Source organism: Ptychodera flava, chromosome 2 (assembly GCF_041260155.1).
Source record: "Ptychodera flava strain L36383 chromosome 2, AS_Pfla_20210202, whole genome shotgun sequence".
In the NCBI taxonomy this organism is placed as follows: Eukaryota; Metazoa; Hemichordata; class Enteropneusta; family Ptychoderidae; genus Ptychodera; species Ptychodera flava.
Window position 1 is genome coordinate 43,106,547 of NC_091929.1, and position 50,714 is coordinate 43,157,260.

Consider the following 50,714-nt stretch of genomic DNA (forward strand, 5'->3'; position numbering starts at 1 on the left):
AAATTGGTTGTCGTATCTCATGGGTTGCTTTATTAATCAAAAGAATGTTAGTTTCTCTCAGATTCATTTTTTTCCCATACAAATTAAACACCCCTCCGCAGTAATCTAACTTGTGTGTATGGGAATTTTCTTTAAATCATCTTACTTGTACACAAGCCCCAAGGCTATCTGAGACCCAGTTGAGTGAGGGGTATTCCTTTGTGAATATTTGGAGGATGATATTTTAAAGGCCAGTTTAACTTTCAAAGTACCAGAAAAGCATGGATGAATTTGTACAGTGTCTCCCATACAAGATACAACTGCAATTTGATCAAAACAGATGTAACTGATGGTGAGGTCTTTTCTCTAAGTTGTTTCATGCCGGTAGCTTTACAATGGAAAATATATAGTGCATAATCCAAGGCCTAAAATATTCTACAATAATAGTATTATTCATGGATTGTCTCAATCTCTCAATTTGCATAATGATAGTACACTTTGCATGAGTGAATACCAATTTGCATGATTCTATATATTTTGCATAAATGAGTACTAATTTGCATAATTATAATGTAATTTGCATAAATCAATACTCATCTATTGCCCTTTGAGCATTAGGTGAAGATGACAGCGAGGAATAAACAAAAGATGGAGATGTCGCCATCTCTACATCTGTTGAAGATAAGGGATCTCTGATATGCATATTGGACCTACAGGCAGAAGTATGAAATATCACAAAGTAGACTTTCATGTTTTTATATGTTTATTGTTACAGAATATCTCTAGAGCTGCCAAATCTCTGTGTACATTTACAGTCATATTATTTTGATTTCTTCTTTTTTTTGGTTCAGAACAGCGAATCAAGGCACATCAATGACTTATCTGACACTCAGAGAGTTGAGAAAAAATTCTGTCAAAAAAATACATGACTGGCAGGTTGTAACAATGTAGCAAATGTTAAGATATGTTTTGATTTTAGAGGTTATAAAATAAAACTGTAAGTTTGCTATTTTAAAAGCTCAGATAATGACTGGACATACAGCAGTCTGATTTGTTCAGATTGAGTTGACAGTATATCGACTACAAATAAATGACAAAAGATTTACAACAGACTGTGATTGGCTAAAGAAATAGTTACATTGTATCAATTGGCTAAAGAAAAAGTTACATTTTATCAAAGTAACCAATGTCATGTTCCCTGATTTCCCTCGGTTTCAGAATTGCCATGATTTTTATTTGCTATGAAATTTAAAAATGCTAAATCTAGTCTTGGTTTGCTTGCTTGATTTTGATAAAAAAGTGGATGGATTCTATGTACAGGCACTTTAGATGTATTATTAGTTATGATATGACAAAGTTGTAATGATATCAAACACGTCATATTCACAATACGTTACTATGACCTAACTGTAACTAAAGTTCACATCAGGAGTCCCAACTGCAACCACAGTACACTACACTGTGACCAGACCAAACAAAAGCATTCTCCTATTAGTTTTTAACAAAGAATTGGATTGGAAAATGGTAGAAACAAAATCATGTGTATAAAAGTGGGCACAGCAATGCTCATTTTTGTGAACATTGTTATGAACATGTCTCTGTTTGAAAAGGCTTCTAAATTTGCTTGCTTTTTCTCTACATAACACGTCAGCTGCCAATATACACAATATTATTCCATTCTAAGCTCATTAGCTACATCAATCTAACTTTTCTCTGATACCATTGTCGGAATCTGTGAGGGAAAAAGCCACAAATTTCTCGTATATCGATACCTTTAAACACATCTGATTTCAGTATGTCCAGATAATTGCTATTTCAGCCTGATTTCAATATTCCATTAGATTTTTTCAAGAAACTTTCAGTTCATTGATGAAAAATCACAAATAATGCTTGTTGCAACATCTAATAACTTCATTTCAGCTTTGGGAGTTTGTTGTCAAACATGACCTGTTTCATTTAATTTTCATATATTAAAGAGTACTTTCTGTACAGCAGTCTATAGACAGAGAAATGCTGGGAAGTTGCTCTTGTTTTTTTTTTTCTGTAAATTCAAAAAGATAAATATAGCTTCCACAGCTGTTGATTACAAGGCAGTGACAAATCTCCCCATTTCATAATCATGTGACCGATTACCCTTTAACCCCAATTTTAATATAAAGTGGTCCATCTATACCACAGAAAAAAGGCTTATACCAAAATTTGGTGATGAAAGGTGATATGAATTTGATAACTTGCCCACTGCATGTTAATAAGAGTGTATCATCGTACAGGTCAAAAAACAGCAAGGATTTTAGGCTATGACTAGCTCACTAGAGCTACTGTTTATGGACCATAGCTGTAATCATGATACTCTGGCTGTAGTAAGTATAGTCAATCGAAGTCGCCATCATGTTCCTGAACCTGCATTGTAAGGTACCATGGCCAGGCTATAGTTTTGTTACACTAGCTGCAGTAAGGTCACATAGGCTGCAATTAGGTCACTGAAACAGCAGTTTTGTCACCCTAGCTGCAATGATGTCAACATAGCTGCAGTGATCATTCCAGGCAGAAACAAAGTCGCTTAAACTGCTACTACGGTACAAAAGATGCAGTTTAGTCAATCTGGCCACAATGAGCTCATCACAGTTGTAGTAAGGTCATTTATGTAGCAATTTAGTCACTCTAAATGCAGTGAGGCGAACAGAATCACAGTAAGATCACTTTATGAAACAACTAGGTCACTTTGGTTTCCATATAATTTGATTACACTGCCAGTAAGGCCACAGAAACTGCAATTAAATCGTTCCATCTGAAATCACATCATTTGGGTAACATGCTGTGCTTTGGTAACTTCTACATCAAAGAAACTCACAACTGCTGTAGTCATGGTCACAAGGGCCACAGTTACATCACTCAAGCTGCAGTTAGGTCACAACAACGACCAAAGTATGTCCCAAAATGATGCAGTTAAGTTAGGTCAGCAAGGCTCAGACCGCTATACTAAGCTTTTTCTATCTATGCATTCAATATACCAGTATTTGCACCACAGCAAATACCAAATTGTCTCTTTACACAAGAGTTTTTAACACCTACAGACTGCATTCCGTGGCAAAAGACAGCATATTCACACCATATTAAACTTTTCACTTATTGCCAACTTGCTTTTAGCACTGGTATCTCGTTTTGTGCTGAGAATATATTTTTGAACGGTTCATTTCTTACCATTACCACTGACATAATATAATCATGAACATGATGATGCTGTATGATATTTCATTTCAATTTGTGTGAAAATCACTGTCATAGCTTATATATCATCAATCCAGGATGGTTTAAACATTGGATTTTCTTGATAATGAAAGTCAAAAAACAGCAGGGATTATTTGACTTTGCATGCGGCACTGAGGTGCAAATACATGATCATTTCAATTATTTCAATCTTGACAAAAGTGGCTATCAGTTTTGAAGCGAGCAGAAAAACGGTAACTCTTCATATTTTTACAACCACGATAAAGCAGAAAATATATGTCAGTGTAGTGGTGCCAGTATTTGCAACCGCAGAGCTTGTGTGAAGTTTAAAACTCTCTAAAGAGTGGGTAAAATGGCAAAACATCACACAAGTGACAATACTGTACAAGACCGAATCAGGAAAATACTTTTATAAAATATGTGAAATTTTAGGAAGAGTGTCGGCATGCTGAAATAATGTTTTAAGTGCTTTTGCCCAAATTCAACAGCATGTTAAATACAAAATAAGTAATTTATTTAAACGTGATTGGATTGGAACAAAACACCCACAATGCCTTGGAAAAATATGACTGCTCTCACGTCGAAAAAAAGATGGAAAAAAGTATCATATATGGTATATCAAACTTGCAAAAAAGTACAATACAATATTTGCAGCTAGAAAGAGGATCATATAAAATACAGAAACGTCTCTGGTTGCGACTAAAGTACTTTACAAAAATCAGAAACGATGTTTTCTCTTTGAAATAGTTCCAAATGTATTTCTTTTGCACTATTGCTTTGTCAAAATACAATCCTTCAAATTTGTTTATCTGTTCACAAAATAGATTTGTTTTGCCACAGTGTTTAGACTGAATAAGGCATTCTTCATATTGGCACTTTACAATGGTGGCTTCCAGAGGCCACTGACCTCTGACCTCTCAGTGTTCAAAAAATTTGATACAATTTAAACTGCTTTCCCAGCATGCCCTGCAGAGAGCACCAAGCTTTCCAAATTTTTTTTGGAAAAAAAAGCAATTCCTGAGGCTTAAGAGATCGTTGTCACTATGATTCTAAATACATCCACAGAACCAAAAATAAGCATTATATCACAGTAAAAAAATGCTGACCGACTTTGTCATGGGCAAAGAATTATCAACATTATTATTGTGACAGTTTCTGCAGCTCTTCACACATCAGCCCTTTTTTAATGCAGCTAAGCAGTATAACAATTGATGTCACACTTTCTTTATACAGGAAGCTTTCATTATGTAATCTCCTTAGAGGTCTGTCAGCTTGATGCTGTACTTGGGTGCCTGTCTAATGATACCATGGATTGCTGTCTTGTAGCCTTGGCTACATCAGTTCGAATGATTTTTTTTCATGACGATGGGGTACAAAGACACATATCCATTAGGAACTTACATTTTCCCGAATTTCTTTGTTTGAAACATCTGACAGGGTGTAGCATATCTCAAAAGATCTCAAGATTAATCTTTTATGCAATTACTTTGGAGTTTTCAGATTCATAAACTTCAGTGGAAGAGAACTGTTTGCTTAAGGCTGAGATATATTGACATTGTGGCCTCAGTGTTGAAAATGGGAAGATTCTTGTAATTTGACTTTGTACATCGGTAGAGTTTTGTATGTGCAACATCTCTTTGACAGCATTGGAAGATTTGAACTCAAAACTGCTAGCTTCCTTCAGCGAGAGATATAAAACAATCATTTTATAAATTATGCATTTAAAATCTAAAAAATTTTAGATGTGTGTCAAACTAGACCAATGATAATCTGGGATGTGCATTCAGACAAGATGTGCAATTGATGTGCAGTTCAAATCCCACATCAGCTCTAACATCTTACACAAGACTTGTACTGAATCATGTTCATATGATAGTTACCCATCTAGTTTTCATGCTGGTATGTATGCATGTCAGTCAGGTTGACTTTTCTGCATTATCATAAATATTGATAATTAAAACAGAAGATTTCCTGGCTAAAAAATCTGGATTACATCTACTATGTCATTGGAATTATCCATCCAGAGTTACGATCAGTTGTGGGATTATCTGACAAAGAGATTATCCAGTGAAAATAACGAAATCATTTGTTCATCAAAGGAAGCTCAGAGGTATTCAGAAACTTTGGTATTTTCCTGTAAACAGGAATTTTATAGGGAAAACTCACTGCTTGTCAGAAACAGTATGGACAAAGAAATCCGAAGCGATCTTACATCTACAACACATCAACTGAAGAGAGAAAAATCAAATACTGTCAGATTCGAGTTGTCATGACAACATGATTTGGACTGTTTGCTTCTATATTCCAAAACAGACCTGCGCAAACAGAACATTTTTTCTTAGCTGCAGCCCTTGGCTTGATAGCAGTTTCATGTCAGTCACCTTGTTTTCATAGCAAACTATCATGCTACAGGTACAATCTTGTCATCGTCATCTCACATTATAAACACCATTGATAGAATGTACCATGCAAATCTATCAGATTTAAGAATTATAAAATGATATAAAAACTCTGTTGGCACTGTAGTTGTCTCATATTGTATCAAATCTTCTTTCAGTTTTTTCTAAGGTAAGTAGCGTTTCTCTCCCTAGGTTTGGTTTCAGTCTTTGACTAGTCTATAGATATGGTGCTGCGCTCCGTGCTCGCTTGTAGAAACTTCAAATACATATGCTATGCACAGTAGCGTCTCTTGCGTGTCTCTGTTGGTAACAACCTGCAAACAAAAGAACATCTGAGTAACTATGCTTGTTTATGATGTGAAAGTGAAAACAGTAAAGCTACAAAATATATACAGTAACTTTGATAAAATTTGAGTTCAATGAAATGTGTATTTCAAAAGGGAAAATAAGCTGTAAGTTTTGATAATATTTTCATCCTTTAAATTTGTACTTGGTGCAGGTAAGATCAGTGTTGTTGTAAGGTGCCCATTAACAGTGGGATTGTCTCGTAGCATTACTATGGCAGGCATGACCAACCTCAAAATTTAACCAGCCACCTATTACGTTCCATATTCATAGCTAGGCCATGGTAGGTAGCCAGGTGCCAGCCATGGGCTAAACTCGATTTGCCCCCTGGTTCTAACAAGTACAAGGTCAGTCCTTGATAGGCTGGCTCCACCTGATGCCAGCCCACCGCTAGCCTGATCAGAACATCTAATCCTAAGAACTCCACGTATGAACATTCACTATGTGGAGCTTATTACTGAACATGTTTACTTATGCCAACATGAGATAATGATTCACAACCGATGGAAAATATTCATGTATACCAGATCTTGCACAAACAAGTAGGAAAGCCAGACTCGGGATATGCTGAACATGGAGAATTCCCTGCCTTTCCCTGAAATATCTCATATCATTTTCTGTTTCAGAATTTCAACATGAAAAGGAACATACAATTTTCACATGTACTGCTATTCAGTATAAAGAAACATTTAGATTGCTCAAACCGTGATGAATTTATGAATAAGAATCAGGAAATATCTAGTACATTGGAGACATACCTGTAAAATTGTAAAGTTCTCCAAGACACTGTTCATCATGTATTTCTCAGGCAGGTGTTTCAGTTTGTGAACAAAATTAATCATATATTCACACATCGGTGATCGGTGGATACGGTAAACAAAACGACCATTTTCAAACCTGGCATATTCAGTCTGTTGAAAATAAAAATATGAACACAGACACAAGTCATATTACTGTAAAATACCAGCGAAAATGAATGGACAAAATTTATAATTCTCTTGGGTCTGTATGCTGCTTTAGGATGGGCATTTATGGTATGACTGCAAGAATTTTTCACAAATACTAAATTTGCCAGAACAGGTTTGAATACAAGGTATGAAAGACAGATTTCTGTTACTATCATGGCCTGATGACAACAACAAATATGCAAAAAAAACTAACTTTGAGTCATTACAAAATTCTGGAACAACAATTCCGACTACAATCATACATATATTTATTATCTATTTCACACATGACAAAATTCTCTGTGATGGAGTGCAATGATTTCATCAGAGTTGTCTGTGAAAGACTTGGTCCAGGCCACTTGTTCTTGCAGTAGTCCAAGAAGCTACAGAACGCCACTCTATTGAAATGAGTTTTACCAAACTGTGTAGACTCCACTTTCAAGGTAATTGTTCAAATAAAGAACTGCACTACTAAGAAACACAATTTGTGTAATATACACATCTTGCAAGAGTGAAAGTCAAATGATCCTTTATGTCAATCAACAGACTTACTTCTGTAACATGTGTCTTGCAATTTGAGCTACTCACCTCTACTTTTTCTACGACTTGTTTTCCGAATGAACAAACTTTTGTTGAACATGAAATTGTCATGTTCTCTGAACTTTCATACCTGAAAAAATCAGAAATAAATGATACATGTATAAGTAAAATTAGTTGAAATGTGGCGTAACTTTGGGAGACTTCAGTAACCTTCAACACATCATTTAACACCTTGTAGTCTTTATTGTATACACAAAGAAAGAAATCTGTACTGGAAATATTACATTACAATGGTTCTTTGACCTTTGACACCAGGTTACTATGACAACCATACTTACTGACTTGTGACCCCATAGAACGCACCAGGTTCATCTGAGAGATTTGTGTTGAGGTCAGCCTGCAAAAAAATCCAGAAAAATCCATCTTAAAATTCCTTTCCACAATTGACTTTTTCATCCTCGTCTTGTCTATTATCTTCCAGTTTCACATATTTTTGCAATTTGATTAACTACAATGCGTGTTTTGATATTATGGACTCACAATGGGCTGTATGTACACATTCACTGAGATTACCCATTGAGGGCGCCCTTACACAAAACACACATCACCAGCTGTACCTCACACAAAATGTAGCACCTATTAAAAATGCTTTGCGATTAATAAAATATCATTAAAATTTTACTACTTACCCAAAATTTTACAAGGAAGAAACTGTTTTGAGGCCCTTTGTCATACAGATCTTTTAAACCTCCTTTCTTCTCCGGAAATTTGTCATAAATTTGTCTGATGTCTACAGCTTCGAGAAGCGGATCTGAATATGAGATGTTAGCGCCAATGTGTACAAATAGATGTTTATTGTAAGATTCCGGATCCCTCTGTTGTTCAAGGTATGCTGAAAATTCCACCATTCTGAGTTTTGGGGTACCGATAGATCTGCCTTCCCAAGCTGGGGGTGCACCCGGTCCAGCTGTGAAATCTGAACCAGCAGATGAGCCGACTGGATATGGTTGAGCTCCACTGAAGGGTTTGATGCTGAAATAAATGAGAATAAAATTTGAGATGAATCATGGAGGGACATCCTCATCACTTTATACATGTCAATGACCAAAGATTTACAGAAGAAATCAACAGAAATATAATATTTTCCTGAAAAGTACAAACTTTAATCCTTTATATCTCTTGGGTTTCAACAATCACCAGACTGCAAGCTAGTTGAAAGTAATTGTATACTAAATTTTTTATCAACCTTTGGATCACACCATCTTTTGTTTGTTCAGTTTGATTTGATACGTCATCTGTTTAATACCTATCAATAGCCTGAATAAGGATGTTATTTGAATTGTGAAGACTACGGTAACTACAGGTAGTTGTTGCTCAGAACTTTACTGAATATTTTGGAGATGTCATGAGCTCAACAAACTTGAAAAGTTTCAAGGATACGTATTGAAAGGGATGGTTGGCAAGGATAGACTGGCCATACATAACTGTTATGGTTTCACAGGAGAACAGACATGGGTAACAGGTGGGTACACACTGGCTTACAAGTCATCTATTTTTTAATTTCCTTTTCTTGTCAAGTTCATATTTCACCATCAGGTCAAGTTGGTTAAAACTAGCGACGCAAACCATGTCCCATATGGTGCATGTTAACAAACACTTAAAGATTTGAAGGTCCGTGAAGACAGAGATACTGTAAACATGATTTTTACAGACTAAAGCTGCTATAACATACCAAGCCAAGTAAGTGAAAATGGGTTCGGTTCAATACCGCTTTTAACTGACTTGGCAGATGGGGAAGTGATACTGTCTGGCAGGTAAAGGGTTAACTACCACAGAGCAGAAGTTAAATCTGTCAATCGATATACTCCAGAATAGAATGACGCACTCTGATGACTGCAGTGTTCTATACAAAATGGACGCTGAAGACTCTATGTTATCGCGGTACAAATAAGTATACGTTGATAAACACACCCACACAGGATCACACACCCTACATTTCTATATGTGGGTTTGGTGTGTGCTATGGTACGTTTGAATTTCAGGTTTAACCCATCCCTGAAAAGGTTATCTGTTTCAAAACAGTAAGATATAAGATGGCCGATACAAGATAGGGGTCAGACCTTTCAACGCCCACGGGTAGGAGTGTATCAAAGAGATATCCACTGTAATCAGCAAGATTTGTTTCCTCAAAGTTTGACATTAAGGTAGTATGCGCCTCGGGGACAGACATTCGGACTCTCAAACTTTTACAATTCTCTTCTGATATACCACATGTGGGGGTTCATTTTAAAGCTCTTGGTGAAAGAAAACTTTTCACCGGCTTAGTTTTTCGAAATTCAAACATTTTTATTTTTCTCCATAGAGTTAACACAGGGATGGCGGCCATTTTGAATTTCTAATATCGGTAAATCTTTGGTAATTTGTTTCTCTAGTACCAAAATTTGCATGGTGACCCCCTATTTTTATTCTTGATTTTGAAAGAGAATGATTGAAAGATTCCTTGAGGAAAGTTAGAGCAAAAGTTTAAGTCTTTCACTTTCGAGGTGCATACTACCTTAAGGTAGTATGCGCCTCCAAAGTGAAAGACTTAAACTTTCGCTCAAACTTTCCTCAAAGAAACTTTCATATTCAAGATAAACAATCAGAGATCGCTAAGCAAATTTTGGTACCAGAGAAACAAAGTACCTTAAATTTACCAATATTAGAAATCCAAAATGGCCACCATCTCTTTGTTCACTCTATAGGGGAAAAAATTAAATTCCTGCTTTTCCTAAAAATAAGACAATGAAAATTGTATTGAAAGTTGTAGAACAGAAAAATATTATAAAAGTTTGAGTCTGAATATCTGACCCTGTGGCACATTACCACCAGACTTTGGTATATCCCCACTGTTTTCCATAGGGTGGGTGGATCTATCTAAAAAGAACAGGGGTGAAAGGGTGAGTCTAGGTGGGTGAAAAATTGCATAGAATGCTGAGATTTGGTACTTACTCTTGGGATGCACCGGGTTGAGATAAGGCAGTTGGATTCCAAAGCTGGAAGAAAAATACAAAAATACTTTTAAATTGAAGATGAAGAGGTTTATGGCAAAAGAACATATTAACATTTCTAAGTTTCATAATTATTATAATTACTAACATATGAGGACTGACCATTCATAAACTGAAATTTTACTGAGATTCCAATGTGAAATGATAAAACAGATTTCAATATTTTGTGTCATCACACACACATGTAAAAACCTATATGAGGATTTCACCGACTTTGAACTACATAATTACTGTGCAACCCTTCTCCTACCGCGTCAGCACATGTCAATTTGGTTAACATGTCCCATCTAATGTACTTGAAACAGTTTTGCAGGTAGAATGTGCCTCAGAGACAGATGTTCCGTCTGTCAAACTTTTGTAATATTCTTTTAGCCCGCCACTTGTGGATAGGCTAATTTTTAAGCTTATGGAGTAAATAAGGTTTTCACTGGCTCAGTTTTGTAAAAATTAAGAATTCTACTCCCCCATAGAGCTAACACAGAGATGGCAGCCATTTTGAGTTTCAAACATTGCTAAATATTGGGTAGATTGTGTCTCTTGAACCATAATTTGCACAGGTGACCCCTGATTTTTATTGTTGATTGTGAAAGAGAATGGTTTATAGTTTCATTGTGGAAAGAGCACAAGTTTAAATCTTTCATTTCCAGGTGCATACTACCCTGACCATTCACAGACGTTTAAACACATGAATAAATTTGTCAATTTGACTTAGAAATAGGTTATCAGACTTACTGGTGCACCCGGATAAGGTCCTCTTAGCGGTGTCGCGGCGAGTCCAATTCCTGGAAGTCCAGCACTGGCAGCTTTGTTATGGATAGCACTGGCTGATACGATTTGTGCTGATGACATCGCAGCCATGCTCTGCAATGCTTTGTCCTTTGTCGCCTGATCCTGGAAGTCATGTTTTTCAAAAACATAATAATAAATGAATACCTCGTATAAGATACGATACGAGTCAAATAAGGTCTTCTGAAAATTTAATAGATTGCATTCATTTGAGATCAACGAGTTTTGAGGATATTGGTAATACCTATTAACTGGACGGAGAATATAAATCATGTTCGTTATGTGTAACGTTTTTTAAAGAAGTAAATTCACTGAGCAACTGACAAGCCTCCAGAAAGCCTAGTGTTTTGTTTTCTACGCTGAGTAGAGATATAATTCACGATGAGATATTATGGGATTTTTTATTTTTTATTCTTTTTACATGTTGAGGTCATCAGAATAGTTTACAATGTCAATGGTGGGAGGGGTACATACATATCTATTACTAAAACTATAGTTATTATGTTTGTATGTATGCAAATAATAACTAGATGACAAGAATAATATTATGTGAAGATCAGAAACTAATTAGGGAAAGCTATTAGCAGACTTTTGTTGATATACAAAATATGACACGACAGCTATCAAAGTGATGTTTCTGTGACACCTCTGTTGTTTTGAATTGATTGGACATTTAAGGTTTTTTCAAACATACTATGCTGCTAACCAAACATGATTTGACTGATGCATGGTTGGTAATGCTATGTCTTTGTCATGTGAAAAATAGCTAGGTTACATGACTGTCCACATTGAATGTACCTCACACATACATGGTTGTCACTTGCTACCATCATACAACCTGGTTGCTACCTACATGTGATACAAAAGATACATGGTTGCAGGATACTGGCTCAATATTGCCTGGCTGTAACATGGTTGTGAATGTCACATGACAGATACATGGTTGCAAGATGCCACCCTGGCACCCAAATGCCAACATATATGACAGATACATGGTTGAAACATGGTTGCCAGATGCCATCTCAATGTCACATGGCACGTGTATGGTTGTAAGATGCCACCCGAATGCCACATGACAGATGCATATTTTTACAACATGGTACACGGATGCACCTTAAGCAATGTCTAGGCTGACAACAGTTGCCAGCTGCCACCAATATGTCACCTGACAGACACATGATTGCAGCGCTAATGATTGCTGACGCATGTCCGATGGACAAACGACCGGAGAATATATGATAAACAAACACTCTACCATCAGATAAAGATTATTCTGTTTAATCAGACCAAATCTGATCCTCCTTGAATCAAAAGCATGATTTTCTCTTTGACAACACACAAAATGTTGGGAATAAACTATGAAGATTGGATAACCAAATCTAACTCAAGAATGAAGTGCAATGTGAATAGTAAACACTGTAAACATTCATTTGAACTTTGTTTATTTTTTAATACATAATTTATCTCATTATGCAGCCAATAATCTGTAGACTGACAGTCACTCAGCTACTGATTATGCCCAGCTGGTGGACAAAGAAATTCTAATTTAAATCTAAAATAAAATTTGACAGTTTCAAGACTGAGATATCGTGTACAACCATGTTCAAACCTTAGGTGTAAATTTGGTATATACTACCTTAATCTTCACATCATGGACACAAATGTCATTTAAAAATTGTAATTTTGTAAGTATTTTCTGTTGAATTGTTCCACCTATAAACATATAGGTTCTTGTTTTCCTGAAAAACTCATCGCATCTAAATGTACATAAACAGCTCATTGTTATTGTTGACAACATAATTTCAGTCCAGACTTGAATTCATTTGTCAACAATAACATGCACATTTGTGAGGTGAATATTTTGTGTTTCAATTACTTCTAGAAAAAAGTGTTTGTTTTCTGAAGAAAACAAAATAATGAAAATATTTTTAAAAGACACAACTATATTGTCTCTTTAATCACATCCAGGACACCGATTTTGTTCTGTATTACATACAGGTGTATGCTTGCATCGTCTGATCTCATTTAAGGTTACTGCAAGCATACATGAATGTATTAAAATGTCATATTCTTATACTTCTCATAAGTAACTCACTCCATGCACACAGCTGAAATTTTTCTTCATGTCATGTCAAATGTTCATAAAACACTGGTAGAGTATGTTATAAAGCAAAACTCAACAAAGTCTCAGTAAACGGCTTGATAACTGCCAGTGTACATAAATGCATTGAAATTTCGAGATCTTTAACTTCACAAAAGTAACTCATTCCATTAACAAACTAAATTTTTTTCTATATAGTCATGTTACATATTTGTAAAACACTAGCAGTACATGTTGTAAAGCCAAGCCAAATGATGTAAAAATCCACACTGGTAAGCTTATGTGACATGAAACTTAGTAAAGTTGTGTACGTAATTACATATAATACAGAGTGGTTTCCACCAAACAAAGCATGGTGTCAATGTAGCAAACATAGCATTAAAGCTACAGGAACTGTAACATTTGACAATTCTTTTCAGTATTTTTTGTTCCATGTATAGACCAATTTCTTGGTCTACTTCCTACAGCAGTTTGAAATACCCAGTGTTTGGTTTGTCAACACAAGGTATCGGTGAGTGGCATGTCCATTGCTTTTGCTGACAAATGAGTTAAGTTCAGACCTGACTTTGATTACAGTATGAACCCTTTGAGTGCCAAAGTCAATTTTTGTCACCTTTATAAAATATAACCCAAACGATATTTTTTCAGGTCTAAAGATTTTTTCAGATTTTTCCCACAATTTTGACCCAAAACTGGAGTCTATGTAAAGTGCTATCCATTTGGTCCAAAATTTTCAAAAGAATTACAGAAAAATTCATATTAAAAATTTGGTAAAAATAAAAATATTGGTCGGAAATATTGCAGCACTCAAAGGGTTAACACTAACAATGCAGGACACACATATACTATCCATATTGAAAAGCTGAATACTGGGTATTTCAACAAGATGCGGAAAGCACATCTGGAAACTCTTGCTAACACATGCGACAAAACCCTGAAAAAAATTGTCAAACTTTAGAGTTACTGGGCCTTTAAACTGCATCTTAACAAACTGCAACGCACTGATGAGTTTCAATTTTCAAAGACAAATTAAAATCTTTGTCAAATAATCTTGGTTTGCGATGGCATTATAAATGTTGATGAACATATTAAATTTTTTTTTTTTCAGAGCAAATACATGAGAAAGGTCTGCAAGTTTAGCTGCAGGAAACAAGTATGTCTCATGGGATTGTATCAAAAAATTTCACACGGGACGGCATTGAAAATTTTTTTTTTGATAAATTATTAAAGACTGTCGCTATACTCAAAGTAACATTCAATTTGGTGATTGTTTCTTTGTTTTTGTACATTGAAACTCATCTGGTGCTTTTAATTGTTTGCATAAGTCAGCTGAAATTAATAGTCTTCTTCTGGAAAACTAACATAACACATAGCCATCCCAATCATCTCCATACTGTTAGAGTAGCCAGCCAACGCTAAGTTGTGAATGCAATGCAATGATATTTCCTTGTTAGACTTGCCAGCCATGACCAATATTCACGGTTTTACTACGGCGATGAATTTCAGAGTAGGCCAGCCTAGTCTTTTTTACCCTTACGATGATTGCACTTACATGTGGTTGGATATGATTTTAATAGCAAGTCAGCCATTACCAGTATATGGTTGCCGCGGCTTGATATATCTATGGTTTTTATTCTACTATGATGGGTGGTTGGTTTCGCAGATGATGATAGGTCTAACTTTACTGGTCAACGCCACTATAAACAACAACACAATGTCTGCTTGATAAACAACCTAACCCATGACAATTAAAATTATTCCATTGGTTGTACTTTCTGGACGCCTATGAATGATACAATTCTGCTTCAAAAATCCTGTACTTAGTATGTACAGCATTGTTACAAGTTTTGCAGCTTGGTTTGAAAGTGACCAAACAGTAACTTGAACTTTGATAGCTTCGTTCTTGGGCTGAAGTGTGACTGCATTGCATAATCCTAATCTGAAGATTTTCTCAGATTCTGAGATTTAGGAGAAAAGCTTTGTTTTCCTCAGCTAGACACTGTGTTGTGTAACTCTGATAGAGGCTGACCAGCAAAGGTTAATTTTCATCTGATTGTCTTTCGGGATTGCTTTGTCTTGCCCATCAGGTAGTCAACCTACCTTAATCTTTGAGGCTAACTCACGTGCCTTACGTTTCGCCAATACCTGAATATGGCTGGAAACCTGTAGTGATTTAACATAAGAGACTATAAACAGAGTGAGCAGGGCCTCTTAGCATGCCTACCTTGCATTTTGACTGAATTTCACGAGCTTTTCTCCTGGCTAGAACCTGAATGTGACTGGATACCTGTGACATCAAGAGATGGGACAAGTTTTCATTATCAGACAGCAAGGCCATGGTTGATGGCACACAACGACTTACCACAGAACTTGTACTACAAGACATTGTTACTCTGGTTATTCTCAAATCCAATAAAACAACTCTCAAGACAGCAATATGGAAGTACGTAATCCAGTTAGCCACACAAAAGGAATCGCAGAGTCTGCGGTTAGTTTGAAAGACACTACACACCATATACAAATCACTGTTACAATTAATATATTAATAATTTTGGACTGAGAGATAATAGAAGAAAGACTGAATAATGCTATAGACATCACGTTTTTTCAGTATCTTATTTGTGCATATTTTCAGACGGTGCAGATACAGCTACAGACAATTATACCATAAAAGTTTGAAGAACCCAAGGTCAGAAATATCCCATAATAGAAATGTATTTAAGTGGCATAGGCTGTAACTTAACTGCCTTTTGCTTTCAATTACATTTTTAAACTGCGACACTTTCTAACCTGATGAAGACAAAATGTACAGTTACACAGCATGATAATTGACAAATGGTTGAACATTTTATGGAGCAAATTTTAAAGGGACTTTGTACCTATATTTGGAAAGGCCAGAATTTTTAAGGTTGTCAACTACTGTGGCAGCAAGGAAATGCTCTGGCAGGAATTGTGGTAAATTACAGATTTGCATAAGCCATGCCTTGTCAAATGATAAGAATTACTGGTCTCCTTGTGATATCTAAATTTTGGAAACTTGATGAACTGTTTTACAGTTATAACGTAACATTGCGTCATAGTCCCTAAACTTTCACTTTATCCATATGGCAGCAAATAAACTACACTGTGACCTTTCAATCCGACTGTTTACTTAACTTTTACCCAGCATTAAAATGTAGAAATTCAACCTCTATGTTGACAACAATGCAATTGGGGCAAACTATTGCAGCAAAGGGGTTGAAAGCCCCTATCTACAACTAACATAATAGATTCATGCACTTTAGTGAGGCAAATTTACACAGTTTTCCGATTACAGCTTCAGCCCCTGACATTCCAACTAAAGTGACCTAGGATGTCCTTTTATCCAAGGTTATCACTCCGTCTTGGCCATAAGAAGTTCTTACTGCTTGTAATATTTTGTGCAAGTAGTTTCATTTAACATCCTCATTGCTGTTGACTGCGTTCTGAGATACATGACATTTTCTATCAATATTTGCTGAAACAAATCTAAACTAGCATTGCCTTCATATTTGCCTGTTGATTCATAGTCTGTACAATCACCACAGAATATTCATTTTGTTGACAAGAATACAGTGCAGTTACAGAGAACACACCAACCAAAACCAAGAGAAAATACAAACAGAAAAGATACATCGAAGATCAAAGCGTTGCAGAGCAAGAAAATGACATGAAAAATATTCTGTTAAGCTTATTACAAGGCACTGAGAACGCAGACTTACCAAGTCAATTTTGTCAATAATGTGTGATCCCTAAAAAGTTAGGAGATTTGCTGGTTCTATGATGTCAAGTGACAGGTATCTTATTTTAATTTTCACTGATACTTAGCCACGATTGGATGTCGATTTGACTTTAACAGACATTACAGACAGAGCATCATAAAGAAGACAGACATTACATGCTGTCTACCCTGGTTGAGAAAACAATCACAAATGGTGGAAGTAGAAAACGTGATTAAAATAGTTTTTGTGAAGTGATTCTCTAAACATGTACCAAATTGGAAATGCCATAGTTGTCTTGGTATTATTATTACAATACAGATAGGATCACACAAAGCTTGTTAACTTGATAATGTCTGTCTCAGTTTACAAGGAGAGTATTCTATCCATGTAGACAATTTTCTTTTTGAAGACAAAGTTTTACCAAGAGGCATTATTACCTGTTTTCTGGTTCTTGTTTTGCCAGTACGTAATTTAATGTACCTTGCTATCAGTTCATTCCTTCCTGTAAGATATAAAACACATGGTTGTGGTAAGACAGAAGATATGACGACGGGGACGCAGAACGTTTTGGTAACAGGTGGTTAAAATAAAAGTAAAAGCAGTTACAATTAGTGTGTGGACATTTTAACTCTTTACCTGCCAGACAGTATCACTTTCCCATCTGCCAAGTCAGTAAAAAGTGGTATTGAGCCAAACCATATGTATTTTCACCCACTTGGCTTGTAGCAGCTTTAGTCTGTAAAATCATGTTTACAGTATCTCTGTCTTCAGGGACCTTCAAATCTTTGTTAAAATGCATCATATGGGACATGGTTTGCGTCACTACTTTTAACCAACTTGACCTGATGGTGAAATATGAACTTGGCAGGAAAAGGGTCAAATTTGTGCAAAATGTCTGTGATTTTTTATGACACTGGTGTTCTCACAGCTGGTAAATTTTAGCTGACAGCCGGTTATTTTTGCCTACTGCTGTCTATTTTCTACATCCCTGAAATGATAACAGACTGTCACTTTTGCCATTTGATTGGTTTCATTTTCTCAGTCAAGAATCTGGCCTACTCCAACCTGTTCACCCCAATTTTCTAAAACAAGTCCATGATCACCATTGATAACAATGGGATTGGACCACACCATTGTAGTAAAAGGGGTGATTAACTTGCTAGAATTGTAGACCACCATACACCACGAGCACAGAAAAACTGGAAAAGGAAAAGATAACAGTAGTCTTGTTATCCAGTATATCTGGCCAATTCTGCATAAATTTTGTAAAATTATTTCACAATTATTAATCTGTGTCAGAAAAGGATAATCGTCTGAATAAGAATGTGTTTATTTGATAAACAGACTTGTAGACACAATCATAAATTTTGCAATATTCTTTACCAATTTTAAACCTGTTGAATTGCATAGCTATAAAACGGTAACAAAAATCTACACACTAATAGTTTTGACAACCTAGTAGTTTGCTTCCATTTTTTCTTTCTTAAAAATCACTTAGAAACAAAACATTGTCAAAAACAAACACCAACATCATAATTATGCATCAAGACGTATGATAAACCACTTGAACATAATTGTGGCACGTCTTCTTACATTACTTCATATGGTTACCGGAGTAAGCTCAAAAAAATTATGCCATCGAAAATTATTATCTGTCCATTAAACGATCCTTTTATCTGTAGAAACCCATCTATCATTTGGTTTTTGTGGTGAATACGTGTTTAACAGAAATCCCCTGCAGTCATGCATTAAACCAGAAAACGAAATTCATTACGCTGAAATAATGGCAGCATCAGAAAACCAGTACCAATTAAGCTCTATTCATATGGAGAAATATAAAACTAAAACTGTTACCACTTCAATGAGCCCACCTAACTGCATGAAGATTGAACTCATACCATGCTTACAAACAATAACTGAAAATTGATTGTAATGTGAAAATTTACAATTAGGCCAAAAAAATAAGATCTATTTCTGGTCAGATTGTGTTTCATGTGAAACCTTTCTTTTATTCTGTTTCTGTAGAGGAGAGCTTGACAATGGAGAAAATGAAAAATTCAAGTCACAAGATGGTGTACTTTACACAAACTATACCTCTTTCCTCAGCATAAATACAACATATGACAGGGACCGAAGGAAAATTGCACATCATCGCTAAATTGAAAAAGAAACCATGACAAGAATTTTTTTTTTGTTTGCCTTATGCTGCTTGCTTAATTTTTTGGAAAATTTTCAACAGGTGACCTTATCTGGCAAAACATTTGCTGGTTTATACTTGCTGACATTTGAAATTTATTTTCAATCTAATGATCCTAAATAAACATTAAACCAGATAAAAGATATTTTGTTTATAATTATTGGAACAGTATTTTTTGTCTTGACATCTCTGCTTTGCAAAGCCAGAGGATTGACTTCAAGACCTGTTACCTGAGGATTAGCACAGCTGTGAAGTAAAGTAAATATTTCCAATACTGAGAGTCATAATTCTCAGGTGCACATCGCAACATCCACTGACATTTCAGTAAAATCACACGTTACCATGGCAATCAGGATGGAAAGTTGGATAAATGAGAGGAAACTGTACTAGTTGGCTTTGAAACAAATGGGTGAGCGCGTGTGGGGCAACGGAGTCACTTACACAATAAAAACCCGATATTAAAGTTCCAGATGACAAAGGAGCTGCTAGGCCATAAAATCAGGGGTGATCATTCCCTAGGAAATAGCTGCTTTTTTTATATTAAATTTCTGTCACTTGAAGTGTAAAACAGCGTAGACCAAGACATGCAATGCATAGTTGTTACATAGAGATGACCTGCTAGGCAATGATGCTATTTCATTTCACAATCTCTGAATGTTTCATGCCACAATCTCTTGAAGGTGTGTGTTTTTTCATCTGATTTATATCTGTCAGCAAATTATATACTAAATTCCACTTTCAATTCCACATAAAAAGCAATAATGGTTCTTGAATTCTTTTATCACCCTGAAGAAAAGCACTACACTAAGGTTCAAAATACATGCCTTTAATGTTTCACTATACATCAAAACATCCAATGTAACCAATCTGATTTCCAAGACATGCCAATTCTAGGACACAAACTTAGCAGACCATGTTAAAACTCATATTTTGGTTGTCTACAGCTTTAATTAGGTATAATAGAATCAAAGAATAACTATTTTTTATAATTTTTGCACAATATTTCATCTGCATTTTTGATAAAGCATGTACCATGGACTTGTTTTCTTTATTAGTCCACTAATTTGTAAATCTCAAGAATAGTTCTGGAAAATAATATCTAGGTCACACTTAAATCATAAATAAATGGTCGGTACATACAGTTCCAATAATTGCAGCACTGTTTATACTGAGGAGAAAATAGGTCATTTGTCTTGAAAATGACGAGTCATGACATGTGATCTTCCTTCATCTATCTTATTATCTAATTTAATCTCATCAATTTATTTCAATTTGATCGATCAGTTGTCTGCAATAGAACATGAAAGACAATTCATTTTATAAATATTTTGGTACCATTGAAATCCAATGACAATCTGAAGAACTTATATTATAATGGTTTCCTTTATTAGCGATTCCATGCTAAGACAATAGTGGCATAATTTATCCCTTTCACCTCAAAACCTTGGTAGGACCCTATTGTTTTCCATGGTAAAGCTGGACCTCTGCATTAGGAAAGCGGGATCAAAGAATCACAGAGGAAAGTCAAACAGAAAAAGATGGCAAGAATTATATATTATTCTTCAATGCTCTTAAAAGGCATTTTCTCACAAGGGCCTGTATTAACCTAATATCTTCTTCTGAGAATCAATTTTGTTCAGGTGAAACCCTACTTCTGCTGACAGGGGCTCATTTTCCTTCTATAAATAAAAAGATTAAAAATGATAATCTCTACATTTGTGCTCCTTTATTTGGTCATGAGTGAATATTAATACATGACCTACATATAATTTTTCAGTACCTAACTGGCTTTCCTCCAAATCAGATAACTTCCCAATTATTAAAACTACATTTCAATATCAATAATTAAAGAATGTTTTTTTTATTAGATGTGTCATATCAAATCATTACAAAATATTTTGGCCACAGAAGACAGTGTTTCTATCTTTCGATATGAATCGTACCGATGTGACATTATACATTCTGAGGTAAATTTGTACCATGATATGGACAGTTACCAATTGACATTCGTCACCGACACTTGAATATTTCTATCACATCCCTGGCAAAAACAACACCATCAACGCCACTCAGATAGTTTTCACCCTCCTACTGAAATCACTGAAGACAGAAATGATGTTCTGTAGCAGTATATCAAGGCCACATTAATCAGTATCCTATCACTTTATTATACCATGCAGTGGCAAGACGTACCTGAAGTGCGTAATTTGTGCGGATATGTAATAACATCTCCATCACTGTCATTTTAATTTGGAGTGCGCAAGTAATGAAAATCTCCATCACCCTGCAGTCTCACTCTATCAAGCTAGATGTATAACATTCAGTTACTCAACTAGCCAGTGATCCTGACAATTAATTGTCTGGCATTTTGCAGATTTGCTTGGCTTTCATCATCAACAGAAATATCTAATAATCAACTGCGCGCCATTTCTGGCCTCTCTTATTGGAACCAACACACACAAAAAGTTTATGAAATACCATACACCCGTATTTGTTTCCCAGCGCCTGACCTTGTATCGAGTGTTCATAACACACTGAATATTCAGTAGGGATAGAATAAGGAACTGGATGACATGTAAGTCAACACTACACAGGCTTGGCTCATCTACTGCACCCTTGCACAGTTTATGTGGCTCCATTAAATTTTCATACGCCTGAGAATTCAAGGGACAAATCTGTCTTATTACAGAGTTAAGCTTGCAAAATATTGCAGATAAACCTGTTGAATGCCTGGCTATTAATTCCCAGCTTGAATTAGTGCCACTGAACCTGTTGAATCAGGTGTTATTAATTCATGGGCTGCTTTTCTGATTTCTTCCTATATGGCTGCAGGGCCTTGCCTGATTTGCTACATTTTGTCTGCTTGATACTCAACATATTTGCATAACAATAAAAGCATACCCTTGAAATATACACAATTTGCATAACAAAAGAGGTATATAAGAAGCCAGTTAGATAATTTGTCATTTGGAAGTGAATGATTACCTGCATGTACTTCAAACAACAACAGAAATGGAAATCTTAGCATGGTACAGAGATCAACTTATGATCATAAAAACCATTAGCTGGGGTTGTAATGTACCTTTAAATTATCTAGCTAATAACATGTTGATTATTGCATTTTCTCAGTGGAAGGGATTCTGGATGATTCAAATCATAATGTTATTTTTTGGGGGGTGGGAGCTTATATTGCATATAAAATATTGCCTTTTATGACAATTTAGAATTTATGTTCAAATTTCAGTGCCCTAACAAATTGATAGTATGGTCATAAATAATGGTTACACATTTATGGTTTCAGGTAGAGGTATATTATAAGTAACATTTGGTAGATACTTAAACATAATTGACATTTGGATATTATACAATTGTATTATGTTAACAGACTTTGACAAAGATTATTGAGTTAAAAATACAATCCTTATTAAAGTACATTACTGTAGGTAAATTAAATAGCAGCAAAATCCAAATGTAACTAATTAAATTTAAAGCTTAAAATTTTCTAAGAACGACAAGACCTCTGAGCATACAAGCAAACAAATGCAATTGTATTAAAAGTCAATTTGGAACATATGCTCTTTGAAATTACGTAAAATCAACAGATTATACATACGTTCCAAGTTCCAGGCAGATGTGCCTGGTTGATGTGTTTGATTGAAACAACACTTCTACACTTGTAGGATGGAGACAACTAGCATGATATAATTTGCCATGGCTATTAACACCATAATCAGACAACTCAGTCCTGCTTTAGTCTGTGACTATCGTTTTGCTAGCGGAAAGGGCATTCATAACAACATTTTCATCGCTTTAATCTCTCCATAACCCAGAATGACATGTGAAAAGTATCTAAGGTTTGTGGTATAACACCTACACAGATAGTTCAGTCATACATAAATCCTTTTAATTCTAGTTGATATCTACAACAACCAAGATATTGTAATTTAATCTCACTGACATGATAATTCATTTTTATTATTAAAAAAGCTTGAAGATTCATTTCTCATTTAAAGTGCTGACATTCATTCATTCAAATATATATTTTTTTATTCATTCATGCAATTTTTATTTATTTACTTGTATTTGATTCTATTGTTTATTTCTTTATCATTAATATTTAAATGATTTGGGGTTACAACTTCAGGGTCGACATAGTATCAAAAACATTGGTTAATAGAAATATTGCATATAATCAACAGTTTTTAAATAAAAAGCTTCTATAGCCTTAATTTTTTTATATACTATTATAAGATTTCAGACTACCGAGGGTCATCACGTGTTATTTTGATTACTTGGGGGTATGTACCAGCATTTTAGTGCAATTGTAACAGAAAACTACCCGTAAATTTGAATGCAAATAACTTCTTGGATTACATTGGCAAATTTTGCAGCAATATGTCTTACCGCTGTCAACTGTTATAACTTCAAATTGAGCTATGACCTCACGATAAGCACAAACAGATGAGATTTGTAGTGTCATGGTATATTCAAAAGCAGGTTACCCAGAATCCAATGAAGGCAACATATGGCTTAAACCATAACATCATAAATTCAGGTTTCTTGGAAAGTACGTGTACGCAACACGTTCACTTTATTTTGGTCTACGTTATCCTGTAACACTTAGTAGCAATATGTCAATACTGACACACCAATAATGCATGTACTCAGAGTTCGCTGAAAATTCACAACTTATTTCAACAGGCTTTTGGAGTGAAAAGGATGAAGGTCCAGGGATGTTGTCTGGCAAATATGTGACAATCTTCTGCACAACACTGCATGCACTCAGGCAGTTTAGACACTACACTGATTTTCAAGAAATTGCAAGGCAGTGTAACAGTTTTCCAGAGCTTTTAAGAAAACTTTCCTGTGGGTACAAACTCTGTATACAATATTGACTTGGTGGTGTTTTTCTTTCTGTCTGTCATCCCCATTTCCTAGTGCAGTGGTCCATTTTTGACAAAACAAACAATAACATTGGGACAAATCATTGTGATGAAAGGTTTGACGCATTTAACTGTGGAGGGACTGTTTGACATTTTTACCACAGTTAATACATTATGACAATCACGTTTATCAATGCATTCTTTTTCTTTCAAAATACATAACAAAATTTATAAGGCAATATGAATATTATGACTGGCAGTAACTACAGAAAACCATCAACAACAAACGTATGCATACACAGTCATCTTGAGGGTGACTCATAACAGAAATTAATTGAGCTGCATGGAAGCGATGGTCGCAATTAATATTTTATAAGAAGCATGCGAGATGAGAACATTGATTGAAAAGTTTTTCAGTCATCGTGTCTCATGGTAGAAAGTCCCATGAGGTCTAATATGGTTTTCATGTAGTTTTTTGGGTACAATTTCAGCTAAAAATGTATAATGTGCTGTTCTCATTTACGGCCCGCATTGTTAATATTAACAACACTCCCTTTATTTCCGCACATCTCAATTGATTTTTATTGTCTAAATAAAGCCACAGAAGTGCCATGAGAGAAATAGCTATAATGGATTGTATCGGAAACCAGTGAAAAATTAATTGTCACTTTTGGTTTAATTATTAATCTTCAATGTTCACTACAACTCCTATCCCATTTGACAGAATAAACTGTCAAACCGATTGGTTAAAACAGACTGGCTCGACAGAAGAGCAACAGGAATGCATTTTTAAATTCTTCAAAGGATGAAAAGAAAGACCAGATGTTTATTTGGGTGAAGATGCTGTGTTTTGATAAGAGTTTATGTCAGCATAGTGTGTGCATATGTATCTGTGTGACAGGGTTTGATTTACTTTGAATCGGCTGTCAATCGGATCTGTCTGTACCAGCTACAGATGCATGTGTATTTATGTGTCTCAGTGTGTGGTACTAAAACTCACAATCTGGAAACAATGAGAGGGTGCAGGGGACTTAAGTCTGCCTGTTTGAAGAGTGAGTACATTTAGCACTGCCATGCAATCCCTGAACAAAGGCTGGACATTAATGGCGTGAGCACTGGTGAAAAGATTGACAGAGAAATATGATCCCAGAGGTTACAATGTCACAGAGCCAGAGTACATTTTCTGCATAACTGTGAGATACCTGTCCTCTTCAATGGTTGACTTGCCGGCACAGCATAGTCTCTGCTATTCCAAGAATGTGTTATTTTGGCTTTTATCTCAGAATTCCTCACACATTTCTCGCATAGTATTCAAACTATCACGTTATACTCTGTGAGGCCCTGTCTGCCTGTCAAAGGTTATCCCTCTATTTAAGTCATATTTATAAGACATATCGCATGTGCACAAACCCTCAAATGATGCTTGCAAGTTGATTTAAATATTTTATTCTAGAGACTTTCTCACTTCAATTGAGGTAATATGTGAGAAAACACTGAAATAAGCTGCAGCTTTTTTCTTATTACAAAGAGGCACTGCCTACTTTGCATTTGAAAGCCTTTCAATATTTGTGATTTTGTTCTTATTGAAATGCAAATGCCTAACACAAAATATTCCGGAACAATATCACTCATCAAATCATTGTTTGAAACCTCACACTGTGTGGCTTCACTTTGGCATTCGTCTAAAGGAACATATACATAACCCTGCAATTCTTACAGTAATGAAAGTTTGGCGTCAAACTCTGTCGCTGCGAAACCTCTGTAAAATGATACGCCTTTTTTTTCTGAGAACGGTGCCCCAAGATAATCAAAGCAAGTCATTTACTAACATTCCATGGAGGCAGTCACTCATCCTTGAACACTGCCGGGACTGACCCTGGCTGGCTCTCTCACAATATAAACCATTCAAACTGAGCGAGTCCAATTTCACATGACCCCCACCAAACTTTAATTTCATAACTGTAACAGGTGTGCCTGGACAGAAAACAAGAACCAGCTGTTGATGGAACTCTCAAGGGATTAATCACCTCAAAACTGTACTCTCTGATACACAGCGGTGACAAAAACAGATCTCTGACTGTTGGCACTTCAAATGACCCAACATTTATCAACATATGGAAGAGAGTAAAACAAACATGGATTGTGGCTTGTTCATGTGTTGGAAGTTGCTGAATGACTTGGTGGAAAGTGTTTGTTTTGGTTTTCACTTATGACTGATTTCTTGCAAATGGGGATATAAAGCCCCCAAAAAATAATAGATTTGTTTCTGGCCATTGACATGTGGCAAAACTGATGCGGCGACGCGATTTTTTTCAATTTTTTTTATTTTGGGTGAAATTTGATACATTTTTTACTTTTTTCCATAGGGGCAAATGAAAAACAGGAAAAAAGAGTTGACACACACACTTTGAAGTGATGCGGGCGGTGACCAGAAACAAATCAATTCTTTTTTTGGCCTAACAATAAGTCAGCAATACAATGGTCAGAAATGAAAACTCTTAGGCTTGAAATCATGACGACTGAAACATTGAAATTGTGATAAGAGCTTGGAAATCATGACGACAAAAAAATTGATGCATATGGCTGGTAAGTTTACCACATAATTCTTGCTACCCAGCATTATTTCCCTTTGTCAGATGTCATGCAAAGTCTACTTTATCCCTTTCAACCACAATGGTTTGGCCCAAATCTATAGTTATCAACAATGAGAGTGGACCTGCTTACAGGGAAAAGGGGGTGGACAGGTTATGTTGGCATACTGGTCATGGAAAACCAGCCATGATCCTGTCAAGGTCCTTGGTGTTTGGGAGATAAAATCATGGGACATCAATTCAACAAGGGGTATAGACAACAGAATCCATTTTATTGCACCTATTCTTGGTAACATGTCATTACAAATATCAGTATCACCATTGAATCAGATGAGAACAGTGTAACCTTGATACTGAAACAAGACAGGCACAAGACATCCAAGTTACACCTTTGATATCTGATGTTAGCAATGATACAAAATTTTCCATCATTATTGCTACCACTGTGCAGCATTGATTACAGACGTTACAAACAATAAGTATCTGACATAAGATTCTACAGGACAATCAAAATGCATTTATGGATACTTAGGCCAAAAAAATAATAGGTTTGTTTCTGGTCATTGACATGTGGCAAAAATGATGCGGCGACGGATTATTTTTTTCAATTTTATTTTAATTTTTGGTGGAATTTGATACATTTTTCTCTTTTTTCCATAGGGGCAAATGAAAAACAGGAAAAAAAGAGTTGACACGCACACTTTGAAATGATGCGCGCGATGACCAGAAACAAATCAATTTTTTTTAATTTGAGATTTATAATGTCTTATTCTAATGCAAGTTAAACACCCAATTTTCAGCTGGGGAAGGACGTCTGCTTTATGTATAAATTTTCACTTTTGTAATTGCTAGCACTGTAGCAGGTGAATGCATTTAACATATTTTGTTATCTTTTGTATGATGATGAATAAAACAATTGGTGTTATTGGAATTATCATTATTATGAGTCAATATAAATAGTAATTTGCATCACAGAATGTCCTGTCACCGATAATTATGACTGAACATAATAACTGAAAACAAATTGCATTAACAATGCAGGGGCACATAACAATTTGAATTTCACAAAATATCGTGACTCTGACAGCTGAAAGATGAACTGCAAGATAATCTGTTAGATTTACATCACATATAAACTTTACTAAGCACAGTGCAGGCTGCAACAGGCTATAGCTTGCCACCACCACAAGAAATAGCTTTACCCACACCTGGTAGCTTGTATCATCAACAGGTGTAGATCACAAACCAGCTGCAACACTTTTAATATCCAGCTGTAATTTTTTGTGATATTTTCGTCAGTTTTACTCTGTAATACAGATACACTTTCTTATTCTCCCTACGGTGTGTTTAACCCTTTCACCACCAGTTCCCTGTATACAGGTCCAACTTTACTATAGAAAACAATGGATTTGGGACAAACCATGGGGGTGAAAGGGTTGAAGAGCCAAAACACTGGTCAATGGTGTAAGATACGCAATGTCAATATGGACAAATGAATTCTGGTTCTGAGCAAAATTCAAGTTGTCAACGATAACATAGGACATTCACACTAAATCAACGACTTGAATACTAGGCATTTTCAAATGATTTTTTGGAGTAAAACCAGCAAACCATATTTCACGTGTAACATAAAATTTAGCGAACATATATCAAAAGTTACCGCTGAGGCTTTAAGTTGCCAGGACTACAGGTACAGCATAATAACATTACCTCATATGATCAACAGTATCTTCAACACTTGTATATCACAAAACATAACAACTTTCCTGCACCAAGGTACCCAAGAAACCATAAAATGACTTACCATACATTTTGCCTTCATCTGAAAGGATGATTTTCCGCCTTCCGCATGGTGGATATATTGCTAGTGCTTCTTGAAAACTCTGTTCTATATCTGGACTCCACACACCTTCTGCATCGTTGGACAGATCATCGCTATCTCCGGCTGCTGAATTGTGATTTTCAGAGTTCTCATTGGAAGAGTTCCAATTCTGTGACATGGTGCTATGATCATGTACTTAAGTAACCCTGTGTGACAAAAACCCATAAGAAACAAATATTAGAGCCGCTTAGCTGGGGATTTTTTTATTCCTTAAAATTTCAAATCACGTAGTACTGTTCCAGTGATAAGTGGTTCCGCCATTCAGTTCCCATACCAGGAAAAGTGTTGGCTTACCCACAGCTAATTATAAGATATAATACCATTGGTTTAAGGGTTTACATATTCTTTTAACAAATTCAAAGAGTGGTCCTAACAATGAAAGTCTGACACAGACGACCAATCAAAGCCAACCTTACAAGAGCACTGTGGGTGGCCCAAAATAAGGAAGGACAATTCAGACAAAATATGGTAAAAGTTACAGTTGTTATTTCAAAAGTGGGGCAAGGGATATACCTCATGCAGGTTTAGGGGCATATATATATATATATATATATATATATATATATATATATATATATATATATATATATATATATATATATATATATATATATATATATATATATATATATATATGAATCAAGAGTCATGTGAGCTCATGCAACACTCTACTGCTCACTAACTGCACCCAGCAAATCCATGGTGTAAATTTTCAGTTTAAAATATATTATTCATCTTCAAGGACCTCAAGTCATTTTGTTCAGAATATCAGAATATCTACTTTGGCTTTGTCAATTAAATAGCTGGATTTAGACAAGGCATATTATAATCTTCGTTAATTGCAATTATTTTTGGAAACTAATTATCTGATGCCATGTAATTGGCATGTCCTGTACAAGTACCACCTGTAGTGAAGTAAATAATGAAAGAACATTGAAAGACAATTTTGAAATGTATCAGTGTCTCGCTGGATAGATAGAATCTATCTATCTATCTATCTCTTTATCTATCTATCTATCTATCTAGCATATGTTTTGTTTTAAACTAGCCAAACATTTGATACACTCTGAACACAGTTTGAACCTCACATAACCTATTAAAGCTGGTTAATTTACAAAAGCTGACCTAATAAATGCTATTATGTGGATATTACTACATCAGGACAGCTTTACTGGTTCACATGAGACTCTGTGACAAGTTATGAGGTTTTGCTGCATCCTCTTACAGTAACGTTACCATGAAGCATGCTGAGAAAATTTCATTTTAACCCTACAAATGCCATGCATTCCTCCATGCTGATGACATCTCTACTTTCACTGGTGACCTGTCAAAACCTACGCAAGACCATGCTTTGAACAAATATCTTCAGCTGTGTATTCTCACGTTTTTCACGACGAGACCTTGAAAGAAATTTCCAAACTTCCTATTAAACTTTCTAACTCAGCTTTAGGAAACTCTAAACCATTCTCTTTGATCAGGAATAAATCCGGGGTTACTGTGCAAAGTTTGGGAATAGATAAACACAATTTACCAATCATGTCTGAAATTCAAAATGGCTGCTATACCCTGTAATAACTCTATTGGGAAAAAATTAAATTTTCGATTGACAACAAAATCATTCCTTCCAATGGCATGAAAATTAGACAACATGAACAGTAGACTTAAGAGTATTGTGTGTCTGTCCCATTTGTCCCTTGACATTTCATTTCCTTGCTGTACAAAACACAATTATCATTTTTCTCCTTGCCCGCTTTATATTTTATTTGTTTTACAAATATTTTTTTAAAAATTATTATTATTATTACCATACTATATCCACTATACGAGTAGTGTGATATAGTGTGACGATAAAGTAGTGTGATAAAGCTATTAATCTGAAATGTTTGCTGGATACCACTGATTCAGAGTAACACGTGTATCAAAGTTGACTGACCTATGATACCATACCATGAGTCATATTTACTATCTGTATTCCTTCCATTGTTACAAACCCAGTCATTGTACTGTCACAGTGTGCAATTACAATTACACTGTAACTTATGAGGATATTTTTAGATTCAGATTCAGAAAACTTCATCTCCTCTGGAGAAATTTACATCACTTTTATTACAGAAACCATGAATGTTTTTCTTCTTCTAAGTTTAGTATGGGTGTAATACCGAGTATTAGCCTTGCCATCACACTCTATTGTGTACACTATGCAATGTGTTATTGTTGACACTTAGACTAGTCCGCACTAGAATCTGGTTGTCAACAATAACATTGGATGGTTGTGCTGACAAATAGAATTCTAGGCATTTTCAATCTTGGCGGTAGAACAAGATAATGAAATAAAGAAATATAGGTAGAAGGAACTTAGGTCGTGTAGCTATAAAGATGAGATTTGATATGCATATCCTTTATCTTGATCTGACAGTTCTAAAATGTAACCTATCCTGGTTTTATGGGATAATTAATAAGTGTGAAAAGTGAAGTATACATGTAAATGTGTGCAAACTGCTATGTGTGCCTATCATATTTGGTAGTTAAGGTAGACAGCGCCTGCGGTATAGATATTGGGACTCAAATTTTTACAACTCTTTTCTGATCTACCACTTGTAAAGGCTCATTTTAAAGCTCTTGGAGTGAGAATAATTTTTACTGTCTTTGTTTTTCAAAAATTGAAAATTTAACTTTTCCCTGTAGAGGTAACAGGGATGGCGGCCATTTTGAACTTCAAATATCAGTATTTGTCAGGTACTTGTTGCTCTCGTGCTAGACTTTGCATGGTGACCCCGGATTTTTTTCTTGATATGATAAGATTAAGGTTGAAAGTTTCATTGAAGATAGTTTGAGTGAAAGTTTAAGTCTTTCACTTTTGAGGGCTGTACCACCTTAACCAAAGTTCAACACTTCCTGACATACTCTCAAGCCATCACCTCGGGTCTTCATGGAGAAAGTCATTAAATATGCAAAAGAGCAATGTCACTGCTGGCAGTGATTTCTAATCAAGTTGCTTACAGCACTGGCAAATCACAAACAGCACTGATGAGGACAGGACATATACAAAGGCATAGAGGAAATGTGTCATCTAAATGCGACCAGCCAGTTTGTATTGTTTTGAAGTACACATGCAAGAGATAAGTCTTTGAAATCTCTTTATAGCAGTTGACCAATGCCTGTGATTGATCTCACCTGGATACATTTATTATGTAAATTTCTAGTCAGCTACACATGCAAGAGATAAGTCTTTGAAATCTCTTTATAGCAGTTGACCAATGCCTGTGATTGATCTCACCTGGATACATTTATTATGTAAATTTCTAGTCAGCCACACAGCACCACTTTATCACTATGGATAGAAAAGTATGAACACACTCCTTTTGTCCATGCTTATTGTAATGTTTTTTATAGACACAAAATACTCTTCAATATACTTCCTACAAAGTTTGAGGAGAAATATGTGATCAACAGCAGCTTGTCCAAAGAGGAGAGCTTTCCTGAAATGGATTCAATAATATGTACTGTTCTGAATTTATGTGGGAAAGATCTTAAAATGACTGTCATTTGTACGGCAGGGTGTTTTCTTTCCAACGATTCACGGCATGATTTTCAAATTGGTCAAATTAGGCAACTAAATCAAATTCCATGGCAACAAGACAAATGCTATCTATGGAGATAATTGATATGGCAAAACTCACTGTGAGCCTAGACTATTAGTGATAATTTGGATCAGGAACTGTCACTAACAAGAAAAATAATAATCATATGATAATTTTTTGTGTCATTTCTCAGGGGATCAACAAAGCCAAAATCTAACCTTTTCAAATAAATAATACAACTAATCTTTGTAAATATATGATCAAAATTTGATAGAGTTTACAAAAATATTTACTTGTTTACTATGTGCTTGGTTATTTAAATCTTCAATGAAACATTTCACGGAACATTAAAATGTACTTGTTAATATTCAAAGCCTCTTTACAAGAATATAACTGTATTGTTTATTGTATTAAATATGGAGAAATGTAGTGCATATGTACTATAACTGTCCAAATCTTTGCTGTGTATGCTACATTATGAAGTCAAAAAAGGCTTTAGTGTTTTGCACACATACGTACATGCCATATAATACAGTCAGACTGGTTGTAAATGAATTGGGTTAATTGCTCAAGCAGCTTCCTTCTTCAACTACTACTATTAGTTATGATCTAACCTGCCTAGACCTTTTTCTGACAAAGGTCGTAGTCAGTTGTCTTGTTGACTTACATAGTGCAATGGTTTGCATATCGAAGAATTGTAATTTAAACCATACTTCATGTAGATATGGCTTGGTACACTGGGTATCTGACACAATGTCAATAACAGCATAGCACACAAACAATTTAATAACTTGTGACACAACATCAACACTGTTTATACAAAACATTTCCTGTAGACTGCCCATTGAAGTGCATCATTCTGAAAGGCTGCTGAATCAAAGCACAAGCATGGGTCAGTTTATATTGTTTACGAACACAAAAGAAACATGAAACAGATAGAGTGACATCCTCTAGATTAATTAGGCTATTTGTTCCGGGGTGATTAACATGCAGAAGGAGCTGGCACTGTATGTAAGAATGCTTCCTGACCATTTCAATACATATACTGGCTTCTTGTATCCATACCGTTTTCCCTCAATGAGTAACAGTCCTGGTCTCTATCTGACCATCTTCAGCCCCTTTTTTGCTTTGAAGAAATGAAACTTTGCTCAGCATAAAAAGGTATCAGACCATATAATATCATTGTGAGAGGGTGAGATTTGGAAAATCCAGGAGCCAGCACATCTTCAGGTATCAGTTTTTGCCGATAAAAATCACATGGTGTCACACCTGTACAGTTTCAGTATAATTAGACATGGACTTCTTACAGTAAACAGAGTATAACTTGTACACCTTACTGTCAGATGCCACACCTGCATATGGAGATAGATACAACCACTGTTTTCATAAAACCTGACATCACTTTTTCCTAGCATACTGTAGGCTCCTTGCGGTTGACATTGTTTCCATAGATCGCACTGCTTTACAAGGTTTCAATATATTTCAAAAGTCTCAGTATCTGTTACCTTTGACATATTTTGTTTTCAGAATTTTTGTTGAGAGTTTTATTGCTGGTATATTTTCCCAGTGTGAGGCTAAGGGGTACAGAAACATCCAATATTTGGCTTGAGAACAGTGGCTATTATATGCACACTTATATATATATATATATATATATATATATATATATATATATATATATATATATATATATATATATATATATATATATATATATATATACAGTTAGTGAGCAGTAGAGTGTTGCATGAGATCACATGACTCTTGATTCTAATTATATATATATATATATATATATTATATATATATATATATATATATATATATATATATATATATATATATATATATATATATATATATATATATATATATATATATATATATATATATATTATTTAGGTGAATTGTTAATTTTGTAAGTATGGAAAGAGATTCAGCCGCTATCATATGAGTTGATGCCCCTGATGGATATAGAGGGCTGTACTGATTATCCGTGTATTGGGTATTTCTACATATCACATGCAATACGGAAAAAGAATCTGTCCATCATAGATACATCAAAAAACATTCATATTGTAGTATAAGGGCTTTTAATGTCAACTGCTTGCATTCCTGGCACTCCTGCTACTGATATTAAAATTTGATAAATGCAAAAAAAAACGTGATAACTAGAATTTGCAGATAATTGACTTCACATCAATACAATGATTGATAGCATCTGATGACTTTTTACTAATCATATTTATGGCATCAACAAATGTATTCATATTTAATAACGCATAAAATACAAACACACAAGACAGTATATCATTTAACTTTGATGGTGTATTGTGAAGGAAAGCTGCAATAACATGTCCTCATATCGTTTTTTAATGATTAACAATTTTTCTGTTTGCGGTTATCTGACATTTCTGGGTGATTTATGCTATCATTCTATTAGTGATAATGCAATTCAAGATGTTTCCTTTGAGGCAATAACAAAGTGGTACTAACTTGCACTTGAAAAGATTTTACGCCTCAATGAAAAAGATGCAATACAATATGGACAACGGTCAAATGGCAGTGACCGCAAATGGCAAATTTCACACTATAAAGATAAACGTACCTTGCTTGTGTCTTTCAGAATAGGAATTGGACTGCAAAGGGGTTATTTCGGTCGATGTGTGAAAACTTGACTAAAATTTTCAATGGTACAAGTTCCTCATGATGTAATAAAACGAAAGAAAAGGCGACTAGCACATTGGTATAACTTGTGTGTTGCAGGTATAAAATGAAATAAAAATACAGTAAACTGCATCACAAACACTACAGATAGGACGACCATACAACAGTATGGAGCTTACTAAGTTGTTCTTGTAACCTTTCAAATGGACACTTTTGTGGACCGGTGCAATTTACGAATAATGTAAGGAGATTGGAAGAACCTAAGGAAGTTGATACTGTCCTACATGAACAAACAATAGCGATAATTAGTTGCTTTTTGTTTTCAAGAACTATAAAGACATTTCGAGTGGCTTCCCTAAGCAAACACAATATTCCATGAAATCACACAATAATTACCCTTTGTATATAGTGACACATTTATCACATGGTAACAGCTGGCTGAATGTCCAATTTTAACTAGCAATATTGGGACTACATTATTATTTAATTAAAAATGTTGGAAACTAAACCTACAGACAGGAAATTCCACAGAACAAACTGCTGCAAAGACAGGCTGTTATTAACAATCACTTACAGAAGAAACATGTTCAAAGACGTCTTTGAGACCTCAATGATTACGGAAAAGAAAGTTGGTGTGATTTGATGGTTTTGTTAAAAACAAAACACCTTATTTGTTACTCAATGTGGATGTTTTGTGGTAAATAGACATAAATCTTGACACTAAGAGAAACAACAATTTGATTGATGGCAACTGCTGGCGTTCAATGATTCATACTCATTATGCTACACCACTGATACATGTGGACTAACTCACTACGCTTATAGTGATAAATGTTTGAGAATACATCAAAAATTGTTCAAATATATATTTTAAAACCGAAGCCTTCTTATCATCTGATATCCATTAATTGGCTGGCATCCTCTCTTACTGGTCCTTAGATTAATATTCACTTTACTGATATGTGGTATCTGACACTGTACTGATCTCCTTGCCTTGACATTCACATCCCGTACTGCACTGATATCCTAGCCTTGACTGCTATCCCATACTGCACTGATAACCCAGCTCTGCCTGCTAAACAATACTGCACTGATATCCTAGCCTTGACTGCTATCCCATACTGCACTGATAACCCAGCTCTGCCTGCTAAACAATACTGCACTGCTATCCCATAGTGCACTGATATCCTAACTCTGATTGCTATCCTATACTGCAATGATATCCTAGCTCTGGCCGCTATCCTATACTGCACTGATATCCTACCTCAGATTGCTATCCCATAATGCACTGATATCCTAACTATGATTGCTATCCTATACTGCACTGATATCCTAGCTCTGGCCGCTATCCTATAGTGCACTGATATCCTACCTCAGATTGCTATCCCATACTGCACTGATATCCTAGCTCTGATTGCTAAACAATACTGCAATGATATCCTAGCTCTGATTGCTATCCTATACTGCACTGATATCCTAACTCTGATTGCTATCCTATACTGCAATGATATCCTAGCTCTGATTGCTATCCTATACTGCACTGATATCCTACCTCAGATTGCTATCCCATACTGCACTGATATCCTAGCTCTGATTGCTAAACAATACTGCACTGATATCCTAGCTCTGGTCGCTATCCTATACTGCACTGATATCCTACCTCTGATTGCTATCCTATACTGCACTGATATCCTACCTCTGATTGCTATCCCATACTGCACTGATATCCTACCTCTGATTGCTATCCCATAGTGCACTGATATTCTACCTCTGATTGCTATCCCATACTGCACTGATATCCTAGCTCTGATTGCTATCCCATACTACACTGATATCCTAGCTCTGATTGCTATCCCATACTGCACTGATATCCTACCTCTGATTGCTATCCCATAGTGCACTGATATTCTACCTCTGATTGCTATCCCATACTGCACTGATATCCTACCTCTGATTGCTATCCCATACTGCACTGATTTCCTACCTCTGATTGCTATCCCTACTGCACTGATATCCTACCTCTGATTGCTATCCCATAGTGCACTGATATTCTACCTCTAATTGCTATCCTATACTGCACTGATATCCTAGCTCTGATTGCTATCCCATACTGCACTGATATCCTACCTCAGATTGCTATCCCATAATGCACTGATATCCTAACTATGATTGCTATCCTATACTGCACTGATATCCTAGCTCTGGCCGCTATCCCATACTGCACTGATATCCTAGCTCTGATTGCTATACCATAGTGCACTGATATCCTAACTCTGATTGCTATCCTATACTGCACTGATATCCTAGCTCTGGCCGCTATCCTATACTGCACTGATATCCTACCTCAGATTGCTATCCCATACTGCACTGATATCCTAGCTCTGATTGCTAAACAATACTGCACTGATATCCTAGCTCTGTTTGCTGCACAATACTGCACTGATATCCTAGCTCTGATTGCTATACAATATACTGCACTGATATCCTAGCTCTGATTGCTATACAATATACTGCACTGATATCTATGCCTTGACTCACAGTTACTCCTTATCTGACAGTATATCTGAAGTCACTTTTATCCTTGGCTGCCCTGTTAAAATATATCAAATCTATGGCAGAAATCCAACGGTCGACTGATGTCCAAGTTTTGACTGACACCACTTATACTGATATCATCCCCTTGACTGATATCCCTCACCTCTGAGTTTTTACAAACAGCCTAAAGTAGACTGATATTCAATACCACAGTAATACAAAAGCTCAGACTGACATCAAACAGTTGAGTTGTTCCAGCTTTTACCAGTATGGTCAATCTTTGACTTATATGCCACAATACATATTCTGACTTTGAATGTTAATACCAATTACACTCCAGGTTCTCACTGATATCTTATTCTGCACTGATATCCAGGCTGATATCCTACCATAGCATACATGTAGCATCTAAGATTTGACTGCCAGTCCCTCAGACAATATTAGACTGATATTCTTCGGCACATTTGACTAATATCCAACACTCCTTTGATGTCTAAGCTTTGACTAGGTTCACACTGTGAATGATTAACCAAGTTTTTGTCTGATATCTAACAACAGACTGACAAGGCTTTAACTGTCAGTCCATCTCACACTAATAGCATCTTTGTCTGATGTCCAAAAATAGACTGATAACTCTGGCTTTGATAAACTCCCATTCCCACTCATACTAAAATCAAACCTATATCTGATATCCAACAATAGATTAACAATCCTGGCTTTGACAGTCAGTCCCTCAAACACTGAGTCTGATATATCCAATCACAGACTGATAATCCTGGCTATGACTGTCAGTCCCTCTAACACTGATATCAGACCTCTGACAGGTCTGAAAATGAACTGGTAATCCTGGCTTTGACTGTCATTCCCTCTCTTACACTGATATCAGACCTTTGACAGGTCTGAAAATGATATGGTAATCCTGGCTTTGACTGTCAGTCCCTCTAACACTGATATCAGACCTTTGATAGGTCTGAAAATGATATGGTAATCCTTGCTTTGACTGTCAGTCCCTCTGACACTGATATCAGACCTTTGACAGGTCTGAAAATGATATGATAATCCTGGCTATGACTGTCAGTCCCTCTAACACTGATATCAGACCTCTGACAGGTCTGAAAATGAACTGGTAATCCTGGCTTTGACTGTCATTCCCTCTCTTACACTGATATCCAATCTGACTGATATTTACAAATAGACTGATAATCCAGACTCTGATTGACTGTCAGTTCATCTCACACTGATATCAATCTTGTGACTGATATCCCCCAAAACAGACTGATGATCATGGCTGGACCGACTGTCAGTCCCTCTGATACCGATAACAAACCTTTGACTGATATCCGACAAAAGACTGCTATTGATATCTTGGCTCTAACTCACTGTCAGTCCCTCTAACACTGATATCAGACCTTTGACTGATATCCAGCTGCACACAGATATTCTGGCTTTGATAGTTGGTCCCTCTCACACTAATATCCATGACTAGTAACGGTTAAACCCACGGAGTACTGATATCCCAGCTTCAATATAGTACCACACATCGTCCGCTTGCAGAAGGCTTATGTCCCACCTTGAGTCCCTGCTTTGACATATCCCAATTCAAATTTGTGTCAGAAATTTTGCAACATATAACTTCTTACATTAAATTACACATGTCACAAATTTTCAGCACAAACACACACAAATAAAAAGACCCTGGTGGTAGCATTGCCCATCCTAGAACACTTGATAAGGCATATTAGTGCCCAAAAAATGATGCCACAGGCAAAACCAGGCTATAAGACTTCTCTCTCACATTATGTCTCAATCAGCAAGTATGACTGGAACTTTCATGCTCAATGCCCCTTGACATTGACATTGGTGGGGTGGGGGTTTAGAATTTGTAAGTGATGGCTGTTTACTGGTGCTAACAGGCAAAAGTGAATGTGATGGTAGACTGCCCGCACTTGTTAGGTGACTATGAAGACCAAGCAACTCTGAAGGTTGGTTCACTTGACCCAAACTCTCTCTCACTTTCAGCATCATAAACATCATTAGTTAAGAGTGAAATGACATGCCACTTTTTGCAAATTTATGATTAAATTTACTTTAAACTCATCAATTGATCAAATTAAGTCTACATGCTACATTTCCCGACAGTACATAAACTAAGGGTTGTTTATAACAAACAATCAGCAGCAAAAAATCAGTAAAGTTTAGGACAATGTACATCAGTGACGGTATCAAGTTTCAACTACCTGTAGTTCATGAAGTACCAAGAAAACTAATTATTTGTGGATAATGTTACACCTTTTCTTAGCAAAGCTACCCTCTGTAGTATGTGAAAGAAAAATGCATGAAAACCGCCTTTGTCCAATTTGTCCTATTCACAGTTACACCTGCATCAAACATGAAAATGGCATCTATTGTGCGCCTTTAGTACCATTCCAACACAAGGGTTTTGCAGTCAGTGTAACCGACACTTCCAGATAAGTTTTGAGGTACACAAAAAGCAATGGCCTGTTTGTATGGACACAGTCTTTATAACTTCCTGTCCTTTACACAACCAAAATTCCTATTCACATACATGATTTCCCAGATACACCAAATACCACTGTCTTGGGGTGCAGCTAGTACAACCCAACTATGTCAACAAAGTGTTCCAATCTTAATATCAACGCAACAAAATAATTTCCAATCTTTTCCAACATGAACACAATATGCCGATTGTTATTCACACTACAAATTCAACAAAAACAATCAATAAAATCAGTATATCTCTTTGTTTGCTTCCTGTTCAAAATATCAACCAGCATTCATTCACACTGGCCACTTTTGTGTGCAAATTTAAGTCTTACCTGGATCTACTTTTCATAAACTGAGTCATCTGCTTGTTTTTAACAGTAATCCAAAACAGCACATATATTTAATACTGTTTATTGGTTGAATTCAGCTGGCTTTTTTATTCTAATTTAAACTTTTTTTACTTTTTTTTATCATTACATAATCCATCTCAAGCAAACAATTTATCAGTATGCCTAGTACCAATAGTTCTTGTGAAACTGATAGATTTTTATGATTCACAGCTTTGGAAAGAGAATTGTAGTAAACTCTTTTTTACTTAATGGTTTTAAATGTATTTTTTCATCTGTATGTTTTCTGTAGAGTCTAGCTTTCCACCCATTTTCATTATATTGTTTACTCTTGTCTTTTTTGTTTCATTCAATAATTTGTGCAATTTTGTATAATGATTTCAAAACTTGACAGTTGAAAGAATTTGGGAGAAATGAATTCAGCAAGGGTGTACCGGTATATTATATACTGTCAGTCTGCATGAATGTTATCATTGAAACTGCATCATCTGTTAATTTGCCTGGTCATTAATTTTTAAAAGTATCAGTTGATCATATCCACCGAACGTTCTAATCCACTTGTTATCAAACACATCCAGATCAAACCTAATGCATATAACAACATTGAGCTCGGTATGCATTTTACATGTGACAAACATCAAAGACATAGGCTTAGACTCCTATTGGAAAATAATATGATTTCCATCTGGTTATACGTGCCTATGGCTGGTTTGAATCATAATTGATGGACTCTGCCATATAGTAAATCTAAACAAGTCAGTTCTCTCTTTTTATAATTCCATATGGACAAGAAATTCTCACTAGCCAGCATGCCAGGAATCAGATCACTTTGTCAACAAGCATTACATCATCTGTTCTTACGTTACAATCATGCACTCTTTAAATCATTCTATCATTTTCATGGAATTTCTCATTTGGTTTGTAATGATTCAATCATTAGCCCTTTGAACAATGTCATTTTTCCCGCCAAAACTTCAGTGCAACGTTTTACCAATTTTTATGAATTTTTCTGTAACTTTTCAGATAATTTTGCATCAAATGGATATCACATTTCATTGACGACACTTTCTTATCAAATTCTGGCAAAAATCTGGAAAAAATTAACTGGGGTACATTTTACAAAGGCGGCAAAAATTGACTTTGTCGATCAAAGGGTTAAATTTCATGAAAATTTGTCAACTCATTCATCTTTTCACAGGCTACCTAAAATACTATTTATTTTTACCATAATATTTGTAACCCAGACCTCCTAGGTCTGGGTACAATGTTCAGTTAAAATGTATCGTACTTTCCCAATAAACAACTTTAACTTTGTGTGGCTTCCAAATGCCAAGTTTGTTCAAGAGATATGTGGGGAACCAGGCAATCCCAGGTTTTCCGCAAAAAGTTAGTCTACAAAGTTGCTGGCTTTTTTCTGGCTTTCAGACTTCACAAACAGAGAGGCATAATATGACCATATGACTGAACTCTAGACTAGCTAAGACTCTAGGAAGAGAAACTGAACAATTAAAACTTATGAGTGATGAGATATACTTGTGAACGGAAGCTAACATTTTAAATATAATTCCAGTTTTGACCTGTGGGATTGAAATTCCAAATCTCAACAAAATACCAGTGCATGTACATACCCACTCTCGAAAAAGGAACTATGGTTGGATATTGTGTTTGCAATTTTTGCAACATTGATATTTGAATGATTTAAAGAAAAGTTACTGGCAAGTCTCTCAACCAAAATTACAAATGGATGGACTGCACATGAGAGATGTGTTTTCTCAGTATGGTTTCCGCACATCAAGTTGAGATTTGGGATAGCAAGGCCAGTTCAAAATGTGGTCACTCAAAAAAAACGTTAATGCCCACACCAATATTATGTTTTAAAATGATGCATGCTAATGAAAATGTGACTATTAAATGTTTTATATTGGCTTTCACTGATTTTTTTACTATCATTATTGCAATATTGCTTGTATTATTTATAGCCTGTATCTTCTTTCTTTTGATAATTACAATGAAAGTAAAGTTGAAACGTAATATAAACACATACTAGTAAGTGTCATATTTCCTAGGAAAGCTATCACAATCAAGTACCAATAATCTAAGAAGTTTGAGATTTTATGATCTTTTAATGCAAATAATCGCAAATCTTCTTATACATGTATGCACATGCATAAAGAAATAATATACACATAATTAAATTATGAGAATATATCGCATTTAAAGATGTGAGGATAAAAAATTAAATGTGATGCACAGCAAACAAAGAGGTAATTTGCTAGTGACCAACTGGGCGTGATGCCCCCTATTAAGTCTACCCGTACTTGTCAAATCTCAGACATTCATTACCATACAGCCACAGATAAAATGAAAACAACACCACTGCATTGTGGGCAGAGACCCATCACATTGATAAACTTTAGGCTGACCTCTCAGTGTCCCACTGTTATCAAATAGCTCATAATACACCCACTTTCCTGTGACAACCAATATTTGCTTCCAAAACAATGTTAATACTGTACTTCTATATTTATCAATGACCCGAAGAGTAGGGTAAGACAGACTAAGTCTGAACCAATGAGCAAAAACCATATTGCTGTGATTGTTCACACCAAAAAATCACACTTGTACTGGTTTTGGTAATGCATTTCAAAGTCAGCAAATCAAAAGCTTGTAACATGAAGTGAATACTCCATGTAACTCCGCATGCACTTTTGAGAGATCACCACATCCTTCGTTTTTCAAACAATGTATATTTGGAAAAACTGAATGACCACTTGGATTGGCAATAGACAGGTCTTCTTGCAGGTTTGAAAAATGGGGACACAGCTATCCGGTTTCAACAATTTATATTTTTACAGCATTCTTAGACAGTAGCAAAAGCACATAAGCTCATAAAAACCAACTATACTGTATGGAACTAATTATTATATGAATCAAGTTCTAATAAATTTCATGTGAATGGATGGCGTCAGCATCATTCCAAGATGAACAGTTAAAACAGTACCAAAGTAAAGACGATAACAAACATATATAAATCTATACATTTGCCTTCATCTGTTGAATGATTTTGAAATTAATGTACCATGGAGAAACCTATTAACCTCCTTCATGGTGACTTGGCGGCCACTATCTGATTTCATGGTCTCTTCTGTTAGTTTGATCTCACCAGGGAATACGGTCATTTTACACAGTTGCATTCGGATCTAACAATTGCCGTGTGAATCCACAAAAAACGTACTGTGATTTACTCCTGACAGTAATTGAAATCAACTTTGACACTGACTGGCAGCTTAATCATTCTAACAAGTGGTATATTATAATTAATAATGTACACAACTTCAGAAATATGCAATCTGGAAAACTCTTGTTGAAGAGAAAGTGCGGTTCTTCTTTTATATGTGTGAATCAATAAGTTAAAATCGTAAATTGGTTTGATAAGGCATAGCAAAAATAACAGGCAAATCAGAAATAACATTATAGCACAGCTTTGAAGGCAATGTTTAAACAGCAAACTTTTGCATGAGTTTTTAATAAATCAGACCAAAAAGCCAACTTCAAAAATGAATGAAAGGAATTTTACACAAATGTGCTAAATCCTGGAAATGGCCGACTGATTCAGTTTTAATCTGCAATCTACGCACCTTCAAAATGTCATCATGTGGATTTGACTGGTAAAAGCCTTCATTAAATACTAATTTTCATGTACCATTCTTCTTTATTTTACATCTCAAAAAGTATAACCATGTTTCCAGTTAATCTTTAATTTCTATCAATGTTTACATTGCAATGGTTGACAATGTTTGCACAACAGGCTCATGCAGCGAAATTTTCCCACTTGCTTGCTCACATGGAAGAAAAATACCAATGGTAAATTCAAACATTTTCCTGATAATTTTGAAACCTTGATGCATGGCAGTGCATTAAAAAAGGCAACGAACTTTGAATAATCCTCGAGTAGTTGGCTTGAAAATATAAATTCATGAACATCAGTATAGTAGGATGGTTAGTTTTCAACACCAATAATTCAAGTTAATTTTGACAAAAAGAGGGCATCCTTTCTGACAGCCGAGAACATTCTTTAAAATGTTTTGAAAAATAACTGTGACTGCATCCAGCCAAAAATTCGCAGCAATCATTTCTACGTACATAAAAACATTTCTGCATCAAAAAGTTGCCGGGAATACTGACTATAATAGGCATAAAATTATCAAATATCAGTGTGAGTACCACTTCAATGTCAGAATCTGAACTATAAAATTTCTGAAAGAGATTTACAACACCAGTATGGTATGCGTTGCCCCAAATCTGCTGGTAAATGGTGCAATGAAAACCTGGGCAAAAGTCAACCCTTATATTTGATAAATGACCGATGTAAAAATTTCAAACTGCAGTCTACCATACTGTTCATAAGGATAAAATTGACTACAACACTGCTATTATCACGAAGCAAACCTGAAAATCTGCTGGTAAAAATAAACACCCTGATAAATCAAGCATATCAGTGAGAGGCTTTATAGCAAAAATTATTATAAAAAAATATCACATTTTATGAAGAACTGACATGAAGTAATTTGGCAAGATCGGGAAAAATGTGAGAAATTCAATCAATGTCTGACACATTTCCATATTTGAATTTCAACAGTAAATTGCAAGGAATTTACGGTAAAATTGAAATTAATCAAAAGATAAGTAATTTAACAGACAATGACAAGATATTAAGTGAAATAACATTTGTAATAAGATAGAAAGTGTCGCAGCATATCTCATTCATTTTTACTCAAAGCCATCCCATACACCTGTTGAAGAACACGGATTCATAAAGTTTTATTTTTTCATCCCCTGCAAACGGAAATAATCTATACTATAAACAATAGTTGGTCGTGTGTGTATTCACAGCACCTCTGACACGCTGGGTTGTTCGTTTCATTCAGTGGACGAGAAAACCTAACAAAAACTTTTTGTTATAAAGACAGGCGTATACAATAGTAATATGCAAACGAAGTGTTGAAAATAGGAACAGTGCACGCCGCGAACAACTGCAGCTTGGCTGTAATCATTGCGACACAAAGAGAAAAGAATCAGAAAACGTGCAAACTGGTCGCACATGCACGCAACCTGACAAATTGATATTTCTTGAGGTAAATTTTACAAGGTTTACCGACTGGACAAGCACGGTACCCTAGAATTTTCAGCACTTCGAATGAACGGGTCGAATTCCCGCAATCTCGTCTGAATTCTGGCCTGGCAGAAACAACAAGTTGTCGGAACAAAACCGTAACTTTTATAGAACAATAGCCAGCCCGCACACGTCTACTTCGTCAGATGTTCGTCACATACATGGACCCAATTTTCGACTTTTCACCCCGACATGTGATAAAACTTGACGCGATAAACGCCAGTTTAATGGGTCAGTGGGGTCATAAAGGAAACGGTTGGGTGCGGTGACACATTGCGCCAAGCAGAATTTGACTTCGTGCAGTTGGCAAATAATCGAAGTCACAGTCAACTGTTTACCATCGCCGTTCGTCGGTTTTCCAGGTCACAACTGGTGGTTCCGCTGCTCGTGGTTGTTCAGCAAGATCATCAGAAGTAAAGAACACTCGATAATGCGGTAAAAACGTGCGATCTCTTACCTGTCTATCTTATTTCTGAATCGTCTTTGTTGATTTGGAGTTGAAGCCACAACACCCCACAACAAAGTCAACTTGCACCGTAGATCAACCGTTGGCAAACCAATTGTTGAAAATACGACGATTTCAATATCAAAATAGGCCAACTTGGCTGAAATAAAGGACGATGTCGCATGATGAATGCTCGATTTTTCATATGTGATCAAATACGCAAGTTTTGGGATTGATTTGAGCTAATTTCAGCTCAGGACGCAAAGTTGAAAGTCTGGCCCGGAAGTTCTGCCTAGAAAAATGACAAAAATTTGAAAGATGCGAGAATTTCTACGCGGAGTGGTACTCATTCCATCATGCAAAAGTCACATAAATTCCAGATTTTCGAGCAACTTACCGAGCTCACGTATAGGTGGATAATCAAGGCACAAGATGGTGGTGGAAGCTTACAGTTTTTCGGTTTAAAAACAGCTTTTACCGAAGTTTTGTCGAGTTCCTTAGTGCTTTCTGTGTGGTATGTGTGGAATGATAAAAGGTATGTCAGTAGACGAATGGTTCAGCCACTACATATTAACCAATCAGTGGGCGGGGCAAAGCCACAACAATACATCTAAGGAGAATTTACATTACGATCAGTCGTCTTCGATAATTATAATGATGACAGTGGGGCGTCCTTTCCAGATGAAGTCTTGAAAGTCGCGCAGAGGATATAACTTAACAAATAACAGAAAAAAATATATACATTTAGTGACGTTTGACCATAAATATACCGAAATATTTGCATTTTATTGGGCACTGAATGAATTTCTCATATGACTCAACCAAAGAAGGTTTTGGGCAGTCAGGAACAGATTTGAGGCCATTGAGCGCAAAGTCTGCTGAATTTGCCGGCTTTTAAGCATTTCATTCCACCGTAAGATGAATAGTTATTTCCCACATTGACCCGTCGTTGCTCAACAGAACCGTAACCTGCTGGGGGAAGAGCGATTGAAAAGCAATTGTCCTGTTGCCAAGCATGTATGCTCACCTAGTCAGAACAAATTGACACTCTTTCGAGGTTATTGAGTGATTCCATCTTAAGCAAGGGTGTGTTAGGGGTTTTATTGTTAAACCAACAGGATTGCAAAGTTTACTCTGAGTGGCGAAAACATATAGAAGACTGAGAGACGCAAACTATATATTTTTGTGACATATTCGCTCTTTTACATTTCAAAATGTCGCAAACAACGAAATATTTTCAACACAGCATATTGTACATCAACCTATGACAATGGTCTCGTCTAATTGATGATCCATTAGCGGCGAGTGACACTTGGCATAGCATGCATGTGCCGCTTTCATTGGTTATGCTGTGATGTCAAACCCAACACCGCACCCAGACCGCCAAAATATCCTAGACGTACAAATGGATATGGTACGAAATAAAAACGCGCCATGATGTGGCAACAGACTCCTATTTCACGAGCAGTGCATGAGCGCTGTCTTGTGTTTGCGGTCATAAAGTCTAGATAGTGGTCGAAAGCTCATATTGCCCTACATATTTCTCTATCAATCTGTGCGAAGCAGGCACAAACCTACTTGAAAAGGAACGAAATAATGACCCAAGAGATAACAGTGTTCTATATAAGTGACAGTCGGCGATATCACCAATATTTGCAGGCCCGTTCACGATATTGCTTAGATTCCCGACCGCGATCGACTCAGAACAGATCAAATTGGGTATCGTCCATGCCATCGCACTATTACAGATCTTCGGGCCGCAGGCGTGATTGTCCGATAAACCAAGCCGTGGGCGCGGTAGAGTCGTCCAAATTTTGATATGGTTTCCACAGTGATGGGACAAAATACACGTGATTGTTTTGAGGCGCTGTTAAAGTAACCTTTTTTGCGAACATTGTAATTTTTATCCATGGTCAAAGTCATTTCTTTTCAAGGGAAGGAGAGCTGAGCTAGAGTGAGATTTGCACCGAACCTATACTTGTAATATGTTCTGTACTGTGTACCTGTAATTTGTCATAGGAAACTGCAATGCATGCAGTCAGGTGATGGACAACCGCATCCGTCACATACTGATAATTTTGTTCAGCCATACCTGAATATCCCATGACATTCTGCAAACATACTGCCACATTATACGATGCTGTGTAACGATTAATAAAATGACGTCAGTGTTGATCAAGTGAACAAATCAACTCCCGTGCTAATTACGAGTGGTTGCTAGGCAACAGCCCAAGCAGTACCTGGAACGCTGGGCCCTAGACAACGGAGTTATTGGTAATAACGGTAGCTGGGCGCACTATGCGCGATCACTGTTTCGGGTCAGAAATTCACAATTAAATTGGAAATAAAAAATGACTCAAGCTTAGGATCAGGAATCAAGAAGGTGATTAATCAGGACTTATTTGCACAGTTAAAATATGTAAAATGCCAAACATGTTTTCCATTAAAAAACTTTTTAACGGCTTCAGAGAGCTATATAATTGAAAGTGAAATTTTGTAGAGAATTCAAAAAGTTTGTGATGTTAATGAGCAAGCTTGATCCAAGACTCATTAGGTCCAATAATTTTACTTTCAAATTTATTCTCCTCGTTTGTTCTCTCATCAATAACCGTATTGGAGAGGGCAAAAGTTACCACTGTCATCTCTTTGTTTAATCAATCAAAGAGCCATTACAAGACATTTCATTACATCTATCATCGTGTCAGTATCAGAGATTACATGTAAATGCACTTAGTGTGAACTGTTCATGCCTTCAGATATAAATCTGTCAGGAAAAAAAGACGTGAAAATTTATTTACAATGCAATGTCAAGAATTTCCTCCTTCATAACATTGGTCAAAGATAAGTATTCTAGTATTCTGAGAATTATAGTATAGCAACTGTATTAATTAGTAAGCACCTTAAAAGGGAAAAACTAAAACTTTGTCTTAAACTTTCCTCAATGACACTTTTAGCCATTCTCTCACAAAATCAAGAATAAAAATTAGGGGGTCAACATGCAAAGTTTAGTACTAGAGAAAGAAATTATCTAACATATACTGATATTTTAAATTCAAAACAGCCGCAACCCTATGTTAGCTCTATGGGAAAAAATACAATTTTCCATTTCAGAAAAACTAACAAAGTGAAAATTTTTCTTATTTCAAGAGCTTTAAAATGAGCCCCACAGGTGGAAGAACAGAATTGTATTGAAAAAATGGAGAAGCCTTTTACGTCCTCAAGACATATTCTACCTTAAGTGGCAGATAAAGGCTCTTATTGGAGTATTGTGAATGGTAAATTGCCACATGATTGTTGTTAACCCTTCGAAAGCTAACATCAATTTTTCTTGCCTTTAGAAAATATATCCCAGTCAATTTTTTTCAGAATTTTACTGAAATATGATGTCCATTTTGTCCAAAATTATTGAAAGACTAACAGAAAACTTCATAAAAATTGGTAAAATGTTGCACTAAACTTTTGGTGGGAAAAATTACAGCCCTCAAAGGGTTAATTTCTGTCGTGGTAGAAACAACCAATGACTTTGTGATGTTCATTTGACTCTTTCATTTTTCACATACACCTAGTGGTCTGATACCATACACTATTGATGAACCAAGATATGGTGAGGGGGAGGAGGCTGTGGAAGGGCTTAACCCCTTTAATCACCATGGTTTAGCCCAAACTTATCGTCATCAATAGTCAGTGTGGGCCTTTGTACTGGGAATTGGAGTGAACAAGTTAAATTCTTTAACAGGTTAACACTGTTAACATTGATCGGTTTTATTGTGTTCATTGGCATTTTATCAACAGTATTTTTAGTGAAGATTTGTGAAGAATTGGCCTTGGGGACAGATTTTCAGGCTTTCAAGTTTTCACCATTTTTTCCGGCCTACAGCTTATATGGGCTCATTTTGAAGCTCTTGGGGAAAGTAAAGTTTTTACCATCATAGTTTTGTAAAAATTGAAAATTAAATTTTATTTTTCCCTAGAGTTAACAAGGGCCCAGAATGTTGGCCATTTTGAATCACAATTGTTTCCATAGTACAAACGTTTTCACGGTGACCCCTAATTTTTATTCTTGATTTTTAAGGGGAAGGATTTACAGTTTCTTTGAGGAAAGTTTGAGCGAAAGGCTAAGTTTATCAATTTATAGACACATTTTTCGTTAACCATATTGCTATTCTACAGCCTCTCAGTAAATGTAACATTTGCAAAAACCACATGATCATTCAGAGATGGACTCTTAGATTTTGAGAGGGGGGTGTTCAGAATTTTGACATGGATATTGTATTTTGCATTCCAAGATTTGATAAATGTTTTTGTCAGTCAGCAGAACAGACTCCCTTCAATCATTCCCCACTGTTTTCAACAATTTAAGTCACTTGAATATTTCTTTGCAAAAGCTGCCGGGCTGCAAAAACTTTTCAAACAATTTCAGCTCCACATTTTTAAGATTTTTTACAACCTTTTCCAAGATTTAACAGTCTGCACCTTGAGTTTCTCCTAAATTGCCTTCAGTTAAAGCAAAATATCTTGAAGAAAGAAAAGTCAGTGTAGATACCTTGTCAAATTAAAATTTTTGTGACAAAATCACTGATTTCCCTGTTACATAGGCAATTTCAATATATAGGTTTAGTGTACTGTGGCATTAGCCTGTTCTGCTAACATACCTGCAGGTGTGATACCGTGACAGTTCAGGGTAAAAGCAATCAAGGTAATAAACCACTTTTCTCAGACATTTTTTGCATTCCATCAATTATTACATGATTTTCATGATGAATATAGTAATCAATTCATATTTCACCAGCGAG

The 50,714-nt window shown here is 35.8% G+C and overlaps 1 protein-coding gene across 6 annotated transcripts; it reads right to left on the reverse strand.

The window, feature by feature from the left end:
* Positions 1–724: 724 nt before the first annotated feature.
* Positions 725–46,493, reverse strand: LOC139121522 (transcriptional enhancer factor TEF-1-like). 6 transcript variants are annotated; one of them, XR_011549310.1, is made up of 13 exons: positions 46,319–46,468; positions 45,934–46,081; positions 28,591–28,814; positions 17,553–17,617; positions 15,476–15,538; positions 11,221–11,379; positions 10,430–10,473; positions 8,128–8,470; positions 7,777–7,835; positions 7,487–7,568; positions 6,710–6,862; positions 5,071–5,920; positions 725–5,012 (listed from the first exon to the last, which is right to left on the reverse strand). XR_011549310.1 is itself a non-coding variant. In XM_070686500.1 (12 exons), exons 3-12 carry the CDS (start codon positions 28,784–28,786, stop codon positions 5,807–5,809), a joined length of 1,278 nt encoding a protein of 425 aa, XP_070542601.1. In that variant the 5' UTR covers positions 28,787–28,814; positions 45,934–46,081; positions 46,319–46,493; the 3' UTR covers positions 725–5,806. The 6 variants fall into 6 exon arrangements, 4 of the variants coding, with proteins under 4 accessions (XP_070542601.1, XP_070542617.1, XP_070542586.1 ...); XR_011549308.1 differs by lacking the exon at positions 15,476–15,538 and adding an exon at positions 15,600–15,662 and having other exon boundaries at positions 46,319–46,463; XM_070686500.1 differs by lacking the exon at positions 15,476–15,538 and adding an exon at positions 15,600–15,662 and having other exon boundaries at positions 725–5,920; positions 46,319–46,493.
* Between the last annotated feature and the right edge of the window lie 4,221 nt (positions 46,494–50,714).

Bases quoted from the DNA above. Each gene is read 5' to 3' on its own strand.
- LOC139121522 (XM_070686485.1), bottom strand. From the start codon at position 28,786: ATGTCACAGAATTGGAACTCTTCCAATGAGAACTCTGAAAATCACAAT. The intron at 10,474-11,220 runs GTAAGTCTGATA...TTTTTCTTCCAG, and splicing joins GACCTTATCCGGGTGCACCA to CTTTGGAATCCAACTGCCTT. The intron at 8,471-10,429 runs GTAAGTACCAAA...CATTTATTTCAG, and splicing joins CAACCCGGTGCATCCCAAGA to CATCAAACCCTTCAGTGGAG.